The sequence below is a fragment of the Ziziphus jujuba genome, chromosome 3, assembly GCF_031755915.1.
Source record: "Ziziphus jujuba cultivar Dongzao chromosome 3, ASM3175591v1".
Lineage (NCBI taxonomy): Eukaryota > Viridiplantae > Streptophyta > Magnoliopsida > Rosales > Rhamnaceae > Ziziphus > Ziziphus jujuba.
The window spans coordinates 3793554-3859542 of NC_083381.1; the positions used below are offsets into that span (position 1 = coordinate 3793554).

The 65989-nt window shown below is 31.7% G+C and overlaps 2 protein-coding genes and 2 pseudogenes across 2 annotated transcripts; all 4 read left to right on the forward strand.

The window, feature by feature from the left end:
* Positions 1-6656: 6656 nt before the first annotated feature.
* Positions 6657-15684, forward strand: LOC107421893 (pentatricopeptide repeat-containing protein At5g16420, mitochondrial-like; annotated as a pseudogene).
* Positions 15685-16691: 1007 nt separating this feature from the next.
* LOC132803266 (uncharacterized) lies at positions 16692-18539 on the forward strand. The gene is made up of 5 exons (XM_060815857.1): positions 16692-16913; positions 17012-17192; positions 17309-17430; positions 18015-18126; positions 18226-18539. The coding sequence occupies exons 1-5, from the start codon at positions 16692-16694 to the stop codon at positions 18537-18539; spliced, it is 951 nt and encodes a 316-aa protein (XP_060671840.1).
* Positions 18540-34490: 15951 nt separating this feature from the next.
* On the forward strand, positions 34491-38266 carry LOC132803267 (uncharacterized). Its single transcript, XM_060815858.1, has 8 exons — positions 34491-35103; positions 35185-36057; positions 36175-36302; positions 36399-36739; positions 36875-37108; positions 37239-37287; positions 37409-37919; positions 38079-38266. The coding sequence occupies exons 1-8, from the start codon at positions 34491-34493 to the stop codon at positions 38264-38266; spliced, it is 2937 nt and encodes a 978-aa protein (XP_060671841.1).
* An 11558-nt stretch (positions 38267-49824) lies between these two features.
* On the forward strand, positions 49825-53460 carry LOC132803268 (pentatricopeptide repeat-containing protein At5g16420, mitochondrial-like; annotated as a pseudogene).
* The last annotated feature ends 12529 nt before the right edge of the window (positions 53461-65989 follow it).

Here is a 65989-nt window from a genome sequence, read left to right on the forward strand (position 1 = left end):
TACGAAATTAGTCATTTATTTTGATTTTATTTATCTAATTGCTGGACAAATTACTTTAGGAAGGTTGATATTTTATTATTTTGATTGTAAATTAATTAATTTCTATTTTAAAATTAAGGAATTAATTAATCCAAATTAGCTTAGGAAATGTTAGGAAATTCGGCCTCACCTTTGTTTCCTAATACATGTTGGCCGAAATTTCCATAGTTGATTTAGGATTTTTTGTTTTATAACCTTAGCCTATTTAAGGACTTATTTTTCAATAGAACAGCAGCTTATATTATTATTCAAAATTATTTGTAAGAATAATTCTCTTTGTTCTCTTTGAACACCTAAAACACTTAATAAAGATCAAGTGTTTTAGTTTGACTTATTAATAGGACATCCATTGCCTATTGTGGCTTCTTCATCATATACCAAAGTTTCTAATCACAATTGATTAGGGGTTAAGGTGACCATTAGAACCTGAACTTAATTGTGATTTGGGCTAATATAATATGGGTTTAGGAGTAAGTCGACATAGGTTTGTATCACCAAAGTACAAAACAAAACGATGAGATAAAATGTTTTGGGATGTTTGAAACATGTGGGAAATGGAGGCGACTCTCTTTAGGTAAAAAAAAAAAAAAAGTCTAGATCTGAGAGATTCATAATAAAACAACCAATGAAAATCAAAATAATGACAAGAGAATAAGTTTGTCACAGCTAAAATGTGATCTAAAGATGTTTTCTTTGGTCCAAAATCACTCAAGTTCAATATATCTCCATTAATGATGACTAACTTATATCTAAAAACTTATAACTCTCTCTTAACTTTGCTCTCTATTCCAATCCTAAAAGGATAGGGATTTAGAGACCACAAGGACCTTGGTTAAATAACATAGGGGATTATTTGAACAGGTTGTTAAAATCCTGCAAGAAATTGACACATGGCAGTACATTGTTTAGACAAGTTACAGGCCTTGTTCGAACATGATAGATTCACCACTAAATGAATGACATATGGCAAGACATTGTTCGAACAAAGTACAAAACTTGTTCGAACACCGTTGACCCACCACTTAGAGAATGATACATGGCAAACTTTATGTAAACAACATTCATACATTCTTCAAAAAACAACCAAAAATTGGTCAAATTAGGTAAAAATCATATTAAAACAAGGTCAAAATACCAAGAGTATCTTGTAGAAATATAAAGCTCAGTCCAAAACAAATATAGAGTAAACTATGTTAGCCTAGCCACCTAAGTACATATATATAGGGTCTCTAAGTCATTTACTATATCTATCTAGGATTTGATCTTCATGCTTTGATACTGACTGAGAAAATCACACTTTACAAATCAATGTTTTAACTCATGAAAATTTACCAATATACAAAACCTAGCTCAACACCTCCATTATTTGAGCAAGGACACTTCAATCTCATTCCGATGTCACGCTCTACCATCGTCTTTAATAAATAAACACACACCTTCCGAAAAGAATTATTAATAACAGGAACTTTCTATTGCCACCTAGTGATTCTAACTTTAAGAGACCATAAATATCAAGGTACACTAGACTGAGCAAATCCGATCTATTTGTTGAAAAAGACTTGAAGAGACTTTATGTTACTTGCCATATAAATAATAATTGGAACATAGCATAGCATTCTTAGAAATAGTGAAAGCTTCTTCTATGTCAACATAGACAATCCTTTCTCACTCATGTGACCAATTCTCTATGCTATAAGTTTTAAAACACCTCACTTTATGCCATGTTGAGACTGTCTGAGCATACCTTCACATGAATCTTCTCATTTTCCTATACCATTGGTAAAATGATTATCATAGCCTTCCTTGTCAAAGGCTATTCTTGATGGTAGATTGAGTTGAAGATCTGGAACATGATGAACATCCTTCAAAATAATTGTATATCCAACATTTTTTATTTAAATGTCACCATTTCCAACAATTGTTGTGAAATTGGTATTTCCCATCTTCATCGTACCAAATTTTTGGCTTTATACATTTTCAATAAATCTCTGTCCAAAGTGATGTGATAAGATGCTGTAGTATCAACTACCCACTTGACGTATTAGCTTTATAAGTGAAAACATGTTTCTTTGTGGGTGGAGAAAAACACCACTTATCATCTAAAAGGTGACTAATGTTTCTCTACTCTCTGTTCGGCTTATTGCTACTTTGTCCCTACTTTCATAGCAACTTCCTATAGTTTTTCTTCAATTAACCTTCTATGGCACTTATGTATTGGCTGCCTTCTATCTATGGATCTGTCCTTACTCCTACTTTTGTCTCTCCCCATACTCAACTATCTCCTTACTTTCTTCCTTGATTCACTGTGATAAGGGTATGTGACTAGTTATTGCTTATGTCTTTTCTCTTGACTTCCTTATTAAATAAAGCATTTGTAACCATACCTATAAAAAGTTCGTTATTTGGGACCGAATTGCTAAAAGAGACTACCAGTGTTTCTCAAATATCTAAAAGAGTGCTAAGAAGCAGGAATGTCTAATCCCCATCCCCTGTTTGTAACTCCAATGCATATAGTTGATTTACCAGGCTCTAGAACTCATTGATGTGCTTGGCTTTAAAAGTTTCACTCTTTAACTTCAAATCATCAATTGCCTCATCAAGGCTTTATTTCGAGTGGTCTAAGCCTGATCCATGTCCTATAACTTCTTCCAAAGAGCATATGCATTTATCCCCTGTGTAACATGATTGAAGACAATATGATCAATCCATTGTTGTATTTGATCAATTGTTTACCTATTCAGCTTCTTCCATTCTTCATCTTTGGTGGGATCGTGGTTTTATCCTTTGGTTTCCAAAGTGTCAAACAAATCTTTGCAACTAAGGAGATCTTCCATCCGAAGTCTCTAAAGTGTGTAATTAGTGGCTGTAAGCTTAATCATAGCTCTAAATGATGATTCTTCCATTGGCATCTTATTCTATAATGGCTTAATCAAAAAATCATATATAAATTCAACAAAACAGAGTTTACCAATGCATCTGACACTACTAAAAATGGTGGATTTGACTCTTCTAAATTCAAAATCTAAATCTCAAAAATTTTAGGTCCAAGTTGCAATTTTCAAAAGTCCTGGCCAAACTACAAATACCAAAAACTACAAGGTTCATGATGTTCCTGATATGGCAATGCTTTTCTACACCTTATTTTGCTTCTATCAACATATAGGCGTTCTTCTTCATCTTGGCATGATCCAAATCTAAGAAATTTTGGTACCAGATTGCAACCTCACAAACATGATGGATTTGACTTTTTCTTGGAGGTTGCTAACATGGTAGATGATATGGCAATGCTCTTATATACCTTATTTTACTTCTGTTAGCACATGGGCACTGTTCTTCATCTTGGTAAGATCTTTCTCCTAGAATGCTTGAATACTAGTTTGGAACTAGATCCTCCTCCTAGTATAGTATGCTCAAATACTAGTTTGGAGCTGGTTTTTGAAAAACCCTATATCTCAACCTGGAACTCTCATATCACTTGTTACATAATGGGGTTCCACTTTAAGGTTTGACCTAGTAAGAGGAGTAACTTAAGTCTCTTATTATATAAACTTTAGGATCTCCAGATCTGGCCATTATGACACTTATATTTACACCTTCTAATAGACTATGCATTAATACCACATAAATTTAGGCAATATTGATTTTTATGTTAATAAAGAGTAACCCACATTCACTATTGGAGATTTCTTAACATTTTATAAAGTCATTAAAGATGCTCTAATATATCAATTAAGCGAGAGAAGTATATGCTTGAGACTATCAACATAGAAATTGATGATAATCAATTTGTAGGTTAGTTTGGAGAAGTAATAAAGATTACATTTCCATACATTAATCTGAGCCTATTACCAAGAAAAGATACATATCAATCTAAGCCTATTACCTAAAACAAATCAATCGGACTTAGGTTGCATTTTCAATTAATTCCATGTGATTTGGTTAAAAAATCTAAAATGCTCACATCGCTGCTGCAAGGTTTTTTGAGTACATCTTCTTATCCAGTTAAACTGAAGGAGACAAGTGAAGCTTGATTCAGATACTAAACTTGATTCAGATAATTTTAGTAGTAATAGAGTTCAATTGAAGCTAGCAAAATTTTTGAACCATTTTATCTATATAGCTTACCTCATTCATAAAAAAATAGAGCTTAATTTGGCTTGATTGGCTTTAGTATGACAGCTTAAAGAAATCAAATATTTCAATTTTTAATTTTATTTTCATCACTAAATTATTAATAAATTGTACTTATTTAATTAATTGTTTTTCTAATGTTTAAATATATTTTTTAAGAATATATTAGATTAAATTACAGCATTTGAAACGATCAAGTTATTAATTAAAAATAAATTTGATGCCAAAACTATAAAGTCAAATATGAAATAAGCTTCACCATATATATATATATATATATATATAATTTTGCTATCACACATAATTTGTCATGCACACATTTAATATCATACGCATCCATGCGTTTTATTGCAATTGTTGCCGTATTGGTAAAAAACTGAACATTATTTTTTATTTTTTATTTTTCTGAACAATGATTCGGGTTTTGTATTCTCGTACCTCAATATTAGAAAAAAAAAATCAATAATAATTAATTAACTACTTAAAAAAAAAAAAAAAGGCTCATCCAGCATAGGATGAAAAACCCCAGAACCCTCTCATCGTAACTTTCCAATTCAATGAACCCCTAAGATAAAAAAACAAAAAGCCCATCCAGTTTTAAATATGAAGAGGGAAAATATAAGCCCGGCATTTATTTCACAATTTTATAAAAAACTTTATATACTATAATTCTTTATACATAATTATTTAAATATATAAAAATATAAAAAAATTAAATAATATTTTTAATATCTCAAATATTCATAATTAATAGTATTTTAACTAAGTTAAAAAATTTTTTTTTTTTCACAAACTACTTAAAAATTAAATATCACTCTATAAAAAATTTTCATAACGTTTTTATATGAAGCTTATGGGTATCAAATTTTACAAATTTGTTTTAATTAAAAAAATTTTAAAAAATAAAAAAAATATTTTTTAAAATATTCAGTTTTAAAACTATAAACACCTTTAAACATATTTAAATATATTTATGCATATATTTAAAATATTTAATAATATATTTTTAAAAATAATTAAAATATTAATATTTAAAAAAATTTAATTGTATATTTCTAAATATATTTAAAATGTTTAAATATATTTATAAATATATATGGAATTTTCTTATCTAAAATTATTTAATTTTATATTTATAAATATATTTAAAATATTCAATCAAATATATTTTAAAATATTTAATTTTATTTTTTTTAAATATATAATATATATTTTAATAATAATTTTAAATGATGGTGAAAAAATATATTTATAATAAAATCTTATAGAAGTGGTTGGCAGTGCAAGTAGAACTACTCTTGTTCGCCTTGTCTTCTTTCTAATGGCGCTTCCTTAGCCAGCCATCCTAGCTTCTGTCGCCGAAGCCGCTTCTAAGTTTTCTCTGTCAAGAATTGTTCGTCATCATCATCGATTGTCTCCTCTAGCCATCCACAATGCTAGTCTCCTTCCAAGTCAATTTCAGTTGCTATTAGTTGGAATCAAAATGAAACTTTAATCAAAAGCCTCACTCAGTGAGCTTAAGAATTTGAATTTTGAGAATTTTTTATTTGCAATTTGTGTTTTTTGTTGCTTGAGATGCCCATTAAACACACATTTTGGACGCCGAGATTGGGTAATTATTTTTCTATCTCAACTTCTCGGCGAATATAATACTCTCTTTTTTGTCGTTTTTCATTTTCGTGTAATTTGATTTGATTTGATTTTTTCGTACCGATCATTAATCATTCCGATTACTGTTTAGAACCGAATATGTTAGCCTCTGTTCATGGCAACCCTCTAAATTTTCTTCAATATTCCTCTTTCCGTCTGTTTAGATGTATTTTTTTTTTTTTTTATCGTTTTTTATTGTTGAACTATATATGTACTTTAAATATTCTTGGGAATAGTGGATGTAAATGATGGAGTCATGTTGATGTTGAAGAGTGATTCCACAGCTGTAGGGGGGTTTTGTGTTGTTGGTGTTGAATGATGCTTTAGTGGATTTGCACATTTGGGTTGAAGTTAGTTGCTAATGTAATATGTGAATACGTTTTGGCCATTAGTTGGTCTAGCTTTTGCAGGAAATTCTTGTTCCAAGTTTAAAAATTCTTAAGCAATTGTCGTTTCTCTAATAAGAGTGCCAGGTTCTGATGATTCACTGATTTAATTTACTTTTAACAAGTATGAATGTAATGCATCTGTAGTTCCTCTAAATCATTTTTTTAATGCATCTGTATGTCCTCTAATCATTTTTATACTTTTTCTCTTCATGTCGAGATGTACTTGCAAATTTGAATAGTACCTTTTTTTTTTTTGGTTGCAGATCTTGAAGTTTGATTTTCATAGATTGTTGAGAAACAGACAAAGTTAAGGAACTAGGGACTCAGTATGTTGTGTTATCTTTACTACCTGTTCCACGACCATGTCCTCTTCCCCAAGATCTTGGCTACTTCGTTTCTGCAATTGATTACTTGTGTCACCATCAACATCCGTTCCTTATCCATTGAATCATTCAGTGTTGCTCCCCAATCAAGCCCTGGCCCCAACGCTTGTACCTTGTGTCAATGATCACCAGCCGGCAAAATCTTGACCTTGCCCTCCAAATCTTCCATTATGCTGGAAATTTCCACCTGGATTTCTCCAATAACTATGAAACTTGCCATGCTGTCATCCAATGTCTCTCACGTGCTCATGCTTTTGAAGATGCTGAGTCCCTGCTTTCTTGCCAAAACAAATCTCAATTAAAATGTGGTGGAGAACTTTTTATCACTGTCATTCATAATTACAGCCTTGTAGGTGGACCAAAATCATCATTGAAAACCTTTATACGCATTGAATCCTTTGTCGTTCAACGCTGTGTGAGATCTTTGAACACTTTGTTGAACGCTTTAGTTCAAAATGAGTGCTATGATTTGGCGCACTTGGTGTTCGTCAATTGCAAGAAGAGTTTTCATGTGGTGCACAATGTGTTTACCTGTAACATTTTGATTAAAGCGTTATGAGACAGCAATAACATAGATGGTGCTCTCAAGTTGTTGGATGAAATGCCTGCCATGGGAATGGTCCCTAATGTGGTCACTTACGCTACTATTATGGGTGGGTATGTTTCACAAGGTGATATGGTTGGTGTCAGGAGGCTTTTTACTGAAATTTTGGATTGAGGATGGCTGCCTGATGCCTATGCCTATACTATTTTGATGGCTGGGTATATTAAGCAAGGGAGATTGGCTGTTGCTATTAAGATAATGGATGAAATGGATGAAGAAGGGATTGACCCAAATGATGTTACTTATGGGTTATGATTAAAGCTTATTGTAAGGAAAACAAGTCTGGTGAAGCACTTAAGTTGCTTTATGATATGATTGAGAAGAAGTATATACCAACCTCAGCGCTTTGTTGCAAGGTGATTGACGTGCTATGCGAACAAGGGAAGGTGGAGGATGCTTGTCAGCTATGGAAAAGACTTTTGAAGAAGAATTGTACTCCTGATAATACCATTACAAGTACACTTATACATTGGCTTTATAAGCAGGGAAAGATATGGGAAGCCAGAAAGTTATTTGATCAGTTCAAAAAGGGTTCAATTCCAAGTGTCCTAACTTACAACACACTAATTGCGGGAATGTGTGAGAAGGGGGAGTTTTGTGAGGCAGGTAGGTTGTGGGATAATATGGTGGAAAATGGCTGTGCTCCTAATGCTTTTACCTACAATATGCTAATTAAGGGGTTTTGTAATATTGGTAAAGCAGAGGAGGGGATTAGAATTCTAAAGGAGATGTTGGATAAGGGATGTTTCCCCAACAAGTCTACTTAGCATGGGAAAGGAAAGAAGAAGTCACATAGGTTCTTTTAATGGCAATGCTGAGTGGAGTCATTGATAATGACTCTCGGGGTCTCTTCCTTGGTAATTGTTGGAGAGTTGAGTATGGAGGCAAGGTGTTCTTGACCAAATACTGTCTGATAATGTTACTTAGAGTTGTTCAATATGACACATTTTGGGAGCCAATACCTTGATGTCCTTGTAATAAGGTGACCTTTTTATTCATCATTTTTACTCTTTTTATTATTATTTTATTAGGGAATGCCAATTATTTTATTACGATTAATATGCTATCAATTGACTTAGCCTTTTCCTTTTCATTTTCACTTCTTTTACTCACCTTTGGTATTATTGTATTTGTATCCTCTATAGCTGGAATCAGAATATATTGTATGAAAAATTTAATTGCATACTAGGATCATGTTATTGAATTATTTGATTTTTTAAATGTACTATCTTTTCACCAATGATAAAAATTAAAATACATAGATTTGAAAAGCCCTGATAAAAATGAAGTATGGTGATGATAAAGGGTTTTCTGTGAGATAAATTGCTATCTTCTATCCCAATTTGCTTGGTAACCTTGGGGAAAAAAAATCAGTGAGTTATATCTACATTCAACTAGTAATGTTCCTTTATTTTGATGTTAGTGGTCTGATTGCAACATGATCAGTTTTCCTTTGAATTTAAGTGGAGAGAATAGATCTACATCTATATGTCAAAGTAGCACAAGCCATATTTAAGATGTGACTGAGGCTTTGAACCAACAAATAAATTTGCAGAAATTGAAACAATCCTTACAGTCACGAAAAAGATTTTAATTTTCTGGGGTACTATTATGGATAATTGGTTGTACAGAATTTGTGTAAGACTTGCTAAAAGTTTCAAATTATTTAGGGAGCCTAATATTCTCTCTAGGTGATCTATGGCTGCCCAAGTTGATAGTTTTTTCTTTTTTCTAAAGCTACTCTGCTTCATTGTAAACCTCCTAATAAAGGTGGAGCCATATTTTTGGTTTTGCTCAATAAATTTAGGACAGTAACTGATATGAGCTAATCAGACCCTCTGCTGCTTTATCGGCTTGTTGACATTTTTTCTACAGTAAGGCTTGAATTCTCCCACTTCTATTAGCCTAGGTTATTCTACAACAATGTTGGATAAGTTTCAATGGTCTGCTATGTTGCAAGGCATTGTTGTGTACATGTAGTGAATTCGTTAAGCACATGTATGGCTTAAACTAACTACCTATTTACCAGACCGAAGTCAATTTGGCCTGTCATTTTTTAATCTTGGTTCATTAATTGGATTATTTGGCTTGTGGAAAAGAAGCATGCCTAGTGGATCCCCGAAGTAACCCCAACACAAGCTCAACTTAGCACTTTCTATTTATTGAGCAAATATTTTTCTTACTATACATGTAAGTTGGCATTTAATTTCCAAAACTCAATGTAGAGGGCATTATTTTTTCGCTAAACAATTATATGTAACAATTAACTCCTTTTGAATTCATATTTTGTTTCTGTGAAAGGAAATTTTTAATGAAGAAGTTGAGTATAAGCATCTTAAGTTGACTGTTGTATATATAATGCTAGAAAATTTGTCCACATATGGAATCTCAGTAACTCCACTCTACATAAGCATTAATTCTGTTTGCACATGTGACCATATTTTATATATACATGTCCATTATGCAAGTTGGTGGTATTGAGCTGTGACCTGGATGACAAGAATTTTACTTAAACTGATTTCTTTTATTCATCATTTCATGTAAGGACGATTAAGCTTGGACTTAGAAAATTATTTAAGGCACAGAACCCTTAGCGCTGCCTGTAGACATTAGCTAACTGTTGACTATATGATATGGACCAGAGGCCCCATTTATTCCATTTAATTACTGATATAATCTGAGAAGACTGAATTATGGAAGGAACAGGCCTGGAGTTTGATATCATAATTTGGGCATCTTAATTGGACGTGTATAAGTCTGCAATGGTTAGATGATATGCCAGATTTAATGCTGACCTTTAGATTTTTATTATTTCTTTATTATGTGTCTAGTCAAGTATGTGAATCATACAAAACTGTGCATCGTTAGAGCCTCAAGAGAAAACACTAGCAACTTTGGTATTCAATTATAATTTTAAGAAATAGTGGAGTTTCCAAGTGGAAACTAACTTATGTTAAACTTGCAGCAAGATTTTTCTTCTCAATTGAAGAACTCACACTTAAAGTAAACAAGATAAAAAAATAAAAATTAAAAAATTAAAAAGCGAATAAACTGAGAAAATAAAGTACAACCACAAAACATAAGTTTTATAGCTATTCAGAACTTATAACCATTCCTACATCCATTGTTTAAGAGTCTTGATCAGATTAAATTTCAGTTTTCAAAAATATACAGCTCATCACCAAAGTCACAGGATCTCAATCCCTATGAGAAAATATCCCTCTGATTTTCTAATGTTACAGGCACTCTCCCTCACTCTGCTTTTTATTGTTAATGTGTCTCACACAGCAACAGCAGCTCCTTCATCATGAAGCAAATAGGAAACCCTCTATTGAATTCTAGCTACACCATCATAGCTTGACACCTAGGTAAGAAACTAATGGCAGCTCAAATAGCTAACTTGACTAATAAGTAACAAACAGAGCAAGCACATGTTGTAATGCATATGTGAATACATATATATAAAAACAGTGAGTTTCACTATATGTATAAACCAAAACTTGTTCAACTTATTTGACTCCTAGGTAAGTTCCAAAAATAGACAACTAATACTGTTAGCCTTTAATTATTGATGATATCATGTGCTTTATAATGCATCATGATTACCATGAAAGAATTTTAACCTAATTTTATGGTATTGTCATGATTATTTAGCTTCTTGAAAATGTCTCATCTAATTTTCATTTATTTTTAGGATGCATCAAGTGATGCAAAACTGCTGCACTGAAGTGTGAGGAACTAAAATTTGAGCATCACGAGCTAATGGTTAGAACTCCTCTGTTTGCAGATATTAGCAAGCAGATGCTAGACTTTCTTGATAGTTGGAGCATTTTAAACAGTGCATCAATTACTGAGGCTTATCATTCTTTGAAAACCACTTAGCTGATTGAAAGTCAAAAGCCTGATATATTTTCAAGTCTAAATACTTTTCAAGCCATGCAGCAAATTGATTCATTAGTCTGATTTAGGTGTTTCTTAATCTAATGTCATGCATTACAACACATCTGCATTTGGCCTACATTTACATGCAGTATTTTAAAGCCTCCCTCTTTGTCTCTTCAAAGGAAGAAAAATCTCTTTTAAGGACTCTCCCTCCAAAACCTGCCTTCTACATATGGCAACCTCTTAGATGTTCTGTTTGTCCCCAAATTATGAATGTGAGGAGGCTCCTGTTGCGGTTATCCATCAAAAAGTAACATTCGACCTTGGGTGGAAGAAGTAAACAGAATTGTGTTTGCTCTTGCAATATGACTCTGCATTTTCCTGTAAGCATTGTATTCTTCCACTGGTAATTTGATTTGTTCTGTTTTTGGCGGGAATTGGGAAATGCCTCCTGCTTGTTATAGATAACTGGCTGCAATGTATATATAGTTTTACAATTGTTTTATTTTGTTGGTCCAGTTCTTTATATTTTTTTTGCTTATGTTTTGGTTCTTTAATTAAAATTTAGGACCAGTAGCCACTTACATTTGATTTCATGATTTTCAATAAATTTTTTTTCAGTTTCAAACAATTTAAGTAGCCTATATATGAGAATGTTTATTATGAGAATGTTTGTTATACAGTCTTCATTAGTAAATGGTTAAGTCAATGTTAGGGAAGCATTACAAATTGTACCTGCTTAACAGATGCTTTTTCAACAGTATGCATGATTTCTCTATTACCATATATGTCCTATAAATGCACAAAAAGTTGGGTTTTATAGTAGAGAAAACCCTTAAAGAATAATGTTGATTGTTCATTTAAGTATGTGATTGCATAGAATCAATAAACAATTGTATTCGAGAAGTATATATATTGTGTTAAATTGAGAACTTCTTGCATGCATTTTCTTTTGTCAGCTAAAATACATTAGGAACCAAAGATAACAGTCATGCTTTACATATAATATACTTCAATGCCATATTGTTAGATGATAGTTATAGAATTAATTTTTCTTCTGAGTGTCGAAGCAGTGTGTTTTGAGCCCATATTTGTAGTTTTCCTTAAGAAACTGTGAACAGTACTTTGCTTGATGTCCAAAACTCAGAAAACAACTTTAGCATTATTACACTTGATCAAGTTCAAAACAACAGCCAAAAAGACAGTCATCTATATGTGACATCAACAACTTGTGGAACCAACCCAAAAAAGACAACCCAATAACACAAGTGACTATGGAAAGAGCACTAGAATGCCTTAACACTGCATATATGCCTGTCACGAATGCAATAACCATTGGCGCCATGGCAAACATGGTGAGATGAAAGGAAATTAAGAAGTACGATAAAAACCTTCTCCTTTCTTGTTTTAGAGCCAAGAAGAGGTGGATAAATACAACCGAGCTAGAGAACACCATGGCTATTGTGTCTGTTATAATAAATGTCTTGAATGCTATGTTTTTCTTCAAGATTGCGGTACCCTGTTCTTGACTTCCATCGCTCACATAACCCCCAGGCAATGTAAAACCTGCGGCAAATGTTACGGTCGCAATGAGTGCAGCCACAATGAGAGTAGCTTCTTTAGCTTTATCTACTCAAGAATCTTCATCGTTTTTCTGCAATAATATTTGTTGATCTGATCTTGTATTGTCTCTTTGCATTTGTTGTTCCTGCAAATATTGCAAGTTATAAGATTTTCTCAACATATGCATGTTTGTATACATATTTCTATCTAGCATGCTTTATGTAACTCATGAAAGAGAATAATGGCATGTACATTTTGACTACAGATTATGTTACTCATAGACAAGAAAATGTACAAAGCTTTATTCTTGAATGCAGCTGACTTTCATATATCTAACTTGAAGATTATTTCTTGAAACCTATGTTGTTAATAATGTGCTTTAATTTTAAATTATTTGTTGTTGCATCAATCCACTTTCCGAAAGCAAGAATATTTTCTTCATTGAATTTCAAGTTATTTATTTTGATAGGCTGAGAGATGTTTTGATGATGATTTGGAGTGGAAAGTGATGTTATCCCATTATCTTCATCCTTTCCTTGCAGTACATTGTAAAGTGAAGGATTTTGCAGGATATTACACACAGTGTAATTGCTAATGTCTCCAATGTCGACGAATTCAGAGCTATCCGGACACCATGAAATGATATCCTTTATTTTCTCAAGGTAGCTATGACAAGCTGCTATTTGAAGAGGTATCTTGCCTTCTTTATCTTTCACATAGATAGCATAGGTCGAATTCTAGTAAGGCCTTCACCATTGAAAGGTTTCCTAGGTCTACAACATAGTGTAGTGGAGTCCAACCTTGTTGATCTGCTTGTTTGCTTAATTCCCCCATTTTTCTTAATATTGCTCATCATTTCTAACACATGTGAGACAAATATATTAGATCTTCGAAAGCTTATATAAGAAGCAATCCTCATTAAAGATGAGTTCGTGGTTGAAGAGTCTAATTGCATGTGTGGAATGTTTAATTGATAGTTGTTTTTTTTGTGACTCAAGACCCACTTTAGCTTCACCTTCATAGTCATGTGCTTCCTTAAATACCCAACAAAACACTTATTTTATATGGTAACTAAAATTATGGAATGGTACCATAATTGTAGAAAGGTGTAGGTTCTTATTTAATTTATTAGGAGGATTTATATTATTTTAGGATATTTACTTATTTAGTTTGTTTCGTAATAAATAGGATCAGTCCGTTGACTGATTGCTTAGAATTTGATTTCCCTGATTTACAGGGATTATTTTTCTAGTTTTATGGGTTGAAATGTCAACCATATCTATGTTAAATAGGCTTGTAATTCTTTTTCAGAGGAAAATGAGAATTTCGTCCCTCTCATCTCAAAAATCTACATGGTATTAGAGCTTGTTTTGGAACCCTAATTTCTTCATTGCCATTTTCTCACCACCATGACTAAGTACGGAATGAACTCACAGTCCTCTTCCTCAGAAGTCAGTTTAAAACCCGAGCAAATTCCCTCAGTGAACATTCAAGAAAATTCATCTTTTATTATCACCAATTTCAGACTTAATAGCCATAATTTTCTTCAATGGTCACAATCCATTCTCATGTATGCCTGCGGCAAAGGGAAGGACAAATATCTCACAAGCAAGGCCTCCATTCCGAAAAAATCAGATCTTAAGTATCGGACCTCGAAAGCGGAAAACCACATGGTTATGTCATGGTTAATCAATTCTATGACCACCAAAGTAGGAGAAAAATTTTTGTTTTACAAGACAGCCAAAGAGATTTGAGAAGCAGCACGTGAAACCTACTCCAGTTCAGAAAACACTTCAAAGTTGTTCGAGATTGACACCAGACTTCATGACCTGCGACAAAGGGATTTAAATGTCACCCAATATTTTAATATACTTCACAATGCTAGCAGCATCTTGATATGTGTGAGATATATTTCTAGAAATGTCCTGGTGATGCTGCTTTGTATAAGAAAATTGTTTAACAAAAGAGATCGTTCAAGTTTCTTCTCGGTCTCAACAAAGACCTAGGCGAGGTAAGGGGAAGAATCATGGGAATTAAATGCCTATCTACACTTCGAGAAGCGTTTTCAGAAGTTCGATGGGAGGAGAGCCGAAGGAAACTAATGATGATAGGTGATTCCAGCATTGCTCCAATTGTGGAAGGCTCAACCCTATACACACATAATTCTTCTCAAGATAATAAACTGAAAAGGGGAAGTCGTGGTGCAAACATTGCAGAGACCCATGCACACTAAGGAAATGTGTTGGAAAATACATGAAAAACCAGCAGAGTGAAGCTTAATAGTGTACGGAATGATCGTGAGAGCCGCGCCCATACTACTACAACATCGGATGATACCAACGTTGCCGAAACCAATCCCTTTACCAAGTAACAACTCAATGCATTGTAGAAGATATTTGGTCAGATTTCTAATTCTTCTCAATCGACTCCAACGACTTCACAACAGCATACTAGTATGTTAGCACACGAAGGTACTCTCTCTTCTGCCTTCATTACAAAAGTCACAAAGTCAAAGCCTTGGATAGTCGATTTGGGAGCCTCCGATCACATGACAGGTGATATTAGTATTTTTTTAGCACTATAAGCCGGCTCATGGTGTTTCTACAATAAGAATAACAAATGGTTCACTCTCAAAAGTGGCTGGACCAGGAACAATACAATTAACAGAAGATTTGCTTCTCTCTTCTGTACTTTATGTACCGAACTTAGATTGTAATTTGATTTCCATAAGCAAACTTACTAATAATTTGAATTATGTAACTAAATTCTATCCAAATTTGTGTGAATTTCAGGCAATGGATTCGGGGAAGGTGATTGGCAGTCCTGAGCTATGTGGTGGACTCTATTTGCTCAAAGAAAGTACTTCACTTCATCAAAAAGTTCCTTAGACAAGTTGTGTATTTCAATCTATTTTCAATTTTGTGTCAATTTTGGATGAAAATAAAGTTATGTTATGGCATTTTCGTCTCGGTCATCTAAACTTTGTGTATTTTGAAAAGATGTTCCCTCAATTGTTTCATAATAAAAGTTCCAATTTTTATCATTGTGAAATCTGCCAACTTGCTAAGCACACTAGACATATCTATCCAACCATCTAATATACACCCTTATATCCATTTTCTATGATCCATAGTGACATTTAAGGACCTTCAAGAATTAAAAATATAAAGGGAATTCGTTGGTTTATGACTTTCATTGATGACCACACTAGAATCATATGAACCTTTCTCATGAAAGAAAAATCAGAAATAAGGGCAATCTTCAGATCTTTTCACTCGATGATTAAGATCCAATTTAAAAGCAAAATTCAGGTCCTAAAAACTGATAATGCCAAGGAATATTTCAATTCTGTTTTTGGTCCTATCTATTGGAACAAGGCATTATACACTTGAGCTCATGTGTTGATACCCCTCAACCAAACGGTGTGGCAGAGAGGAAAAATAAACACCTGCTTGAAGTAGCTCAATCAATCATGTTCTCCAGCAATGTTCCTAAATATTTTTGTAGGGAAGCTATCTTAACAGCTACTAATCTTATTAACAGAATGCCAAGCCAAGTCCTAAAATTTCAAAATCCCCGTCAGGTTCTTATCTCAAATCTTCCACTTAAAGTTCTTTGGGTGTTTAGCTTTTGTCACATTCATCATCATAACTGAATCAAACTTGACCAAAAATCACTCAAGTGTATCATTTTAGGTTACTCATCCAATCAAAAAGGATATAAATGCTACTCACCTCTTACTAGAAAAATATATATCTCCATGCATATCACATTCTTTGAGCACCAGTCCTACTTTCCCAAACTTGAAATTCAGATGGAGCATTTGAGGGAATATCAGTTTTGGGACATTCTGCAAGACATTCACTCCTAATTTTCTCACTCTCATCATCCTCAAAAATCCTCGATAACCCATTCTCATCCTCATCAAAATGATCTGAGTCTTTACGAATCTACCTGAACCTTAAAACACTCACATAGCCCTACCTGAATCTATCAAACCTACCCGAACAGATCAGCTCGAACCTCTTCCATAGCTACCAGAGACCAACAATGAACAGGAACTTCAAGTTTATGTTAGAAAGAGGAGGAAACCGATTGAGCATATGGAGGAAACCGACTGAGCATATGGAGCACACTACACAAATTAGGCAAGGTCAAAAACTGGAACCAGTTCCTCTTGCTTCAGAAATTTGTACAGGTATGGATCCATCAAATCATGAGGTTACTAGTCCTATTGTTGATAATTCTGACTTGCCTATCGCAAGGAAAAGTGTTTGATCATGCACAAAATACCCCATTGGACACTATGTTGCTTATGAGAAGCTACTGCCTCCTATAGTGCATTTGTTTTAGCTCTTGATAATACGCAGGTTCCAAACTCTATTCAAGAAGCTCTAAGAATTCCAGCATGGAAACCAACAGTGGCAGAAGAACTCAGGGCACTAGAAAGCAATGGTACTTGGACACTTTCAAAGCTTCCTCATAGGAAGAAACCAGTGGGGTGCAAGTGGATATTACGGTTAAGTACTAGGCAGATGGGAGAATTGAGAGGTACAAAGCCTGTTTGGTAGCGAAGGGCTTCACGTAGTCTTACGGTATTGATTATCAGGAGACATTTACACCTGTTGCCAAGCTTAATACAATCCGAATTCTACTCTACCTTGCAGTGAATCAAGACTGGCCACTACACCAACTTGATGTCAAGAATACGTTCCTAAATGGCAATCTAGAAGAAAAAGTATACGTTGAAGTACCTCCGGCATTAGAGAATTCCTCCGACAGTCGAATGGTATGTAAAGTCAAGAAAGCAGTGTATGGTTTAAAATAGTCACCTCATGCTTAGTTTAATAGGTTTGCCAAAACAATAGTCTCATAAAGATATAAACATTATCAAGGTGATCATACATTGCTTGTGAAATTCTCATATGAGAAGAAGATTGCTATCCTAATTGTGTACGTTGATGATATTATCCTAACTAGAAACTATGAAGAGGAGATTATCAAGTTGAAGAAGCTGCTTGCTACCAAATTTGAAATTAAGGATTTTGGCCCCCTCATATACTTTCTAAAGATGGAGATTGCTCGATTCAAGAAAGGAATTCTTCTCTCAAAGGAAGTACATCCTAGATTTACTCAATGAAACGGGTATGCTTGGATGTAAACCAATCAATACCCTGATGGATCCCAATAAGAAGATGAAGACAAGTGAAGAGAGTACTCCAGTGGACATATCAAAGACTAGTGGGAAAATTGATATACCTCTCACACACCAGACCAAACATTGCATTCTCAATTAATGTGGTAAGTTAGCATATAAACAATCCAATAAGAGATCATCTACAAGCTATGTATTGGATTTTGAGATACTTAAAGATGACACCAGGGCATGGATTGTTCAAGAAATGTGAAAACCGAGAGATAGAGATCTACACAGATGCAAGCTGGATTGGAGAGTTGACTGACAAAAGATATACAACTGGCTATTGTTCATATATGTTGGGAAATCTAATGACATGGAGAAGCAAGTAACAATTAGTGGTTTCCAGAAGCAGTGCTGAGTCAGAATATCTTGCACTTGCTCTAGGCATCTGTGAGGGAATGTGGCTTCAAAGATTGCTTAGCGAACTTGAAGCCATCACAGAATACACTACAAGAATGCTTTTAGATAGCCGAGCTGCTATCATTATTGCTAAAACTCCAATTCATCATGATAGGGCAAAACACATTGAGATAGATAGACATTTTATCTCTGAGAAGGTCAACAATGAGATAGTTCAACTGACCTACATTCCTACAAGTTTGCATTCAGCTGAAATCTTCACCAAAGCTCTTCCAAGGACCAGTTTCGAAGAATTCCGCTCCGAGCTGGGGTTGTATAACATATACAACCCAGCTTAAGAGGAAGTGTAGGAAGGAGTAGGTTTTTATTTAATTAATTAGGAAGATTTATCTTATTTTAAGATATTTACTTATTTAGTTTGTTTCCTAATAAATAGGATCAGCCTATTGATTGATTCCTTAGAATTTGATTTTCCTAATTTACAGGGATTGCTTTCCTAGTTTTGTGGACTAGAATGTCAGCCACATGTCTATGTTAAATAGGCCTGTAATTCTTTTTTAGAGGACAATGAGAATTTCATCCCTCTCATCTCAAAAATCTACAATAACAAAATGTAAAATTTAGTGGATCAAAGGTGTTTACAGAATTATTTACTATAAGGTATTTATATTTGTATTTTTTTTAATAAAAAATACTATAATGCATGTAATTTTATATTTGATTTGAAAACATGTACTTATTACATTTGTAAATTCAGGCAAGTTAATAAAAAGGAACGATAACAGCATGACTTTCTTTTTCTTTCTTCCATCTGTACACATTTATTGTGCTTTTAAGGTTTTTGTGTATGTGAATCCTCTACTTATCCAATTTTTATCTTAAATTCAGGAGCCACAATGCAAAAATCATTACTTTAACATATGCATCTTTACATTTGTGATAATTTTTCTTGAAATAGATTAATTTTAAATATAACTTATTTTCATTTTGCTTTTATAATATATATATATATTTTTTTGTATAAATACAAAGAGAAACCATCATTCATCAAATTTGAAGTTCCATTTGATATGTACAAAATTCTTTAGCCAGGGAGCAAATTCATACCTTCATCATTGCATATTACTACCTCATGTAGAACACTTTTGCCATCAGGGCCACCCTAAACTGTTATATTTCGTATGATGTTCTTCCTTAATTTTTCAAGCACAAAGATGCAATACCCTCCCTTGACAGCCATATGAAGTGAAGTCTCACCAACATTATTAACAAAATACATGATCTCGTCATCTTCTTTAGCCAACATCCATGCGATGCCTAGATGTTTGAATCGCAATGCCTCGTGCAAGGCGGTGTCTTCTTTGTTATTCCTCGTTGTCATCATATCCCTGCAAAGTTCCATCCCAAGAGTTTTCGCATGCTTGATGAGGACCTTCACGATCAGAGTATGCCCATCTCTGGCTGCTATGTGGAGTGGAGTGTCTCCATCAATATTTGCTTGAAGCAACAATGGCAGACACTTGTGAAGAATCTCTTCTACAAATTTGGTTGGTTTTGCACTTTCTTGATCATTTTTGGCTTTGATGTAAATAGGGAGGATTGTGTTCTTGGTAGGAGTGGGTAAGCCTTCAAGATGATCTTTATTGTTCATGAACACATCAATCTTGCCATTTACTGCTGCCCTATACAGATCAGGTTCCATATGGGTTATGATCTCTGTTTCTTCATGCAATCTGGTGTTACCCATTGTTTCAATTTTGACTTCTATGTTATTTTCTTCAAAGTTGTGTTTATATGTTGCTTCCTTAATTTCCAAGTTGTTTCATTTTGGCTGGCATTTTCAAATTATAAAGTCCATCATCACAGCCATACCACATTATTTTTACAGGAATCTGAAATAATTTATGTATATATATATATATATATGTAGAATGATTAGTAGTCGACTAAAGCATAAATTATGGAATACAAGGTTCATTAACTAATCCAAAGTCAAAGTTTCAGTGGTGGTTTTCCATGTACTTGCAGGACAATTACTGGCATATCTTTTTTAATCTTGTTTTAATTTGTTTCCCTTACATGTCACTGACTTTCTCAGCTTTCTGAACTTTTTGTTTCTTTAACTCTTATGATTTAATTATATGTATGCTTCCTTTTTCTTTTTTCTTTTTTCTTTTTTTTTTTTTTTTTTTTTTGGTCGACTATTTGTACGCTTTTGATTTGTGACAATATAGTGTATTTGTTTATTTAATTTAATTTGCAAAATGATGCTATCCCAAATAAGATCTGTTAGAGTACTATCTAATAATATTAAAAAGGAAAAAGAAAAAAAAATTTCTCTGAATGAGTCCACCAAACATAGATGGTCTGGAAAAGAAAAGGACAACGAGGGAGGTAGCTTTCTCTCTCTCCTTCGGAAGACAGTAAAAACCACTGAAATGATTGATCCAAAAGGTATTTAAATAAATGGACAATGTTGGTATCTTTTTTTTTTTTTTTTTTTTTTTTTTGGGAAAGATAATGTTACATATAACCTTGATTACATGAAATAACTAGTTAGGAGGTCCAACAACCTCTCTTTGACAATCTCTATAGACTGAAAATAATTTTCACTAGATCAAAAATCACACATCTGTAACCATGACCAAGTCCTTTGTATCATTGCTCCGCTTGATGAACCTATTGTTATATAGATGTCAAAAATCACACATATGTAACCATGACCAAGTCCTTTGTATCATTGCTCGACTTGATGAACCTATTGTTATATACAATAACACAGAGTTCCACTTTACTGTGCATAACACCAGAAATAACACGGTTTCAGAAAGTTAGACTAAAGAATGCAATGCTTGTTCTGAATTGACTGCTTATATCCATATCCAGATTAAATTAACCCGAGAGCCTAAAATGTCCTTGAATGGGGTTTTAATGATGCAAATCCAGTTAGCCACATCTCCTGTGTAGCCATTCTGGCACAACTAACATTAACTAATTAATATTAGGTCCTACATTTTATTCCTAACTCTCTTTGAAGTTCTCCAAACATCACAGCATAATGTGTTTATGCAATTATGACGAGTTTTCCATACTGCAGAGATTTACAACAAAACCAACAAAGAATTTTTGTGGGAGTCTTATACTCATCCTTTCGAGGTTTCTTAGGTGGTGATCAATAGCAGTAACTTTACATCATTAATTGGAGAGGGAGGATTGGAAAAAGTTTATTTTGGGATTCTGAAAGACGGCTTTCAAGTGGCTGTCAAGTTACGCTCTTCATCATCAAAGCAAGGCCTCAAGGAATTTCAAGCTGCGGTAAAAACAGTCCATCTAGTTTTCCTATGTATAGAAAGAACATACGCTTTTAATATATGCGCTTGCAAACTAATTTGTTACCATTCAGAATTTCATATGAAAGTCTTGATAGGAATTCATCACAGAAAATTAGGGCCTGTTTGGCCAATTGGTTTTAAAACAATTTTCTATTCTACAAAATAGAAAACTATTTAAAAAATTAAAAAAAAAAAAAATACCGTTTGGCCATCAAAAAAATGTTTTCACTGTTTTCAGGATATAATGAAACCCACCCACTGTTTTCACCCAATAGAATACGGCTCTTCGAACAGATCTCGGCTCTTGGTGTTCCAAGTTTTCGTTCTCTTCTCTTTCTATTTTTCGTTACTTCACCGATCTAGGTCTGAAATTTTCTATTTTTCTCATTTCGATTTTTCTCATTTCCTTCTCTTCTCTTTCAATTCTCTACGCAAAGTAAACCAAATACCCTCTAAGTCTTGATGGCTGATGCCCTCCGTGGTCCTTTCGATAGTAACACCACCTGAGAGAGATGGGTCACCCTGAACCTGGACTCCACTGATCTCTCTTTAGTCTCATTTTTTCAAAATTTGTTCGAATAAGAAATCCCCATCTCCTCTTTCTTGTAAGCTTTTTCATCCATTTTTCTATTTTTCGTAAATTCTTTTAGTTCTTTTTTTTTTTTTTTTTTTTTTTTTTTTTGGTTCTCATGTGCCTACTACTTTATGGTTGGTTGCTGCCTATGTTAATAACATGTAAAAAAAATTAGTAATTTGATTTTTATGCTAATATGAGATTTTATGGATATTTGGATATTATATTAGATTTATAAAATTTAATTTTCTAATTAGCAATAGTTATTTTATTAATTTTTTATATAAGATCAATTAAATTTAATAATTAATTAATAAAAAAATAATTGATTGATAATGTGGAGCACATAGAGTAAAATTAGCAATAGTTATTTTATTAATTTTTTATATAAGATCAATTAAATTTAATAATTAATTAATAAAAAAATAATTGATTGATAATGTGGAGCACATAGAGTGGAGAGGTATAGTTGTAGAAAGCCAATTATAAACCAATGAAAAAGTAAATACATTCAATAAAAAAAATATATATATATAGCTATATACATACATATATATATATATATTATAATGTCAATCAATCAATAATAATAAATAAATAAATAAATTCAATGGAAAAAAAATGGTATATTATATTTTAATATATATTTTATATTTTATATATATAATTCATTAATATTTGAATGAATTAATATTATATATATATATATATTTTATAGCTGTATATATTATAAGGTTTTTTTATTGAAAAAAAAAGAAAAATAAGAAAAATTGTTTAAAAGAATTTTGAAAACTATTTAGCCAAATATATTTTTTGATTTTTAGTTTTTGAAAATAATTTTCAAAGATCAGATTAAACATCATTTATTGTTATAAAATAAATAAAAATTATTTTTTATTTTTTATTTTTAAAATAATATTTTAAAAATTGAAATTAGAAAACATGCCCAACAAAGCATGTTTTCTGCCTTTCTCTTATTGGATATTATAAGAAAGGTGACAGGATGGCAATCATCTATGATTATATGATTAATGGAAATCTGCAAAATCATTTATCAGCTGCTGATGATCACGTTGTACATTTATATTTCGTTTCCAACAAACAGAAGTTTCAGCTTCTACATTATTATAAGAGTGTATATATATATATATAATATAATTGATATCTTCTAAAGCAGATACATGTAAAACTCTCACTTGGAGAGAGACTACAAATTGCAACTGATGCAGCACGAGGTCAATGGACACCGAAAAATATAATACCAGTTTGGTTTTCTTATTGTTTTCTTCTTTCATATTTGTATTAGTGTAACTGTGTAATAATCAGACAACAAAAGAGAGTTGCAGGATTACCTACATACTACGTTAATAGCACAAAAAGCCCCACATCAAGGAGGAATAACAATCAACTAGCAACAGCCAGTTCGTCTACATCAACCAAATCAAAAGGAGAACGTGGAATTTCCCAGTTAGAGAGTTCATAAAAAGAAAAAATTATAAGAGTCTCTTAGAGAAAGCTTTTCAACTTGAATTTGCTTCCCTAGCAGCAATCTTACAGCGAAACCTTTCAAATCTGTGTCTCAGCAGTAAAATGTTATCATACCACAGCCTGAGTTTCTTTGACTACCTAACGGCCGCATCACCCCTCCATTCAACATGTGACCAAGTTTTTTTTCCAACAAAATCCTAGAAGCCAGATCAATATATGATCATTTCTCTGCTTTCTTACAGTGGATATAAAAAGCACAAGAAATGACCTTAAAAATACATTGCTTAATCAATGTTTAGGCCTTGCGAATAAGCTGGTTCAGAAGTTTCCACCAATTATGTGTAAGGTTTACTTTCAGATCATTGTATTAGATAAGCCTCCGACTCTAATTGGTAATAGAGATTGGTATATTAAACTGAATCTAGATGACCACCAAATTACATGGTCCAAGAAATGAAAGCTCCTGCTACACATAAGAAAGTTTACCATCATCTTTCACTTATTCTTCGAATGATAAGGGTCTAATAAGTTTTGCATTTCTCGATTAAATATGGAATATTAGATTGTTTTGGAACCATTACTTATGCAGGTATTACAACAACAGAAAGCTGAATGGGAAAAGTGATGTCTATAGCTTTGGTTGGAGCTAATGATTGGCTACAGTCCAGTTTTAACCAAGGCTTAGAAGAAGCCATGCACATCGATCAATGGCTAAGTCTTTAAGTTCGACAGAAAGGATATATCGAAAGGATAGCTGATCCAAGAATTGAAGGAAACTACAACATTTCTTGTACCTGTAAAGCTATAGAGATAGCAATGTCCTGCATACCATCGAAAGCAAACGACTGGCTAGATATATGTGATGTGTATCATCAATTAAGAAGTGTTCGGAAGAGGCAGTGTCAATCGATTCAGATCAAGAAACGAACGCTGAAGATAGCCCGTTAAAAGAGATTAACATATTTGGTAGTAGCTCATAGAGTAATATACATTTCCAGCCCCACTTTTTAAGAAAGTTATTGCAGCATGTTATAAGGTATACTTTTAACCCTATATAGGGATTGTTTACTATGTAAGAATCAAAAGTTTTGAATTCATGACAAATAAATGACTTTTTATTTTCTTTTATTTTTTTATTTATTTTCTATTTTTTACACAATCAAAACAAAAATACTCAAAGGACAGAATATGCTAAAATTATGATTAATTGTCCCTGATAATGAATTTTGCATATCAAGATTAAAGCAAATCCAACATATAAATTATAACAAAAACAATAACAACTACAGCGAATAATTATCTTACTTCTAACAGCTCATGATCTATTTTACCTCTCTAATATTTTAATAATTAAATTGGAACCTAATTTCTTTTTATTAGCATCAAATGATTTTATAATTCTGATTTTACAGCCTAAACAAATTGGGTATTGATGATCATCTATCGAACAACATGTTATAATTAACAAAAATTTATTACTTGTATCTTAAGTTATTATATGATTTAAGTACTTCAAGTGAAGTTGTGAGCACAATTTCAAACTCTGGCATAAATTGGAAAAACATATGATACAAGATATTTTCCATGAGATTTTTGTTCACTGAAAACACCACAATTAGCCAGAACCTATATAGCATGTAGAAAACTATTGCTCCAAATATAAAAAGAAACAAAGAAAAGACTGAAGAAAAATATACAATGAAGAGAAAAAAATAAAATAAAACTTTCATTACAAGGAACGAGCTTGTTGCCATGAAGGAAAATCACCAGAAGATGGAGTTCAATTATGAATGGACTTAAGTGGCTTCAATTGCAGAAAAATGCTTGAGATATCAAAGGAGGGTAGTGCTTTTTTGCCACATAATTGTACTGAGAAAGAACCAAAGCATGCAGTTTAGCAAAAAACCAAAACAACAAACAAACATATTTCAGTAGAAACAAAGAATGAAAAGAGGATTTTACTGACTATATTTCTTCCTAATAGCAGGTACGGTTGAGCTATTAACGTTATTGGAGCATAGATGATGGAAATCTTTGACACATACAGTCATACAAATCTAGTGGCTGGTACTCTGTGTAATTTTGATCCCCAAAAAAAATAAAAAAATAAAAAAATAAAAAACAAAAAAGAAAAAGGATCATCAAACAAAAAGGATCATCAATCTCCACTATAAAAGGTTCCAAAAAAAAAAAAAGGATAATCAATCTCAGCTATAAAAGTTTTATTTTTCATAGTAACAATCACTACAAAAAAAATGGGAATTAGCGACTATGCTGTCAGTGACGAAAAAGTAATGGTCACTGAATGAATAAAACAACGACCGATATTTAGTCGCAGAAACGATAGTAAGAGAAACGTGTAGAATTTTGGTTGACCTGTTATGGTGACCAAATATTTGGTCACAAATATAAATTTGCGCTGACCAAAAACTATTTGGTAGTTTAAAAGGCAGGGCGGGAAGCTTTCCCACCTTTTTTTTTGGTGGGAACATGAAGTTTCAACGACCAACCACTGTTGGTCACTAAAAGTATTTATAAAGGACCAATATATTAATCACTAATAATATAACTTAAAATTTTTTTTTAAGGAAAAATAGCAAATAATGTTAGCATAAGGCATTCCACGACCAAATTATTTTGGGTGGTCAAATGTTATATTTGTGACGAAAATATTGGTCACTAAATAGAATTTAAAATAATAAAATATAAAAAAAAAAGTTTATAATAGGTTTGGTTTAATGCCGTCAGCGACCAACTATGTTTGGTGAGTAAATGCAAGGGCGGGAAACCATCCACATGCTTTTCCATTTTGGCGGGAAGTGAGAACCTTGACTAAATGTAAGAAAAAGAAACATGAAATTGGTAATTTAATGGTTTGAGCTACCATGTCAGTGGCTAGTAAATGGATACAAACGGTGTTAATAATAATATTAATAAAATAATCCACAATGAAGCTGCATTTTGTAAAGAAATATTTACTTAAAAAAAAAACAGATTTTATTTATTTTTTGTATTTTTGGTTACAATCCCGATAGAACCATTTTTGGATGGATGATCCCTATAAAACCCTTTAGATGATAAAATTGCACCGGCCCTATTTCCTTTCTAAAACTCTCTCCAAGAGTTATGCTGCCCCCTTTGGATTGCCTCACCTCTCTGACCATTCGTTGCTTCTGACTGCTTGGATTGGCATCTCTCTCAAGCTCCATCTCAGGTGTGTTTCCTCTCCCATTTTCTCTCTGTGCTTTTTCTTTTCTCTGTTTCTTCATTTTTCCCTAAGTTGCTCATTCCATGAAACGTAGGTGAAAGATGGGTTAGTTCTTTGTTACGTATGAAAAAGAGTCAACTGGATTTAATGAGCTGATAAAGGAAGGATTGAAGGATTTATTAGGGACTTCCTTTCTAAAACTCTCTCCAAGAGTTGTGCTGCCCCCTTTGGATTGCCTCACCTCTCTGACCATTCGTTGCTTCTGACTGCTTGGATTGGCATCTCTCTCAAGCTCCATCTTAGGTGTGTTTCCTCTCCCATTTTCTCTCTGTGCTTTTTCTTTTCTCTGTTTCTTCATTTTTCCCTAAGTTGCTCATTCCATGAAATGTACGTGAAAGATGGGTTAGTTCTTTGTTACGTATGACAAAGAGTCAACTGGATTTAATGAGCTGATAAAGGAAGGATTGAAGGATTTATTAGGGACATGAGAGGAAGCAAATCTATTCTTGGTAAGAGACATCTATAACTTCTTCTTTTTTTCCCTCTATGTTTGTTATGGTGTTTTATGAGAGATAGGTATATTGAGTGAGAGGAGTCTCTGGCCCTATATGTTATTGGTTTTTGGCAATGTGGTTGATATTTTCAAACAATAAAGTTCTAGAAATTTTTCCCACATGTTGATACATAATTGCATTTTTATCTTTTTTCCTATGTTCTTAAAATAATGTAATGAGTTTTCATGGATTGGAATTTTCTTGAACTACTTTGTTGCTTTTGAAAAAAACACAAGCATCGTAATTTGATTGCTTGAGATTTTTTGTTTTTAAGAGATACTGAATCAAAATGTAAAAAAGGAAAAAGAAAAGAAAAAAGAAAGAAAAAAAAAAAGGTAATCGAAAATGGGAAAAAAACTTGAGGTAAAGAAGTAAATATGGTTTTCCAACCTATAAACAAATAAGACAGTTTCTAGATTTTTACTATATTTTGGTTTTTTTGGATTAGAACTTTTAAGAACTTCTAAATTGTTGAATGTTGAATAATGGACTCTATAACTTGTCTAATAATAAACACCCATAACATAGCAAAATGTAATTGAATATCAATATATAATATTATTGCATATTGGGAATTGAATGGAGAAATCAAATTAGAATAACTCCTGTTGAATATATATAACTAATTGTCTAAATATTATTTATGATCACCTTGTTTAGGCATGGTGCATAATTTGTGGAGATTGGAATACTGATGGCATCCTCCATCTATATTATGTACATATATAAATATGTGGGTTTGAGAGATAGAATAAGAAGGGACTATAACATTTCCACAAGATCAGTGATGATTGCTTCATTTATGCATATATATATATATATATACGTATAACAAAAGGATTGAATGATTAAGATTATTGACAATATCAATCCCTTAAATATAGTATTGATATTATTTTTTATGTTTGCAGGATGGTAATATAGGGGAAACAAATATTGCCAAAATATTCCTTTAAATATGCCACCTAAGAGATCAAGATATGTACCAGGAAGAGAGACTTTGGTTCGTAGGAGGTCTCCTAGGACTACCCCAGCACAAAGAGAGACTTCGGTCCCTAGGAGGTCTCCTAGGACGACCCCAGCAGAAAGAGAGACTTTGGTCCCTAGGAGGACACCATCACAAAGAGAGAATTTGGCTCCTAGGAGGTCTCCTAGGACCACAGCATCATCTAGAAGGACTGCATCGCCTATGGAGACACCATCCCCTAGAGGTCGACAACCTATGCAAACACCAGATCGTTCCACAACACCAACGCCTAGTGAGACATCAATACCGAGTGGTCCAGAGTATGTGGAAACACCAATTCCAAACATTACATCGTCTAGAGGTCATTCTCCTATAGATCCTGTAGATGAGAGTACTGAAGATACACCTGTATCCACTGGTATGTTGGTAATCTATCATATATGTTATGTAAATTGAGAATCTATATTACATAATATTATTAATTAACATTATTTCACTTTGTAGGTTTAATGAAGAAAAATACACGTGGCATTACGTGAGGATTGGAAATTCTTAAAACAATGGCATCCAATACTAAACTTCGCGTCCAAGTAAGTGATGGGGATATGTATGCATATGGTGACCATTGTTCTCCCTTTGCCAATCAGATTGGCATTGCTGTGCGTAACTTTCTTTTACCAAGATTGAAGGGATGGAAATATGCTTCTAATGATGAAAGGAAAATTGTCTACAAACATATTGCTGTGAGTAAAACTTAAACTCATATCATTAATATACCATATCAGTATTATAATAACTAACAAGGTTTTATTTCCCTTTTGTGTATAAGGATCGATTTGACATTGATCTGAATGATCCTCAATGGATAGAGATTGTTGAGAGGCATTGTCCGTGATAGGTACAAAAACAATAGGAGTTATTGCAACAATCATTTCAAGCTGTGTAAGATGCAAGGCAAAGACCCATTGCAATTTAGACCAAAAAGAATACGATGTCAAGAAGATTGGGAGTGGTTGTGTGCTCATTTTGAGAGTCCAGAATTTTTGGTGAGTTAGAACTATTTAAACTGTTTCAAACTTTTTTTAAATTCATGTATATATTTTATCATATTCTAAACCATTTATTTTATATATACAGAAACGTTCTAAAGCAGGGCAATGTAATAGGGCTAAAAGGCTATATAATCATCATGCTGGATCAAGATCGTTTATTGCAACAAGGGCAGCACTGGTTTGACATTCTTCAACAATTACTTTAGTTATATTTGAGAATGGATTATGTTTTCTTTATTATTTTTCCATATTATGGTAAATACTCGGTTCATAAAGTGCTTGATAAGTGAAATTTCCAATTGCATTACTATCTTTGATATCTTAGTGTTTACTTAGCAATTTTAAGGATAAATCTCTTGCTCATGCATCTTATGTCTATTGAAATTTGGTTGTCATTGGATGCTAATGGATTTTTACTAGTTGTGGTCCTTTGACAGTTTATAATATATGTCATGTATCTATAGCAGAATTGGGTTTGAGCTTAGAATTCCATGGCTTTAATGACTATTTAGTTTCATTGCCATGATAAAAAGGCAAAAATGTCAACAGTATCAGCTAAAAAGGACATTTACTATTACTACCTTTGTTATTCCGACAAACCTTTTATGCTTCAACTTTGTTGATATTGGATTTCTACTACCTTGTAGCTATAGTTCTATGTGATTCTGTTGATTTGTTGTTACCTTTGTTTGTGAGCTATTTCTAAGCTATGAATCTTGGTGATTCATTGGGATGTTGAATTGAAGTTGGAGATTATGATTATAATGTTATATAAGTGTCTATATATACATATATATATATATATATATACATACAGAAGGTTTAGTCCAAATGTGAATGTGACTTTCCCTTTGTTTAAGCATGCAAGTAAAATTATCTTTCTTTTTATTTTGTAGTCATCTTCAAATGAACCAATTAGTGAGATTGAGTTTTTCAAGAGAACACACTGGACACAAAAAAAAGGATGGAATAATGTTATAGCTGAATCAAGATATGTAAGTTTTACTTATCACTCCTTAACTGGTTTGACATACTTGTAATATCTTATAATGACATTTTTATACCTTTCATGTTGTTAGAATGAGATGGTTCGGCTACAAGAAGCACAAATGCAGCAGACACAAGATGATGCTTCTCCTTATGATACTGGTGCACCGGTTTTTTTGACAGAAGCTGACATTCGTGCACAAGTCCTAGGTAGAAATGCTGGATTCATTTCTGGTGTTGGACCAGCTCCAAGAAAGAGCTATAGCAGGCTGCTTAACCAACCTACCCCTCAGTTGGCTACAGAGTTTGAAGATTACAAGGTTGAGGTAAAAAGACTTGCACAAGTTGTGGATCAACATGCAGAAATCATTGCCAGACTTTCTGCATTCTTGGATGGGAGTCAGCATCCTTCACGTCCCAGCCAGTCGCCGCCACCGTCGCCACCGCCACCACCTACTGCAACAATGACTTGATGTTATGGTTTCTGCTTGTGATATGCATAGCATTAAAATTCACCTATACATAGTTTTTTGATAGTGTACATAGTTAGAATGCAAAATATTTGCATTCACAGGTGAATGTTTGGCACTATGCATGGTTATAGACATTTGCAATCACAAGTCCTTTTGCAAAGCATGTACAGGCACAAGTGCTCAGCTTACAGTCCTTTTGATACACTACTTTCTGTTTGTAGTGTAAGTATATAAATGTATGCAATGACAATTATGTGTAGGCAAGGACACTACTTTATAATCCTATAATTATGACATGGATTTTGACTGAATTCGATACTATGCCCTCTCCATGGTAGAATGACATTTAACTGCAATGTTTTAAAGGTTTAGGAGGTTAAACGAACTTGAGGACAAAAATGCAAACTTAAATAATTAAATTAAGGATAAAAAATGCAAAATGAAAAATAGTTTGTGGGATTCCATCTCTCCCTTACATGATTTTAATTTTGTTTTTCTGTTATTTTTTTTTTTTTTACATTTTATTGTTCTCAATAACAAGAATAAACATAATGAGACAAAAAAAAAAAAAGCTTGTTTATATTAATGTTGTTTAAACTCGAGAGGAGGCAAGCTGCATTTTCTTTATTTTGCACTAGTTCGAATTTTTTTTTTTTTCACTAACTTTAATGTTATATTTATTTTTGAAGTAACTTATTTTTAATTTTTAATGTTTTTTAACTGTTCACATGCAAAATTATATGTATACACATATATATATGTATATATATTTTGTGCCTCAATGAATGCTTAACTTTTGACTATAAATTTATAATAAACGTGTTGTAAATTAATAATTGGTTCTATGCCAGGAAAAACACTTTTAATGTAATTGATTATTATTTGTCAAATCTTTTTGTTTTACTTAATATTCTTATCATTTTTTTGTTTTCGCAAATTAGTGCCACGATTATTACCGACATAACGTAATAATTATTTATGATTATATATTTTTTATTTTAATAATTAATTATAAAATTTACAAATTCTTACTCCCTTAATGATTAATTGTGAAATTTATATTTATAAGTTGTTGGAAGATATTTTGATATATTGTACAAATAGTTTGATGGAAAACGTCTAACATTCATGGTCTTAGTGTATTTTTCTAACATCAAATTATAACAAACCTTATTACAAATCTTAAGGGCTTAGATGTATTATAGCATAGTTTTTATAAGTAACTATATGTATATAGGGGAATGTACTGTGTACAAATTAGGGGTTTGACACATATTAGCGATCCTTAACTGTTATTAGCTAATGGTAAATAATCGCTTATTTTTATTAAAATAGATAATAAAAATCTTTTTCAAAATTATAATATATTTAAAATATATCAATTTTCAACTATTGAATGATCCTGCAATTGCTAGTGCGATTTGTCAAACATATTTGTCAAATATTTTTGATAGAACACGACCCCATACATATATATAGTCCGCAATTTATTTGAGATACTATATGTCGCCGTATAATTATATATAAAATATGTGTTTAATTATTATGATTTTGATCCTTCTTTGTTTTCTCAATGAACATTTGTTATGTTATTATAGTTTTTATCATACAAAGAAAGATGTTATTTACATACTAATCTACAAAGATACTTGTACATTTATATATATATATATATATATTATCATTAGTGTTTAAATTCAAACTCATGATCATGATATAAAATAATTGCAAATGCACATAAACATTTCTGATACTTAACCACATTATAAATATGTTTCCTAATAATTTACACTTGATTAATTAAGATGGACAAAATACATTTTTCACTTTCCATACATATAGCTTTCATTGTTATTTAATATATATATATATGGACATTGTTTTATAGAAAATGTATATTACAATATTTGTCATATGAATATTAAATTTTTATATGGTTAATTCTTAGGTTCATATGATTTGGACAGAAGAAAAAAAGAGAAAAAGAAAGAAAAGAAAGCAAAATAGAGAAAGTAAACGGAAATTTATATTGGAAAGTGAAACCCAAATATGAATTTCTACTTTGGTGGGAAGTTTTGCCGCCTTTTTCCATATTTCCCATTTATTTCATTTTGCTAAAATCCCAATCTGTCCCTTATGTTTACGTTTTAGCAAAAGCAAATCCCCATTTGAAACATTTTGTACGATAGGAGTCCACCCCTCTGTGTGTCCATTTCGACCGGTAACACTCTCAACCTCTCTCTCAGTTTTGTTTTCTTCGTTTCAAAATACAGCTCATTACCTCTGCTACCACCTATCAAATTTCGTCCAATTCTAGAATTTTGGCTGATTGAAGAAGTCATTCTTCATATGTATTTTTGCTCAGCCTGTAAGGTATACGTGAATGATTGGGTTTTATACATATCAAACAAAAGCAACTAGATTGAGGAGCTGGTTGGATTTTCAGTTGGATGTGATGAGCCGAGAGGGAAAAGGTTCTTCATGACCTAAGGAAGGCATTCTTGGTAAGAGACATTTTCTTTCTGAGTTTGTGGTGTCTTTATGTAAATGACAGAGTTCTAGTACTGTAAATATTGAAAAATATATCAGATTTTTGTTTTTGAGTTCATACCAAACTACATGATGAGTCAATAGGAAAACAAATATATGTAACCTGCATTCTTTGTTGGAACAACTTACAGCTTATTGCAGCATATATAGGATTAGGTGAATACTTTTAGTTCCTATGACTTATACAAATTACATTTCCATATCCTACTTGGTTTTCATAATTTCTAAGCGTAATTATATGTCATTTCCTGGAATTATGGTTTGGTTGTTTGTGGATGAGGTGGTTTTTTCCATTTGACTTACCCTCCAATAAGATTGAAAAAACTAATTCATTATTTTGGCAAAAACAATAAAAGTAGTGCATCTACACGAATTTGAGCCCAAAAATCATGTGGCAGAGCAATTGAAATAACCAAATGTAGGGATACTTGCCAAACTCCAAATCAGCTTGTAAACCAAGTCATCATAGAAACATAATAACATTGTCCACATTCTATTTAAAATATTATGTTACAAGATAACTCTATATCACACAGTTTAGCCATAACTTAATGCCTAGTAAGCTGGAAATTTCTATTCTTATTTTTTTCAATAAAGTATATCTACATACATATAATTTTTATGTGATACATAAATATATATTAGCAGCTCCTGACATTGTGCGTTCACTACCTTGCTGTCACCTTTAAAAAGGATCATGCTATAAGAAAACACACTGGACACAAGGTCATTGAAGTTTTATCTTTATTATGATAAAGTGAAGTTGATTATCAATGTTAATTCTAGATGGCTATGAATATACTCCAAAAACAAATATTAGTGGAATGAATAATGCTTAGTATACCTATCATTGTTCTTTTTGTTGTTTTTTTTTTTTAAATAGACCATTTCATGTCTTTGAGTATATGAATATTGCAATATCTGTTCTCCTTTTGCTAGTTAACTAGTTTATTATTCTTTTAATTTCCTATCCTTTAATGCTATCTTGCTGTGTATTGAGACACTTAAACCCATTTTAGCTTCAATATTGTACAAGTTAAGTTATTTTAAGTGCTTGATATATTATATCCTTATAACTATACTACTGGTTTCTTCTAGGAAGTTATGGAAAAAAAATGGATATGGTGTCATGATAAGCTGTCAGATGAATATACAAATGGTGTTAAATCATTTATTGAATTGGCTAAACATCATTTAGATGAAGATAATAGGACTAGATGTCCTTGTCGATATTGTCGGAATGTGTATTTCCAAGATATAAGTGTAGTTGAACGACATTTATGGGTGAAAGGATTTTCACCAGATTATCACAATTGGATTTATCATGGAGAGGCATTGAATTTTCAAGGTATTGAAATGGGTTTTGAGGAAGATGATGAAGTTGTTGAACATGATAGGGAAGAAGATGATAATGATGATATCAGGATAGCATTGCAAGATGCTGCAGGTGACATGGATATTGATGTAGATGCATATGAAGGTCACATTGGAGATCAAGATCATAGAAATAAAGAATTTTCAGGATTATTTGCTGAAGTTGAAAGCGAGTTATATCCAGGGTGTACAAAGTTCTCTGCGTTGACTTTTTTGGTCAGGTTAATGCATATAAAAGCTTTAAACCATTGGAGTAACAAGTCATTTAGTATGTTGCTTGAACTTCTCAAGGAAGCACTTCCAGAGGGTACTAAATTGCCAAAGTCTTACTACAAGGCAAAATGTACACTTCATGCACTTGGATTAGGATATGAAACAATTCATGCTTGTAAATGGGATTGTGCATTGTTTTGGAAATAATCAGCTGAATTGGATAAATGTCCAATATGTGCTGAACCGAGATACAAATTTCAAGGTACTAAGGGGAAAAGGATCCCTCAAAAGGTGCTTCGATATTTTCCTATCACTCCAAGATTGCAAAGATTATTTACATCTCGCCATACTGCTATTGATATGAGATGGCACAAAGAGAAGCGTCCTAACACAAATGGAGTATTGAGGCATCCAGCAGATGGAGAAGCATGGAAGCACTTTGATGAACAATATCCGATATTTGCTATGGATCCTCGTAATGTCCGGGTAGGTGCTGCCATTGATGGATTTAATCATTTTAGTAACATGAGTACTTCGTATAGCATGTGGCCAGTGATGTTAGTGCCTTATAACCTGCCACCTTGGAAGTGCATGAAAGAGACTTTTTCGATGATGTCACTATTAATACCAGGCCCAACGGCACCTGGAAAAGACATTGATGTGTACTTACGGCCTATGATTGATGAATTGAAAGATCTATGGACAAATGGTGTCACCACTTGTGACATCTCTAAAAAGGAGAGGTTTACAATGCATGCAGCAGTGTTGTGGACAATACATGACTTTCCAGCATATGGAACACTTTCTAGATGGAGTACCAAAGGATACAAAGCATGTCCGACTTGTAATGAAGATACTTCTTCCCAAGCTTTAAGAAGTAAGATTTGTTACATGGGACATCGTCGATATTTATCCATAAATCATGCATGGAGAAATAATCGACAATATGATGGAAAGCCTGAACGAAGGTTAGCTCCAAGGCAGTTTTCAGGAGCTGAAATATTACAACAGTTAGATAGGACAATTGAGAGTAGACCGGGGAAACATCCTAACAATGTGGATAAAAAGAGAAAACGTGCTGCCTGTGAATTAAATTGGACAAGGAAAAGCATATTTTTTGAACTAGAATATTGGTCTAAATTAAAATTTCAGCACAATTTGGATGTGATGCATATTGAGAAAAACATTTGTGATAATATAGTTGGAACAATGTTGGACATCAAAGGTAAGTCGAAGGATATTGACAAGGCACGTATGGATTTAAAGGATCTGAATATTCGAAAAGAATTGCATTTACAAGAAACTGGCGGTAAAGTTTTGAAACCTTTGGCATGTTTTTCATTAACAAGGGATGAAAAACATGAGTTTTGTAAGTTTTTGAAGTCTGTCAAATTTCCAGATGGCTATGCTGCTAATATTTCAAAGAATGTGAACATTAAGGATGGTAAGATATCAGGTTTGAAAACTCATGATAGTCATGTTCTTTTGCAACAACTTTTTCCCGTGGGTATAAGACCTTACATTAAGAAAGAGGTTTGTGGAACAATTATTGAAATGTGCATGTTCTTCCAAAAACTTTGTGCACGAACTCTATTTGTTTCAGACTTGGATATGTTACAAGAGAGGATAATACTAACATTGTGTAAATTGGAAAGAATATTCCCTCCAGCCTTTTTTGATATCATGGTTCATTTAGCAGTTCACCTACCATATGAGGCAAAAATGGCAGGACCAGTACATACTCGTTGGATGTATCCTTTTGAAAGGTAAAGCCTTTGGTTATTAAAGTTGATCAATCAATTTACATTCTTTTAATTTTTTTATTTTTTTACTTTTTTTTTATTTTTATGATATTTTTCATTCATTATTAGAGCTTTGGGAACATTGAAAAAATATGTGAGAAATAAAGCTCATCCAGAAGGTTCAATAGCAGAGGGTTATGTTGTCAATGAGGCATTAACTTATTGTTCAATGTACCTTCATGGTATTGAAACTCGATTCAATCGGCCAGAACGTAATAAAGATGGTGAGAATCAGATTGCTTCGACTTTGTCAGTATTCACTCAACCTGTGAACTTGTTGGGGAAACCTCAATTTGTTGAACTGAAAGATGATGATTATAAAAAAGCTCATTGGTACATCCTTTACAATTACTGTGAGTTGCAGCCATATTTTGAGTAAGAACCAAAACTTATATATTATTAGTTGAAGTTCAAAATAAGTAAATTATAAATCCATACTTCTAATTAAATTACATTTTTGCAGTGAGCACACCAAACTATTGCAAAACAGGGGTGTCACAAGTATTCTACAGGTACAAGAAAAGGAATTTCCACAATGGTTTGAACAAAGGATATGTATTTTTTAGTTATAAAAGGTAAAATTCCAGCTTGATATGTAAGTATTGTTAATTAATTAAAATTACATTTTCACAGATAAAATATTTCAGTAGATGTAAATATCCAATGGTAACTGATGAGTTGTACTCACTAGCATGTGGTCCTGATTATGGAATAAGATCATATAGTGGATGTGTAATAAATGGAGTTCGATATCGCACAAAAGTTCGTGATGATAGGCGTGTCACTCAAAATTGTGGAATTTGGGTTGTAGGTGATCATGATGGTGAATCTTGTGACTTTTATGGGGTAATAGAAGACATTCTTGTGTTAGACTATAGGTCCAAACACTCTGTTGTACTTTTTAGATGTGCATGGTTTGACACAAATGTGAAAAAGAAAAAAATGATCACAGAGTTTCAAATCACAAGCATTAATGTCACTTCATATTGGTATAAGAACGACCCTTTTGTCCTTGCCTCACAAGCTAAACAAGTGTTTTACGTGGATGATTACAAGATGGGTCAACATTGGAAAGTGGTTCGAAAGGTGCATCACCGTCATCTGTGGGATTTTCCAGACCGATTAGATGAAGGTGATGATCATGGTGATTCATTTGAAGTTTATGATTTGGATGCTTATTAAGAAAATGATTCAATGGACATTCAAAATTTATTTGAATCAATTGATATTGAACGTCTTAATCGTGAAGATATTGACCCAATAGAAATTAATTTGAAGAGTGCAACAAACTATGAAGATGCAGATAGTGAGGTAGAGAGTGGAGATTTTGAAGATGCAGATAGTGGTGCAGAGAGTGAAGATTATGAAGATGCAGATACTGGCACAGAGAATGAAGATAATGGGGAGTACAATGAGGAAACCGACAATGATAGTGAAGATGAGTTGTTAAGTAATGGTGAAACCGGTGAGGATACTGACTCATTTGCATAAATAACTATATATTTTTTTTTCCTTTTTTCAGTTTCCTATGTAATGATTTCTGTTCATGTTAAAGATGATTATGCTCCATTTCAAACTAATTTAATATAACTATATGTTGCTTTTTTAATATAGCTTACTAGCATATATATATATATATATATATTAAGTCCAGAATGTTCATATTGTCAGCTAATAATTCGTTTTTGTTTTTATTATCATCACTTTACATATACTCTTATTCTTTAAAGTTTTATCACAATATGATTATAATGCACCATGTTATCACCTTGGACATATTAGAAAGTGCCTTCACTTTGCATATACTAATTACTTGTACTGTTGTATTTATGTAATGATTTCTCTTCATCATACTGTTGTATTTGTGTAATGATTTATATTCATGTTTATGCTGATCATGCTCCATTTTAACTATAGGTTAATATAACCTACGCTGTCTTTTGAATGTGGTTTATTTGCATATATTAATTACTTATATTTATATTCTCACTTAATAATTTCTTTATTTTTATGTCATCATCAATTCCAATATGCTTTTATTTTTTAAAATAGGGGTGTCATCATAATAAAATATATTGCACCATCTTATCACCTTGGACAAACACCTAATGACAAAAAAGAGTACTTTTTTTTTTTTTTTTTTTTTTGCAATTGATTACATCTACAGTGCCGAACATGATCCTAATAGGATATTTCTTAAAGTGAATTAGGAGGATTAGATATGTAAAAATATAAATATATATATATATATACATATGTATATTTGTTTTTATTCCAATTCATGATAATATTTAGAGTAACAGTGATTCTATTTCCTTCAATGTTTTACCTTGTGCAAGTTATTTTTAGATTGAGAATTACTTGTATATTTGTGTAGAGTTTGTTTTGATTGAAAATTAATTATGTATTTTCATTTGTGAATTTATGCTCAATCATGAATGTTATTGGCTTAATAAAAAATGTTTTATTGGTGAAATTATTATTGCATTTTTTAGAGTTTGTCTTTTTTTTCCTAAATTTTATTATTGCCTCTATTTGTCAAATATTCACAAATGCAATTAGTGTTCTTGGAGAATTTCAATGGAAGTGAGGGATATTTATTATAGAATACTATTGGAGCTGAATCAGTTATGCACATTTCTTTTCCCCAATATATCAATCAATTAGTAATTTGTTTCTAATTTGTTTCATTTGTATTTTGTCTTCAATTTTTTTTAATGTTTTTTTATATTTAAGAATGAGATGGTATGATTACAACAAACATGCGTTGATACAGTTTATGGTACGATTACAATAACCATGGATATTGGTGCGTGCTTTTCAAATTACATTGTAGCATCTCACAAGTATAAATTATATTGTTTGCTTTATTCATGTTATATACAGATGCTTTTTCTTCTTTAATATTTTGTGTTTGCAATGTAAATATAGTGTGATATCAATTTCATGTATGTAATGAAATTTATAATAATATAATCAGTTTTATACTTTTTGGTTAAACATATAATTGAAATTATACAATATTATTAATATTTATTAACATTCATAAGCATAATTCACTACCAATCTATTGGTAATTGATACCAAAATAAAGGTTTATAGAAACCCAATATTGGTAATTGATAATGCCCTTTATTTTGGTATACAGTGAAAAAGGGATACAGTGACTAATATTTTTGTCATTAAAATGCATTTCAAATTGCCAATGATTATTATTATTAACCATAACATTCGTTAGTGAAAGGTTTCTCGACGACCAAATAATAGTTACAGAGTAATAAAATTTGCCACCAATTGTAACTAGCCACTATACCAACAATTTTAGTGACTACAAAAATGTGTCACTCAAACACTATTCAAGGACCAAATAATAAGTCGTTGAAACTAAATTCTTCGACCAAATCACATTGCTGCTAAAACCATATTTTTGCAACCAACTACATGGTCGTTCAAAACCTCTTTTGATGACTGGAACATTTTCTTATTGAATAGGGTTTTTAGTGACCATAATTTTGGCCATGAATATTTTAATAATTGGTCCCATAACATTTTTTGGTTACGAAGTTATAAGTTTTTTTGACTAAAATATATGCTTAAAGTGACCATAAATAGTCACCAACACAGCATTGAGTGACAAAATATTGGTTGCTCATATTTTATAATTGGTCGGTAAAAGCTTAAAATTGGTGTCCTTTTTAATATTCGAGGCGTTTTAAAGACTAATTTATGGTCACAAAATCCATAAAAACTAGCCACTAAAACCTCAACAGATTTAGCAACCAACATATATTAGTTACTAAATAGAATCTGTTACGACGTTTAAGCGACCACGTGGTGACCACGGTTTTTTGGTCTCTAAAAGGCACTGGCGACCAAAATTGGATGTTTTGCAACCAAATTAATGGTTGTTAAAAGGCATTTTTTTAGTAGTGAATATCAAAATCTCACAAATGAGGAAACTTGACTGTGTTTGTGTTTGACATATCCATGGTCTCTTTGAAGGGAGAAGTATAAAGTTGACCAAGAAAATTGCAGAAGCTGCTATCATTGGTTGAACATAAGGAAGCGTGTTATACTCTAGGAAGAGATAATTCAGCAAGGTGACTGGCCAAGCACTCTAATTGCATTAATGGAACCTGGAAAAATGACAGATAATTCATCAGAAAAGACAAAGGGTTTTAGTCAACAATCATAAATAACAAATCAACAAAGGAGAAAAAAAAAAGGTACATGATTATCTTAGTCAATATAGAAATTATTGTTAAACATATAAATGTTTATTAAATTTTACTATCCCAGTTATTTTTATATAGAAATAAGCAATTCAAAAAATCCATTAAAGATACCCCATTGACACCTTGAGCAACACAAACAAACCTCCTACATTCCATATCAAATTATATCACAAGTATAATGTATCTGGCACAAGCCTGTACTCTTAAGCTGCCTGAGTTTGAATTTCAGCCCTCTAAAGATGCCATGTAATTAAGCACTTGGAAAATCTAAAGTAATTAATAAAAAGAATAAAAGCAGACTATTTTTTTTATGCTGCCAAAAGAGTCTTAATTAATTGTCGTAATTACCTCTACAAGCCAATCGATCAGTATTGCATGTTTTCTGGGACTTATGTCCTTCTAAATTGTATCCATGAAATCTGTTGAAGGCCTTTCCTTTGCCTAAAAAAGAAATCACACATAATTGAAGAGAGCAAAATAGAAGTTAAAATGAATATACAATGATTTGGGGGCCTTCTTTTTGGGCCACTTTGTATGGATCTTCAGTGTTTCATTCGGATAATTTAATCTTCCATTTGTATGAAACAGATTTTCGATTCGGATATTTTTGTGAGCCTTAATGAATAATTGTCCATCACTACTAGAATCGCATTAATAAATGATGCAATAAATGTGTTGCATAAAATAAATAACGACATATCTCACAGCATCACCTAACGTCCTATCGCTAAATCCATAAGACAACAAGCGATGCAGTATGAGAGTTACCTATCTTTGAGTTTTTAGTGACGCATATTGACTTTTAGCGACGCATCCTATCAATCCACTTATAGCGACGCATTATTTAGCGACGCTTCACCACAATGTCGTTAAAAATATATTAGCGACTGTTTCATATAGCGTCGCTAAATATATTAGTCGTTAATGAGTCACCTGTTTAGCGACGCATTAATAGAGTTGACTATTTAGCGACGCATTAATAGAGTTGCCTATTTAGCGACGCATCGACACTTTTAGCGACGCATTATTTGTTAATGCGTCGCCCTTTCTTTTTTTTTCTTTTTTTTTAAAAAAAATTTTGTGAAAAGTGATTAAAATAGTAAAAATATAAAATAATTAAAATACAAAAAAACTAAAACTAGCTTCATCCAAAATAATTAGAATACAAAAATTTAAAATAAATATTTTGTCATAACAAATTAATTATCAAATAAATTAAATATCATCACATTGACATATTTTTATATAATTTGTAAACTATTGTAATTTTTCATAACAAATTTAATATTAATTAAACTTCCATGAATGCATACTCATAGAGATTGAAGTTGACGTCCTCTTGTTGACGATATAACACCCTCATACTGCATATGGAAAAACTAAAAAAGTTATTAACACTTATGTAAAATAAATAAAATATTAATCATTATTAAATTTGTAATTTAGTAAATGAAAATTTAAAGAATATTACCATTATTCTTAAGATTTGGCGAGACACATTTCGCCCCTCACAGTCATTATAAACATAGTCACTCTCACCTTCATCCTCATTATCATTTTCATCGATACTTGACAACTATATGACAAATGAATTGTGAGCCATCATAGTATCTCCAAAAACATCTTTTTCAACAAAAGTACGGTGTTGCGGTGAAGTTAAAATAATAGACCATCTTGAATCAAGTTGATCTTCAACATAAAATACTTGTTGAACTTAGCAAAACAATGTCAAGCAATATCACAAACAAAATATCTACAAAAGCAAGATTAATAAAACCCAACGAATCTAACTTGCGGTCAAAATGGAAAAAAAAAAAAAAAAAAAAAAAAAAACAACCCACCTCATGTCTCCACCATCCACAAAGAAAAAAGAAACTCACCTAAGATGGAGACAAAGAAAGAAGAAACCCAGAAAATCGCAAGGGTGACACAGACAAATCCAACTTCCCGGCCGATGGCAACGTAGGCAAATGAAAAATGAAACCCGAAATACCTCACACTTCAAGTCTCTCTTAGATTGCTTCCAAATATAATATCTATTAGGTAGTGTACTTGATGTAGTTTTCAAAAAAGAAAAGAGATTCAAAAAAGCGCATAAAAATTTTAAAACATGCCAAAAAAATTTTAAAAATGGCAAAAACACGCCTTTTCTCCCAATTGTACTTTTTTTCTTTGATTAATTTTTTATTTTTCATCTACAAATAAAAAGTGATCATATTTCTTATAAATACGAAGCAGAATATCGAATATTGCTGTTTATTTTTCTGTTTTTCAAGTACACCTTTATTATTTATAAAATTTGCATATCTTTTAAAATTTTCGTTTTTTTTAATTGAGAGAATAGGCGACACATTCTCTTAAAGAAAGATCGCCTGTTCTTGAATTGTGGGATCAATCGACCCATTATGGTCAAAAAGCGTCGCCTGTTTCATTTTTTATATTTTCTTTATAATCTTTAAATAATTTTTTAATTGTTCATCTACAAATATATTCATGTAGCAATCCAATGAACATAAATTCCATTGATCTAAAAATACAAAATAGTTTTGTCAATGCTCTTCTCTATTATTCACATATATGTGTATAGACGAGACACAAAATATCTCAAGACCTGTTTTGAGATAGGGTACCGAATATAGAATTCTAATTCAACAAGCATTTATTGATCAATTTATCTACATAAGTATGTTAAATGAGCTTAACTTTCATGTGTTTGTGGTCAATGATAGTTTACTTGTTTTTAAAAATTGAAAGTCTATTAAATTGTTTTTTTTTTAAATTAAAGGAACAGACGACGCAATTCCACTAAAACCCGTCGCCTATTCCATGCTTTTTTTTAATCTTTAATTATTTTGTTGATTGCTCATCTACAAATTAAAAAAAAAAAAGCATATTTGTAAAATTAAAAAAATTACTAAAAACAACTTTCAAATTGAAAAAAAATTAAAAATTGGTTGGGTGAAATGGCAATGCAGTTGTTGACAAATGCGTCACATTTTTGTCTATGTAGTGACTCTTTGTTAAAAGAATGCATCACCTAAAACTATATTAGTTAGTTCTTGTTATATTATTACATTCAAATCATTTGGTCTGGTGGTGTGGTAATTCCTTGAGAGTGTAAGAGGTCCTGGATTCAATTCTTGGCATGGTCCTATTTGATTTTATTTTTTTTTCTATTTTTCTAAATGTTTAAATAAAAAAATTGAAAAAAAAAACAAAGAAAAGGAATACGTCACCTTTTCATCTATTTGGCGACTCTTTCTTAAAATAAAGCATTGCCTAAAACTATATTAGCTAGTCCTTGTTGTATTATTACATCCAAGTCATTTAGCTTGGTGGTGTGGTGATTCCTTGAGAGTGTAGGAGGTCTTGGATTCAATTTTTGTTATGGTCCTATTTTGATTTTATCTTTTTTACGGGTTTCTAAATGTTTAAATAAAAAAATTGAAAAAAAAAAAAAAGAAAAGGCGACATATTTGTTGAAGAATGCGTCACCTTTTCATCTATTTGATAACTCTTTCTTAAAATAATGCGTCACCTAATACTATATTAGCTAGTTCTTGTTGTATTATTACATCCAAGTCATTTAGCCTGATGATGTGGTGATTTTTTGAAAGTGTAGGAGGTCATGGGTTCAATTTTTGAAATGACCCTATTTGATTTTATTTTTTTTTATGGGTTTCTAAATGTTTAAATAAAAAAATTGAAAAGAAAAAGAAAGAAAAGGCGATGCAGTTGATGAAAAATGCATCACCTTTTCATATATTTGGCGACTCTTTGTTAAAAGAATGCGTCACCTAAAACTATATTACCTAGTTTTTGTTGTATTATTACATCCAAGTCATTTGATTTGGTGGTGTAGTGATTCCTTAAGAGTGTACGAAATCTTGGTTCAATTCTTGGCATGGTCCTATTTGATTTTTTTTTTTTATGGGTTTGTACATGTTTAAAAGAACTAAAAAAGAAACTTAAAAAAAAAAAAAAACAGGCGACGCACAATCTAAATAGTGCGTCACTTGTTAACTATATGAGAAAAGAAAAAAAAGCTCAGTTTTAGCACTCTAATATTTTTTTATTTATTGTTAAAATAAAATTGTTAACTATATAAGGGGAAAAAAAAAAAGCTCAGTTTTGGCTCTCTAATATTTTTACTGGTTATTTGTTATTGAAATAAAATTAAATTGATTAAAAGAACTATAAAAAAAAAAAGTAAGGAGAGAGCAGGCGACGCACAATCTAAATAGTGCATCACCTATAAACTATATATATTAAAAAAAAAAGAAAAAAAGAAGAAGCTTAGTTTTGGTGCTCTAATATTTTTATGGATTATTTATTGTTGAATTAAAATTAGATTGATTTAAAAAAATAAAAAAAAATAAAAAAAAAAGAGGAGAGAATAAGCGATGCACAATCTAAATAGTGCATCACCTGTTAACTATACCCAAAAAAAAAAAAAAGCTCAGTTTTGGCCCACTAATATTTTTACTGGTTATTTGTTATTAAAATAAAATTAGATTGATTAAAAGATCTAAAAAAAAAAAAGTGAAGAGAGAACAGGCTCAGATACATATATAACCAAAAAAAAAAAAATCAGCTTAGTTATATTGCTCTAATATTTTTATGGGTTATTTATTGTTGAATTAAAATTAGATTGATTAAAAAAACTAAAAAGAAAGGGAGGAGAGCACAAGTGACGCACAATCTATATAGTGCATCGCCTGTTAACTATATATGAAAAAAAAAAGAAACAGCTCAGTTTTGTCGCTCTAATATTTTTACTGGTTATTTGTTGTTGAAATAAAATTAGATTGTTTAAAAAAACTAAAAAAAAAAATAGAAAGTAAAGGGAAGAGAATAGGCGACACACAATCTAATTAGTACGTTGCCTATAACATATATAATAAAAAAAATAAAAAAAAAAGTCGGTTATATTACTCTAATATTTTTACTGCTTATTTGTTGTTGAAATAAAATTAGATTGATTAAAAAAACTATATTAAAAAAAAAAAAAAGGTAGGAGAGAACAGGCGATGCACAATCTAAATAGTGCATCGCCTGTTAAAAAAAAAATCTCAGTTTTGTTATTCTAATATTTTTACTGGTTATTTGTTGTTGAAATAAAATTATATTATTTAAAAAAACTAAAAAAAAAAAGTAAAGGGAAGATAACAGGCAATATACAATCTAAATAGTGCATCGCCTGTTACCTCTATGCAAAAAAAAAAAAAAAAAAAAAAAACCAACAGAGTTATGTTGCTATAATATTTTTACTGGTTATTTGTAGTTGAAATAAAAGAATACTATTTAAAAGATTTGCAAGAATAAACTGTACGAGAAAAATTATATAATTGAACAACAATCTTGTATAATTAAATTTTATTATTATGTAAACATATATTAGTGGTTGGTATTCATTTTTCATGAGTAGTATTTAAACGTACAATATAATTCAGATAAAATATATATGCAGTATTAATGGCGACTCTAGTCAGCCCCACATTCAGTGACCCTTAACGGATGTGTCGCATGTTGTTGTTTTTAGCTACTTTTTGAGGTCGATAGTTTTTTGATGCGTCATATATTTATTAAATTTTTACTGATGCGTTAATTTCAGAGTCGCGGTTTTATTTTTTTATACTCGTTTGTTTCGTAATATCGCTAAGTGAGTGTCGCTAGATATCACTTTTTATGTATCCAATTTTTGGACTTTGTATTGTGTCCGACCGGAATCAATTTTCAAAATAATGAATGATGGTCTTTACTTTTTCTTTATTTTCCACATTCCAAATGGACTCCTTGTAGTAAAAATATGCCATACATATTCTATTTTATTTTTTTCTTATCTTCCACTTTTTTTTTTTTTTAATCCTCCGCTTTCAATTTTTTTAAAATTATCTTTTTCTTTTTTTTTGTCTTTTTATGTTGTTTCTTCTTCCATGAGTTTTTTATTTTTCACCAATTTTTCGTTGTATTTTGTCTTTTCCTTCTTCCTTTTTTTTTTTTTTTTTTTGGGGTTTATCTTTCTTTCTTCCTCTCCTGTTTAAGTTTTATTTTCTTTTTTCAGTTATGTAACCATTAATATGTAAGAAATTTGTGTATATTTAGAACAGTATATACAATTTAGATAATCAATATTAATAATATAATAAGTGAATTAGAAAAACCTTTTTTTTTTAAAAAAAAAAAAAAGTTACTAGACAAACGACTAATCTAATTTAAATAACTTTTCTTAATTCAAAAATCAATAAGATATATGAAACACCATATTCATTTTTATTAGTTACTATTAAAAAATTAATCAATTTAGCAGACATCAAACATAAGATTAGATTAATTTTATCAATGTCCTATTCTATGCTTACCATGGTCCAAGATATGATCTAGTCATATTTTGCATACCAAATGGATCTATAGAATTTTAAAAGTTAATTCCACCATTAGTCTTGAAACTATATCAATATTTACACTTGAGTCCTTTAATTTTAAGTTTTTTTTAGCCACAACTCCGATGTATTATTTTAGGTAATTACAATTAACCCTCTCAGCTATTATTGTTATTATTATTATTATAGTTCACCCAATAATGTATATGTGCCCCTCACCCTTTATTAGAATATTATTACCTGAAAAAAAAAAAAAAGAAAAAAAAACTGTTTTTTAACCTTTGCATTTTGCTTTCTAAATTACAAAATCTCTCACATTGCCTCTTAAATTATAATTTTCCATCTGTTTAGTCCAATTACGCAAAATTTTCTAATAAATTTGAAAAATAATATTATAGACAATATCCAAAAATAAAATAGACTAAAACTAATATAATGAAAATAAGTTACAAGAGTGCTAATACATTATTAGATTTAATGAGAAAAAAAGGTAAAAGTCGGTTAATTGCACTTTATTATCATGTACTTTTGCCAAATTTCACTTTTGGACATTAGGTTTAATACATTCTATATTAGATTTTCAATTTATAACTGATTTCACCTTAAACCTTTATTTTTAAATTGACTAGCAGAAAGTTTAAAAATCAAAAATAAAATTATCTATTTTTTTTCAATTTACAAACAATATAAAAAAAATTAATTAATAAAAAAATCAATTTTTGAATTTTCTATTAGTCAATTTGAAAATTGAGAATTTAATGTGAAATAAATAATAAATTGAAAATTTGATACAAAATAAGTTAAATTTAAAAGACTAATGCATAATGTAATCTAATGCAAATATCAATGTATAAAAAATAATATAGTCGAGAAGGATTAGTACTCTTTAGTAATGGCAATGGGACGGGTATTTTCCTCATTATAAAAAAATTAATTAAAATATTTTTCAACAAAAAATATAAGTATTTTTAAAAATATATTATATATTCATAAAAATTATTCACAATTATTAATATAATTATATTTAAGTATGAAAAATATATAAAATATAAATATAAATATATTTGATTAATAGTGTATATATATATATATGAAGTTTTTGCCGCTTTCCGTCCAAATTTCCAATCTAATAAGGGATTTCCTGCTAAATTTAAGACGGATCCCCACGGAGATAAAGGAATGTGGGGTAAATTGTCACCCTAGTACTCTTTTTGACACATCCGTGTTAGAAACTCGAAATTGATGAAAAAGCAAAACAACAAATAAAATACAAAGAATTCTAACTTACCAAGAAAAAAAAAATTCTAATAAAGTTTTGTTTTTTAATTATTTTCATTCTCAATTCTGTTATTGGGATTGATTAATACTTCTTCAATAAAAGCGACATCCTCCACATACCCTAAGTCCCTAGCCACTACAAACTACAACGAGCCTTTCAGAGTTGGATTCTGAGTTTCCTAAAATACCCTTGTGTATTTAATTGATACTCGAAAACTACTTGACCATGTTTTTGGAAAGCGAAACCACCTTCTGTCCATGGAGCAATACTGAAATCCATCAAGAGAGAACAACAACATAAATGTCTAGGAATGTCCTAATGAAGGACCTAACTAGCTAGCTGGGTTCCACATGACTTGCCTTCTATGGTTGGTTGGGGGTCATTCTTTTCTTCCATAAATGTCCAATACAACCATAAATCTATCAATTCTATTACCCAAAAAAAAATAATAATAATAAAAATAAAAAAAATAATAAAAAAAAAATCTGCCAACTCAATTTAATTACTATTAATGCCCACCTTCTTCTTCTTCATTTTTTTTTTTTTTTTTGTGTGAAATCTATACAATTCTTTTGGTGAAAACAATTGCGTGATTTGCAATTCATTGTACACATTTGGGCTTTGATTCAAACATATATACGTGGGCCAAAAAGAGTTTTTTTTTTTTTTTTTGGGCAACCTCAATATTAAAGAAAAAAAAAAAGAGTAGATTTTGTTTCCATAGATAATAATGTAGATCAAAGACGTGTAAAAATGAAGAGTTATTGGAAAAGACAAAAAATTATGAATTTTGCTTTGTTTTTTATCCATTATTAAATCTCAATATTTGAAATAGTCCTTGCAAATTTAAAAGAAGTATATATGCTATTATATGTGAAAGATGTACTTGCAAGATTGAATAGCACATGTCTCTTTCTTCTTCTTTTTTATTAGTTTATTATTTTTTGTAATTTTTTTATGTAGATCTTCAAGTTTGATTTTCATAGATTGTTGAGAAATAGGCAAAGTTAATGAACTAGGGACTGAGTATGCAGTGTTATTGTTACCACCTCCACCACCACCATGCCCTCTTCCCCAAGATCTTGGCTACTTCATTTTCGCAATTGATTATTGGTGTCACCATCAACATCCATTCCTTATCCATTGAATCATATTGTTGCTCTCCCAATCAAGCCCTCACCACAACATCTTTACCCAAAGCGCCTTGTGTCAATCAACATCAGCTAGCAAAATCTTGACCTTGCCTCCAAATCTTCCGTTATGCTGGAAATTTCCACTTGGGTTTCTCCCTTAACTATGACTTACCATGCCATCATCCATTGTCTCTCATGTGCTCGTGCTTTCGAAGGCATTGACTCCCTGCTCTTGCCTACACAAATCTGAAATAAAATGTGGTGAAGAATTTTTTTATCACTGTCATTCGTAATTATGGCTTTGCAGGTTGACCAAAATTGTCACGAAAACCTTTCTACGCATTGAATCCTTGTGTTCAGGGCTCTGTGAGATCCTTGAACCCTTCATTAAATGCATTAGATCAAAACTAGAGCGATGATTTGGTGCACTTGGTGTTCGTGAGTTGCCAGAAGAGGTTTGTTGTGGTTCTCAATGTGCTTACCTGTAACATTTTGATTAAAGCAATAGCAATAACATAGATGGTGCTCTCAAGTTGTTGGATGAAATGCCTACCATGGGAATGGTCCCTAATGTGGTCACTTACACTACTGTTATGGTTGGGTATGTTTCACAAGGTGATATGGTTGGTACCAGTAGGGATTTTACTTAAATTTTGGATAAATGATGGCTGCCTGAAGCCTATGCCTATACCATTTTAACGGTTGCGTATATTACGCAAGGGAGATTGGCTGATGCTATGAAGATAATGGATGAAGATGGGATTGACCCAAATGATGTTACTTATGGGGTTACAATTGAAGCTTATATAAAGGAAAACAATGTTGAAAAGATGGTAATCTTGTAATGAGTATCCGTCCATACCCATACAATCGACTACCCGCTGGGGTGCTGATCCTGTACAAATGAAGACGGGACCAATTACTAGGGCACAAGCTAAGATATTTAAGGACAACTTAGCTGGCTTCATATAAGGAGTTATTAAATCTCAAGAGGGCATGATAAAACCCAAAGAACCAAAGTCCATTTTATGCATCCAAGTGGTGAAGGCTAAGATGGATCTGGGTAACTGTTTTGGTGTATCTGTGGACTCCATGCAGCAAGGAATGGATCCAACACATTATGAACTCAATTAATATCACTAAAAATCCATGGAATCATATCAAGATAGAAGCTTTCATCCAAATTTAGTGTGTGCACATAAGCTTTATTTTGGGCCAAAAATGCTCATTTTGGTGCCGGCTTTGACTTCTTTTGTTGATCAATCAAGTTTGACTTATTCCAATCAAGGGGCAATGTATGAGAATCAATATTAATCCTATTTGGCATTCTACATGGCATATTGGAGTTAATTTGAAGCCTAAACTAGCTGGTGATTAGATAAAGACAGCTTAGTTGTCAACTAGTCAACTAGTTTCCTAATTTGAGTTTGATTTTTTATTTTAGGAAACTATCTTTTATTTTGGCTTTATTTGGTTATTTGCTGGAAAAATTAACTTAGGAAAGTTGATATTTTATTATTTCAATTGTAAATTAATTAATTCCTAATTCAAAAATAAAGAAATTAATTAATCCAAATTAAATTAGGAAAGAAAGTTGAAATTCGGCCAAACTAGAAATTGTTTATGCTTGGTTGGTTTTTTACCTAATCCTTTAAGGTTTTTATTTTGTTTTATGAAGCCTATTGAAGGGGTTAATTTCTCAATAATATTCAGTACATTATTCATACAGTAAAATATTTGTGAAAAAGAATTCTCTTTATTCTCTTTGAACACCAAAAATATTGATTAGAAATCAAATGTTTTAGTTTGACCTATCAATAGGATATCCATCACCTATTGTGGCGTTTTCATCATATACCAAGGTTTCTAATTACAAGTTAATTAGGGTTAAAGTCATTAAAATACAAACTTAATTTTCAATCCGGGCTAACATAATACGGGTTTAGGAGTAAGTCAACCTAGGTTTGTATCATCTTGCCACTGTGTGCAAGCAAAAGTCCACCAAGGTTTGTACCCTCTTTCTTTCTTCACAAGAAACGTTTTGTTGAATGTCTTAAGGCAATAATTATGTCTATGTTTTATTATCTTTTTAATGTCTTTTGAATAACTAAGTTTTTTTGTATTTAGCTTAGGAATTGTCTCATTTTGGGTATTGATTTTTTGTTTTGTAAAATGGTTCTATGCTGGAAATTATATTTCAGCAACATAGGTTCATTTTTGTGGCTGGTGTATTCTGTGTTGTTTGAATCAAGTTATAAATTTCTGATATGTTGTAATAGACTTGTAAAGAAAAATATGGCCAAAACAATGACTCAAAAATGATTTGGGAAGCCCAAGGTAATGCAGGTTGAAAACTGGCATAACTGCTGAGATTTCCAACAGTTATGACCCATGGGTTTGAGATGAATTAGAGGCCTTACTCAATTCTTTTGGACCTAGTCTTCTCCAGATTTCATCCTTAATATTTCAAAATACAACATGTCAAAATTCAACCAATTTGGATGAAGATATCTCAATCTTCCATCAGGTCAAAGTAGCTTTGTCCGATTTGGAAAGAGACAGTTTTTGGAATTCAAATTCTCAATAACATTTACCATCTATGTACACTTACATGTGCAGCTGGTATTTGAAAGTTTTGTATCAGATTATTGAGTGGAAAATTTGTATTTTTTTTAATTTTAAATACTTTATTTGGTCTCACACACACTACACTCGTGTGAGCCAAGTTTTGTATCAATATAACACAACAATGAAATGAAAAACAAGAAAAATTGTGCTGTCTAGTTTGTGTTGCCTAATCTAACATCTTCTTTTCTTCTTCTTACTTCCAAACAAAAACCGTAACAAACCTCAATATCACCATACAAAAAACAAATATCAAAATCACCTAAACACCAGATTAAAAATCGGATTAAAGGTTGGGCACAAGACTAACACTTTGTGTACAGCACTCTTGGCCAAGTGAACCCAAAACCAACCAAACTCCAACAAACAAGTCTGGTGAAGCACTTAAGTTGCTTTACGATATGCTTGAGAAGAAGTATATACCAACCTTAGTGCTTTGGTAAAAGGTGATTGACATATATACCAACCTCAGTGCTTTGTTGAAAGGTGATTGACGTGCTATGCGAATAAGGGAAGGTGGAGGATGATTGTCAGTGTGGAAAAGACTTGTGAAGAAGAATTCTACTCATAATAATACCATTACAAGTATATTTATACATTGGCTTTGTAAGCAAGGAAGATATGGGAAGCCAAAAAGTTATTGCAGCACATTATTTACGGGGAATGTGTGAGAAGGGAGAGTTGTGTGAGGCAGGTAGGTTGTGGGATAATATGGTGGAAATGGTTGTGCTTCTAACGTTTTTACCTGCAATATGCTAATTAAGGGATTTTTGTAATATTGGTAAAGCAGAGGAGGGGATTAGAATTCTAAAGGAGATTTTGGATAAAGGATGTTCCCCCACAAGTCTGCTTTTACTATTTTGACTGACGGGCTATATGGCATGGGAAAGGAAGGAGAGATCACACAGTTTCTTTTAATGGTGAGTGGATCATTGATAACGACTCTTGGGGTTTCTTCCTTAATAAAATTGGTTATTTGGGTATGAGGGCAAGTGTGTTTGACCAAATATTGTCTGATAATATTACTTAGAGTTGTTTAGTATGACACATCCTTAGGGCTAATACCTTAATGCCCTTATAATCAGGTGACCTTTTCTCACCATAAGTTCTCTTTCATTAGTTGATATCAAATTTTTTTATTCATCATTTTTTTTCTCTTTTTCTTGTTATTTATTAGGGAATGCCAATTATTTATTATGATTAATATGCTTACAATGAACTTAGCATTTTCCTTTTAATTTTTACTTCTTTTACTCACCTTTGGCATTATTTTATTTGTATCCTTTTATAGTGAAATCAAAATATATTGTTTAAAAAATTTAATCGCATACTAGGATCATGTTATTGAATTACTTGATTTTTTAAATCTAATATCTTTACATCGATATTTAAAGCTAAAATAGATTGATTTGAAAAGCCTTGACAAAAATGAATTATGAAGATGTATAAAGGGTTTTCTACGAGATAAATTGCTATCTTCTATCTCAATTTGTTAGGTAATCTTGTGGAAAACAAATCAGTGAGTTGTATTTACATTCAACGAGTAATGCTTCTTTATTTTAACTTTAATGTTCTGATTGCAAAAATGATTTGTTTTCCTTTGAATTTAAGTGGAGGGAATAGATCTACATCTATATATCAAAGTAGTAGAAGATATATTTAAGAAGTTATTAATGCTTCAAACAAACAAATATATTTGCAGAATTTGAAAAATCTTTACAGTCACATGTTGGAACTTTTGCATAATATAGGTCAGAGTGACAAAGGTTTTAATTTTTTGGGAGTATTACTATGGTAATTCGTTGTATAGCATTTGTGTAAGACTTGCCAAAAGTTTCAAATTATTTAAGGAGCTTATTATTTTGTGTAGGTGATCTATGGCTACCCAAGTTAATGGTTCTTTATTTTTTCTAAAGCTACTCCACTTTATTGTAAAGCTCCTAATAAAGGTGAACCCATATTTTTGGTTTACTCAATAAATTTAGGACAATAATTGATTTAAGTTAATAGGACCCTCTGCTACTTTATCAGCTTGTTGATGGTCCTACTGTAGTAAGGCTTGATTTCTGCCATTTCTGTTGGCCTAGGTTGTACCATAATAATGTTGGATAAGTTTTGATCATCTGCTGTATTGCAAGGCATTGTTATATAGATGTAGTGAATGCACTAAGCTCATCTACGGCTTCAACTCACTACCTATTTACTAGACCGAAGTCAATTTGGCCTGTCAATTTTTTAAGCTTGACTCATTAATTGGATTATTTGTCTTGTGGAAAAAAAGCATGCCTAGTGGATACCCAAAGTAACCCTACAACAAGCTCAATGTAGCAGTTTCAATTTATTGAGCAAATATTTTTCTTACTATACATGTAAGTTGGAATTTAATTTCCAAAACTCTATGTATAGTGCATCATTATTTTTTCAATTAAACATTACATGTAACAATTAGCTCCTTTGAATTCATACTTTGTTTCTGTGAACAAAATTTTTAATGAAAAGGTTAGTTATAAGCATCTTAAGTTGATTGGTATATACATAATGCTAGAAAATTTGTCCATGCATGGGATCCTGGTATCTCCACTCTACATGAGCATTAATTCTCTTTGCAATGTGACCATATTTTGTGCTTTATAATGCATCATGGTTACCATGGCAGAATTTTTACCTAACTTTATACTACTGTTGTCAAGACCCCTCCAAGAGTTGCCTATCAAGATCCTAGGATGACCTAAGAAAAATCTCACTAGAAATTTTACAGAAAATCTAACAGCAATTCCCCTATAAAGTGAACTTTTTCAAATTTAACCCTGCATGGAAAATACACTTCTATATATTCATAACCATCCACACCTCCCACTTACTACAATTCAATAACTCTCAAGTCCATAGCAACATCAACATCCAATGCAAATGTAACACCTCAGAGGTTCTTTATAACTGCCTGTGAGGTGGATAACCTACCCATAGGCTGGAATAGTTTTTCAAAGACTGAACAATCTACCTGAAGGCTAAATAAGCTGCCCGTAGATTGATTAACATGCCTGTTAGACCTGGCAATTTGGATCATGACACGGCGACACGACTCGAAAACGACACGAAATAAATGGGTTTGGGTTTATTATAAATGGGTTCAGGTCATAATCGGGTCAACCCGTTTAACACGATTATTAATCGTGTCATTTTCGGATTAACTTGTTTAACTCGAAATTGACCCGTTACGACCCATTTATTAAACGTGTCAGTTTCAACCCGACACAATTATATACCTATTACAACCCATTTAAATTTAATTTTAAATTAATATTTTATCACTAATATAATATTTAATAACTAAAAAATATTATAAATTAAAAATTTTATAAAAATAATTTTCTATTACTAATTTTTTAAAAACAAAAAATACATCTTTAATAAAACAAAAACATAAAAATAAAAAAAAATTCGGGTTAATAGGTTAATTTTCTGGTTAACGGGTTAATAGGTTAGTTTTCGGGTTAATAGGTCAATTTCAGGTTAACGGGTTAATAGGTCAACACGACCCGTTAAAATAATCGTGTTAAACGGGTCGTGTCGTGTTGACCTGTTTATAAACAGGTCGGGTTAGTGTTTTAGGTACCTGACACGATTAATAAATGGGTCGTGTTCGGGTTAGGCATTTTTGACACGATTATTAAACGGGTTGACACGAATACGACCCACCAACCCGAATTGCCAGGTATAATGCCTGTACACTAAAATACCTAACCAGAAAGCTGATCTGTCCAAATCCAATTCTCATATCCAAAACCATATAATAATTACCCTCGCACAATATATGAAAATCATCAAACATACACAAGTATCTAGGTATATAATGGGCGTAAAACTAGATCTAGAGGAAACAGAAGTAAAATAATTAAACAATGAAATGAAAATTCTCTCAGTTGGTAAAAATAACATTAATAACAATATAATATAATTATAAAAATAATCCATCTTTGATATCTAATATCATTTTAAAAACATTAAATTAAAAATATAAATAAATCCATATAAATCTCGTGTAAAAATATTCATCAAATAGGACTAAAAATTACCAGATGTACCATACTATACACCAATGCACAACCCTATAATATCAATCAGTTGATCAATACATATAACCATTTGTAGGTATAGTACTACCAATACTGTCAAGGGTAATAGCCTACAATGGCCATCCAACCCATTGATCTCGTAGGTAGCATAAATACAGTAACAAGTTACTCGCATCACAGGGTCACTATCACGATACTGATGGTATACCTAACACATCATTTCAAAAGACATCTAATGCACCATACGATATACTAGTGCTGTTAAGTGATGTTTAGTGCCCTAAACACCACTTGATAAAAGCTTGGCATTGCAAACACCGCTTGACATAAAAGGGGAGAAGGGAACCCAGCACACAGCCCCCCTTTAGCAACCAAAAGTTATCGAGCGTACTAAATAACCTATCATCCTACAGCTAATAGGGTGGCAAATGCCACCACTGCAAGTTACCTGTCTACCCTCACTCACCTTAACTCCCATAGAAATGCTAAATTTGCTATCATTTGACTGTGGGAAGGATGACTAATGTAATCATTGCAAAATTTCTACATACCTTCACTCACCACAACTTACAAAGGACGACTAAATGTAACCTATGCACTGAAATCAATGACATATATCGAGAACACTAGTATTATATGGTGGGAGAATTCTATGGTGCGGACCGCATCCAAAACCGACGCTTGTCGGCTTTGATGTGTATAATGTACAGCAAAGTCGATGCTTTCATCCAAAAAGCGTCAGCTTTGAGTGCGTCTACATGAGGATCGTCCGCAGCGTAGAAGCCCTCTTATATGGTGTATCTAAAAATGAAATAATCATGACTAAATATAATAATATAAAAAAATATAGATTTTTCACAATTCCATTTTAAAACTATAAATAAATGTTATAAATAAATAAATAACTAAAAATTATATAAATAATACTTTTAAATTTCAAAACCACCCCAAATAAATAAATAGAACCATTCTGCGTGAATTTCATTTTTTCTTAGCCGTAACTTAAAATTATTACTATAACAACACAACATATATACATAGAGGAATCATTATTAATGATAACAAGTAATATTAATAATTATTATTTTTTTTTTTTACTGATATTTTACTAAAATAAAAAAATAAAAATATGTATATAATAAAAATATAATAAAAACTGTGGATTCGTGCACCATGCATTTTTTTTCTGATCCTATATTTTGGTTACACTCGAGTTTCTTGTTCGACAAAAAGTCCATTTATATACAATAATAAGATTGGAGCAGGTATAGTTTAGTGGTAAAAGTGTGATTCATTCTACTAACCTCTGAATAGTTAAGGGGTGTCTCGGTTTGATTAGTAGTCCATTCCGAGCAAAAATTTATTTCTTAAAAGGATTAAATCCTTTACCTTTTAATGAAAAATTCGAGGAAGAATATTCATTCTCGTGATTTGTATCCAAGAATCATTTAGAAATTGAAAAATTGGATTGTGGAATTACAAAACATAATTTTTTTTTTTTAATTGGATCAATCAATACTTCCAATTGAATAAGTATGAGTAAAGGATCCATGGATAAAGATAGAAAGTGTATTTCTAATCGTAACTAAATCTTCAAATTTTCATTTCTATAAGAATAAGAAAGAGGAGATCCTATGAAAAATGTAACCGATTCTTTCCTTTCCTTGGGTTATTGGCCATTTGCCGGAAGTTTCGGGTTTAATGCCAATATTTTAGCAACAAATCCAATAAATCTAAGCATAGTCTTTGGTGTATTGGATTTTTTTTTTTTTTTTTTGGAAAGGGAGTGAGTGCGAGTTTTTTATTTCAAGAATAGACTAGATCCAACCAACTGCATTTTTTTTCTTTATAACTTGAAAACATGCATGATTCCATGAATTACTTCTAAATAAATTAACAAATGATATTTAAGAACCCTAGCATTTCGTGATTCATTGGTAAATCTACTTTGATTCTCTATCAACCAATATGTGGGACTGTTAACAAGGTTAAAGCTAAATCCTTTGAAGTCCAGATGCAGAGTGATACTCTTTCTACTACCATGTTAATATACAATATGTTAATTTAGAAATGGTTTCAAAGAGTTGGATTTTTTTTTTCGATATAAAACACTCATGTTGATAAAAAAATGGTTTGAACCCATTATTTATATTAGATTTTTGAAAATTAGACATTGTTCACTGTCTAGGTCTATTTACAACTATCCAATTAAGAATTCTCAAATATACTAGCAAGTGCATCAAAGATGCAATCATCGATTCACCCGGGAGGCCACAATTACCACGAGCAAATATATTAATGACGAGGAACGCATTTTTGCTATGCTACTAATACCTGTTGAATAATTTTTATGGATTCTGTCATTTCACCAATTCAGACTAGATACCGAGCTAACGAATCTCCTTCTTTTTGTCACTAAACTTCCCAATCCAATCTGTCATAACACTCATAACGCTCAACTTTCCAAAGATCCCATTGTATTCCGGAAGCCTGCAACATTGGTCCTGATAAACCCCAATTTACCATGAAGTAAATCATCGCACCTACGGTCCAACCAATTGGGAGAGAATCAATAGATTCCTTTTCAGGAGCGATTCATCCTTCCCAAATGCAGCATACAACTCTCCTTTGTACTGTGCTCTCCAAGTATGCTTGTTCCTCCCTTTTTCCTTACCATGACAAGTGTTTGTGAAATAAATCCGATGAGAAGAAAAAAGAAGGCGTTAAGAGACCCTCCTAGCCCAACCCTAGACACTTTAAGAACAAATAATCAAAACAATATATACATACATACATTTACACACACACACACACACACACATATATATATATATAAACAGACATATTCTAACAATATAAATACCACATTAAATCTAAAATTGATAAAAATTATTTTACAACACTCAGATATAATTTGGGAAAATTTATACCACTTACTGGACCAATTTTTAAACATGGATCTTAACCTCAAAATATTCAAATATGAAATTGGGTAAAGATCCTTTAACATTTACGCCCTTATTCTTACTTATTTTCATATATAACCACATATGCATATATTAACATGGTTACACAACGCCACATTAGTATTCAAGGTCAAATGATAAATGATGAGTAAATAAATAAATGAATATTTAGCTATGCCCTAATCACTTAGAAGGGCAAAGCTACTCATTATGCAATATTTCCTATTTCCTTAATTTCAGTAAATTCAACTCGAAGTAAACTAAAATCATATGACTACACACATGTATATATACACACATATAAAATGTATGTACATAAGTATATAATTATTCACAATTTTACATAAATATCCAAGACCAAACTGTTATCTAACTAACACACCTAAAATACATTTTAGAAGAAGATTCCAACAATAAACCCACAAGACAAAGCAATCTAGCACTATCAACAAGAAAGATTAGTCAAGAAAAAATCTCCACCCACATCACCAAGGCCAGCGGCACTCCTTTACACACACCAACAATTCCCAAACTTCTAATTAACAAAACCACTTATTCAAAACCCAACCCAACACATCCCCAAATTCAAAATAAAAGAGAACTTACAACAAGCTTTAAGTCCAAGACAACAAGAAGAAATTCAAACTTTGTGGTCGGGGTATTTTTATGGCATCTTGCAACCAAGCCAAGGATTTTCTTTGTGGTCGGGGTATTTTTATGGCATCTTGCAACCAAGCCAAGGATTTTCCGCGTGAAAATACAGTGATAGGTAGAGAAAGTGGAGAGAAGCATTTTAATACCCAATTCCGGCCAAGAAGTGGCTGGAATCCATGAATTATACAGTGATACCCAACTTCAAAAATGTTGAAATTTGTGGTGTTTGGGAGCAATTTTAGCTAAAGCTAAAGGCACCAATGAATTTAACGGGTCTGGAACCTCGAAAAATTTAGGTTTTTAGAGAAGAGTAATAAAAATTTGAAAAGAAAAATTTTGGGTTTTACTTGGGCATGGCCGGCAGCAGAGAGAAGTGGAGTTATTTTGGCCCTCGGTTAATCGGCTAGGAAAGGCAGAAGGAGAAAGAAGCTTCTCCAAGCCTCACCGAAGATTTACCCTTATACCCTTCATAGACAATCCCCTCTCCCCGTAAAACTGGGGGTGAAAAAATCAAATCACATATAAAACTCAAATAATGTCCCACCAAAAATGTCTATCGTTCAAAAATGTGTAGTTGGTAAAAATAAATATTTCCATGGCTACAAAAATTCTTTTGTCATCCAAAATATAAATATATATATATATTTTTTTTTTTTTATGAGACACAAAATTCAAAAATTTTGAAGACCCAAGGTAGTACAAATATAAATTTTAAACTCATGAAAACTTCATAAAATTTTAGAAAAATATTCACAAGACTCAAAATAAATTTTCCAAAAGTACAAATAATTGTTAAATAGATAGAAAATCACCATTTAGTAGGAAATAAAAACCAGGGTATCACAATCTATATGCGTATCATAGTTCACTATGCATTTAAAATATGCGGATTTAGATATGCTTAAAAATGAATTGGTTGAATATTTACATTTCTGGCTTGGACTTAGGAGATTGACATCTTGTGGTTTAAGAAATAATTGTTGAGACACTGTTTCTTTGTGTATTACACAGTACCGATGATACATACGCTTAATATAGTGTACAAATTGATCATTCTCTACTGCAGAGAGTATTGATGAGATCCCGCAACCACATTTTAGGACGGTAAGAGTCATGATAATTTTTTCCCTTTCTCCCTCTTTCTCGTGATGTTTTTGGACACTAAAAGCTATTGGAAAGCATCTGGTATATAATGTGGTACCCAATTGTCTGTGTTCTTGTTATGGAAATGGAATAGATGGTTTATTCGGTATTAAGTTCTTATATTTGAGTTCATTATTTGTATTTAAGATATAAATGTAATTTTTTTTCACGGCTAAAATTTTTTATGCTTTAATTGATTTAAATAAACAGGGTTTACTGATTATTTGGTGTACAAATTGGATTTTGAAAAAATGTTTTTAAAAAGGAAATTTTTCTAAAAAATGGAAAGTGAGATGTTGAGAGGATGAGTAGCTTATAACTAGTTTTTATTTTCTTAAACTAGTATCTCTCCCATTGAGATTTGTATTTGATGTTTTTAGTGTTTTAATTTTATTCTCCTAGATTTTAGTTGACAGCTAAAATATTCATTTTAGCCCTATATAATAATTCTTTTATTTCTCTTATAAAATTGAAATCTTTTTGTATAATTTAAATTTCATAAATTTACTCTTAGATACACTCTAATATTAGTATAGACTGGAGTGTGGTTTATTGAATATTTAGATCTGAGACCTATTTTGTAGTGTGTTGGACGTGGTTGTGGATGTTTGTAATTGTGATTGATGATATTGTTGAAGTAGTTGATATGGGTATATATATATATATATACACAATAAAAATATATATATATATATATATATACATTAATATAAAATTGTGCCTTACATAAAACGTGAGTATGGGTTGGATTGGTTCGTTTTTATACCAAAATACAACCCAACCCATATTTTTCGATTTATCTAATGAAAAACCCAATCCAAACCATTGAAACTTTAAATTCAAACTCATCTAAACTATTTATGATCAATTTTGTAACATCCCATCCCGAATCACATCGGAAATTTTCACGTTAATCAGGTTTGACTGTCGTTGATCAAGCGGGGTTAAATTTTAACTATTTGTATCAGCACCCCTCCAAGATCTCTCACCGGAACTTTAGACAAATCCTGATCCTAGAGAAACATCACCGAACCTTCCAATGGAAAATCCGGCAGTATCTCCCCTAAGGGTAGGACTTACCACAAAATTCCTTACACTAATAATACACTTCTAACAATACCTCTTTATTCCTCCTACCTTACTACAATTTATTTCCACAAGTTGCAGCACTTTAATAAATAATAGGGAATCAGTACATAATTAAATAAATACATCCAACGTAGTATACAGAGCATTATAGGATACAACTAAGTATGAAATTTAATACAACAAAAGATAAAATAATAATAATAATAATATAAGATAGAAAGGAAAAGAAAGGAAAGCTTTTGAACTTTCAGTAATGAACAAAGATGTTAAGCTCGTCTCTGGACGACCAATGTCTACTAATCTGAGCCTAAAGGAATGAATTTAAAAATACATGAGATGCTAATCATCTCAGTGAGTGATCTAATCTACTGAACGATAATAATAATAACAATATATCAATAAATTAAACTTAATAAATTAATAATAAATAAGTAATTAAATAATAAATAGTTAAAAATAAGGTTTTCCTTTAAAACCCTTACAATTCACTCCATTAGAAAAAGTTTTCCTTTTAAAATATTTTTCACAAGACCCAATATTTGTATACCCCAAAATCAAGAAATAATTAATTAAATAAATTACGAATGATTTAAATCTTATAATATAATCTTGAGGAAAATTTAATAACAAATAATTGAATTTATAATTAAAAAAATATCATACGATGAGATAAAGTGACAAATAAATAATAGAATATGCGTTAGAATAATTTAGAAACAATATTAAACTCAATATATATTATACAATTTAGAAAACGTATTAATTAAATCAATGAAATAACAAATAATAAAAGAATTATTTTAATTAGTTTAAAATACCTCAATTTGCATAGAAAATAAAATACAATAAATTTCATACTAAAATCTCACATTGAAACAATAATGGAAACATGAATAAATGCATTTAAATAATCAATTTAAATAAATAGAATAAATCAATCAAATAATAAAAGGAATATTAAATCAATTTAAAATATCCATTTGAAATAAGTGGTAAAAATATAATAAAATTTATTTTAAAAAACTAAATCAATTTAAATTGTAAAATCAAGGTAAAGTGTATTTTAAAACATTAATATGAATAGATAATAAAAACATAATAAAATTCCATAAAATTTGTGTTAAAATTTCAAATTTAAATAAGTAATAAAAACACTATTAAAAACATTTTAATTTTAAATACGCTTTAAGAACATTATTATTTCGAAAATTGTATCAAGAAACTACTTGATGCACCAAACTATATACCAATAGCATTCTACTGTACTCAGCATCCCAAGTATCGTCTGACAAGGAGGTTAAAGAGAGAAATCGACACACGATCACGATCATGTCCCACAGCACTACTGCTATCTTGGCCATGGATGGGGGGCTGCTATGGCTAATATCATATTTGCCTACCCTTGGTGCAATGACAACCATAGGACAACCCTATAAATAAACTTGCACACTAATCATATTCACCTGCGCGCTAATCATATCCACATGCGTGCTAATCGTATCTACATATACAGCATAGAACACCAGTACTGTATGGTGCATCTAAAAACCAGTAAAACATAAAATCATTATTTACGTAAAATACCACTTGGTTTATTCCATCCATTTAAACCCACAATTTTCCATATTTTTTTAAAATCCTCATCATAAATCCATCAATGTAAATCCATCGGTTTGAATCCATCAATTTTATCACAATGAAACCAAAACCATAAATATTTAATGCATAAATTCATTTTTTGAACATCATACTTTAAAACAATATTTTCCTTAATCCTTGAAAATCCATTTAAATCAAAATAACATTAAAACCACATAAAATCCATATATAATTAAATTCATACAATTATGCACCATAAATTTAATAATAAACATAACAATAATTAAAAGAATTTAAAACCACAATTCCTTTAAATTTCCAAATATATTTTTGGCACCAAAACATATATTAAAAATTATCATAAATTGGCAATATAATTTTAGATGGAAAATTCTCTTAAATATCAAATACATAAAACATATTTTTCAAATATGTAATTGTGCAATATTCCAACAATAAAATTTAATAATTATTAACAAAATTCCAAATATAAATTCACTAAATATTTAACACATGAAATATTAAATTTCCAAATATTCAATTAACACAAATATTCATAATTTAACATCCGAAAATAAAATTAAAAGGTGGATCACTCACCTAGAGCACACAATTCAATCAAGATCTTCCGCAGGATTGATTCCACAATTCATATATACTCCTAAAATATCAATATTATACAATTAAATTAATATTTTAATCAGGTAAATTATACATGGTTACCCGGAGGAGCTAACACAAATGGTATCCAAAATTCACAAACAATATACCAAATCAAAGCTTACGACGCAAGGATCACGGATTGAGTCTTACCTCCCGGAGATTAGACCCGTGGTGGCCAAAATCTCACCGAAAAGGTTTTGGGTTTAATATCCCTGGATCTCACAAACTGTTAGGAATTGGAGGAAAAGGACCTTGGATTTGGATTCAACGAGGTCAAATTAGCAGGAAAGGGTGGGAGGTGACATCAAAAACTAACCAGAGGGGGGTTTTCCGACAAGCCATTGGCCGTGAAAATTGGTGGAGAGGTAAATTGGAGGATGGGTGAGCTAATGGGACCGTCGGTGAGGCAAACGGAGGTCTGGTTTGGGAGAAATCAATCAAAGAACAAATCGGCACCGCCGTCAGAAAATGCCCCGATCCCGATGCCTCGCCGGCGATCTAGCCGTGAAAAATGGGTAATCGGCTGAAAATGAAGAGGCGGTGCTGGTAGGGCGGCACTTGTGGTGGTTGGATGGCCAGAGTGTGGCCAACCAGTGGTGGCCAGTTCTCCCCCTTTTTTCTCTCTCTCTCTCTCTTTCCTTCCTCGCCTTCTCTCTCCTCCCCCTTCTCAACCAATGAAAACAACTCCCATGGGTGCCACTGTGTACTTATGGGTTGGCCTAGCAAATGACATGTGGCACAATGTCATTGGGTACTGTGCACACACACAGATCGATGAATAGTAATTGCTGTCTCAGCAAAACTTTATGGGTCCGTAACTTTCAAACCACGTGTCCAAATCAAGCATGCCGCTAGTCTATGGACTCATATTGATGAGTACTTCACAACCATACATGATTCAAAGCTCAATTTTATAAGAATGAAAAGTCAACTCCGACACCCTCAGACAGTTTGGACCTTAACTTGTTTTGCTCATAACTTTCAAAGTGCAGCTTCGTTTTCAATGTGCTACTAGTCTACGGACTCATGTCAATGCGTACTTCGCAATATTGCCTCATTCAGCCTAGAAGTCTATCTGAATCAAAAAGTCAAAGTTTGACTATTCTCGATCAACGACGAATGTGAGCTGCTGGGAGCGGGAATGTCAGATTTGGCCAAAATTCTAACGTGTGAGGAAGCTTCAATCTGGACCGTTCCTGCCAGATGTGAAAATCCAATGGGTCCCATTTTCATCACATTTTTTGTCCTGATGAAAGTCATGCGGTCGGTCCTTATCTTAGACACTCTTGATATATATATATATATATAGTAAGACTTGCACGATCCTTGACTAATAATATAGTAATTTGCCTTGCTCATTTATATTTAT

What these genes read in the sequence shown, in the direction of transcription:
- LOC132803266 (XM_060815857.1), top strand. Translation starts at nt 16,692, where the DNA reads ATGAACAGGAACTTCAAGTTTATGTTAGAAAGAGGAGGAAACCGATTG. An exon ending in ATTCCTCCGACAGTCGAATG is followed by an intron (nt 17,431 to 18,014) that starts GTATGTAAAGTC and finishes AGATACTTAAAG; the next exon opens with ATGACACCAGGGCATGGATT. An exon ending in AAGATATACAACTGGCTATT is followed by an intron (nt 18,127 to 18,225) that starts GTTCATATATGT and finishes CACTTGCTCTAG; the next exon opens with GCATCTGTGAGGGAATGTGG.
- LOC132803267 (XM_060815858.1), top strand. Translation starts at nt 34,491, where the DNA reads ATGGAAAAAAAATGGATATGGTGTCATGATAAGCTGTCAGATGAATAT. An exon ending in GTCTTACTACAAGGCAAAAT is followed by an intron (nt 35,104 to 35,184) that starts GTACACTTCATG and finishes GGAAATAATCAG; the next exon opens with CTGAATTGGATAAATGTCCA. An exon ending in AGATGAAGGTGATGATCATG is followed by an intron (nt 37,920 to 38,078) that starts GTGATTCATTTG and finishes ATGAAGATGCAG; the next exon opens with ATAGTGAGGTAGAGAGTGGA.